We start from the raw sequence: 57,523 nt of genomic DNA on the forward strand, positions 1-57,523 counted from the left end.
CAAAAAAAAAAAAAATTCCCTTTCTGAAGACTCTATGCCATAAAATCCCATAATTCTATGACTCATTACCTAAAACTACATACCATGAAAAAAAACTCTGCAAAATGAATTCTTTTGAAGAAACAGTAATATGATCTCTATTTACTGAGTTATCTATTCTCTAGGTGAAAAAGAAAGCTTCTTTTAATATATAAGAAAAATTAATTCATTTTTTTTTTCTTCAAGCAAAATTTACTAAAAAGGAAAAGCTGCAGAGAAGTCAGGAAAATGATTCACGAAATGTTTCTGTGAGAAGACACAAACATCTTTACCAAAACATGTTAGGTACTTGAAGAAATTCTCTATACACGAAGAAAATTAATCCTGTAATAATCATTACCAAAACAATATATAGCACCAATATTCGAATCTGTAAACAGAATAAGTAAAAGTAAGAAACATGTTGTCTTTAAGCCCATCCCCACTATATATGTAGAGAATCAATCCCTGGAGGCCTTTACTGTTAAGTTTTACCACTGGCACAGGCCACCTGAAACTTCAAACACAGTCCTGGCGCGGTGGCTCACGCGTGTAATCCCAGTACTTTGGGAGGCCGAGGTGGGCAGATCACCTGACGTCAGGAGTTGGAGACCAGTCTGGCCAACATGGTGAAACCCTGTCTCTACCGAAATACAAAAATTAGCCAGGCGTGGTGGCATGCACCTGTAGTCCCAGCTACTCATGAGGCTGAGGCACAAGAATCACTTGAACCCAGGAGGCAGAGGCTGCAGTGAGCTAAGATCGCACCACTGTATTCCAGCCTAGGCAACAGAGCGAGACTCTGTCTCCCCTCCACAAAAAAGGCAACTTCAAACCCAGACTCAAACTCACAAGGTGAGTACATCTCAGTAAGAACCAGACCTGAGGATGCTCCCTCATCTTTTTCTATCTTATCCCTATCAATAACATCAAACTATTCAAACCATCAGATTGTTATTATAATGTCCAGATTCTTGAGGATCTAGTCATGTTCTTATCCACACAGATTAACCTCTTATCAGACCAACACAAAAGAAGCACAATCCAAACATAAAAACAGAGAAAGAGAAAGGTAGTTAACTTTTTTTGTGAAAAACATGCCTGCTCAAATTATCTACAACTCCCATCTGAACTAACATTTGGTAGAATAAATACACATGCTAAAGTAAAAACAGAATGAGGGACAGAAAAGGAAGGAAAGAGAATTATTTAAGAATTTGTTAAAATATAAGACACATTACTTCAACTAAAAAAAAGAAAAATCACTAAGCAAAGAGACGGCAGAAATAAATTTAGAACAAGACAGTCTCTACAGTACCTCCTGGCTTGGTTCTATAATCAGAGACTTGTGGTCGCTATTTATCATGATTTGGAGAACGTGAAAAATTGTTTCTTTGGTATTGGATACCAGCTATTCGGCTTTCTGCTCCAAAAATAGCCTGAAAATATATAGCTAAGATTTATCTGGGTGGCTGCTTTGTAACAAGCAGCTTTAACTTCAGTGCAAATAGAGTCCAAGGGTCAGAGTGGTATCCTGTGTGAATCTGTGACCTCAAGCTGTCTGCTAGGTTTCTCTTGATTTTTCCATCTACTCTGACCTCAAAGATTCTCCTACAGAATTTGGGGGCTATTTCTGCTCTAAGGTCAAGTAAAGAGATTCAAAAAAAGTTATACATTAAGAAGGACTTTCCAAAGGGAAAACCCTAAATATTTGCTCCTTTAGGTGGACATGTAGTGTGTGTGTGTGTGTGTGTGTCTACACACACTACGCATATGTGTAAACAAAATAAATATATGTGTAGCAAACATAATAAAGCAAATATATGTGTAGATTACTGGATGTTGAATAAACAGATTATCTTCCAAGGCTAGTGGGACAGTACACTTGAGTTATTTTTCTAGTAATAGAGACACGAGACAATTCATTCTCTTCCTCTCTTGTAGTACAAATCCTATAATCAGCTGTCTGGGTCCACATCTTAGCCCTTGCTAATTGTTAGCCACATGGCCAGAGTAAATCACTTAACCTCCTTGCCTCAGTTTTCTCATCTACAAAACATGACAATCATATGAGGATTAAATAAATTAGTAGATGCAAATTACAAAGTACAGTGTCTGGCACATAGAAAATACTATATAAGGTTAAATACTGATATTTAAACAATAGCCATCCTAGGTTACAGACAAAATACGTGATAACAGCAGTGAGAATAAATGACCTATATGGATTTCAGTCTTTACCATGATTCATACTCCTCAACCAAATAAACTTTACCATTTTATTTTCCCTGGTTGAGGAGCAAGTCCCCACACCCCAATGTAGACAAAACCACAAATGCATAATGCAGAAACACGACTCCAGATCAAAATCTGTTACCATAAAATTGTTTAAAACAACACATTCAAAACAAATAGGGGCACTTAATTTAGCAAAATACAACTTTTAAACATTCTTATCTATCACAATGACACTTCTTTTACAAGGCATAATCACAGAAAAGGTATAGCGCATAGTGAATAAATGGATTTTCAGACACCTCAGAATTTCCTCACATTTTAAAAAAAGAGTTTTTTAATAAAAAATTTCCATGTCACTTATTAACAAAATGAAAGTTTGCTCTTCTTAAAATGTAGCAATAGTGAAATAATTATTTAGGCAACAATCACCAATGAATGTTCAGTTCAAACCAATTAGCTGAGCATAGTGGCAGGCACCTGTAATCCCAGCTACTTGGGAGACTGAGGTAGGAGAATCACTTGAACCCAGGAGGCGGAGGTTGTAGTGAGCTGAGATCACGCCACCGCACTCCACTCCAGCCCGGGCAACAGAGTGATAGTGAGACTCTACCTCAAAACAAAAAAAAAAAAAGGAAAGAAATTTTCTATAATAAAAAAATTTCTTGCTGGGTACACTGATGCACACCTGTAATCCCAGCTACTTGGAGGCTGAGGTAGGAGGATCACTTGAGCCCAGGAGTTGGATACCAACCTAGACAACATAGCAAGGCCCCCATTAAAAAGAAAAAAAATATCTACTTTGGCAGGCCACGGTGGGTGGATCACCTGAGATCAGGAGCTTGAGATCAGCCTGGCTAACATGGTAAAACCCCGTCTCTACTAAAAATCTAAGAATTAGCTGGGCGTGATGGCATGTGCCTGTGATCCCAGCTACTTGGGAGGCTGAAGCAGGAGAATCGCCTGAACCCGGTGGTGGACGGTGCAGTGAGCCAAGATCACACCACTGCACTCCAGCCTGGGCAAGAGAGCAAGACTCCATTTCAAAAAGAAAAGAAAGGAAAAGGCCAGGTGCGGTGGCTCACGCCTGTAATCCCAGCACTTTGGGAGGCCCAGGCAGGCAGATCACCAGGTCAGGAGTTCGAGATCAGCCTGACCAACATGAGGGAAAACCCCATACCTACTAAAAATACAAAAATTAACCGGGCATGGTGGCTTACGCCTGTAATCCCAGCTACTGAGGAGGCTGAGGCAAGAGAGATGCTTGAACCCGGGAGGTGGAAGGTTGCAGTAAGCCGAGATCACACCACTGTACTACAGCCTGGGCGACAGAGTGAGACTCTGTCTCAAAAAAAAAAAAAAAAAAAAAAAAAAAAAAAAAAAAAAAAAAAAAAAAAAAAAAAAAAAAAAAAAAAAAAAAAAAAAAAAACTTAAAGGCTAAGAGAAACAAGAGACAGGAACTCATAACCAATCTTAAGTTTGCCCACCATCCATGAGGAATGAAAAACTGCAGAAGGCCTATATTTGTAAAACACAAAAACATGAGATACTAGTGGTCTCTAAAGACTATATGTGAGATGCTTTAAGCATACCTCCTTGTCAGCAGAAATTTTCTGCACATTCCTATGGAGGTGTGCTTTCCACTAAGCAATGGAAATCTATTACCGAAGTATAAACAAGATGTCTTGATACCAAACTGACCTCTTTCAACCTCCTCACCCTTAGGAAAATTATTTAAAGAAAGTGACTACTAAAACATGCTTGTAAATAGGATATACATATCTCTAAGAGTTCAGCAGCTTGCCTCTCACTACTTTTCAAGCTTTTCCAACACTCATATATTTTTATACAATCAAAGAAATCATCTTTAGTACAATAAAAGAAAAAAACGGGTTTTTGTTTTATTTTGCTTTCTGAAGTACATTTACAGCAATCTCTTCTCCATTTCCACTATTCCCAACTTAGGTCAGGCTATTATCACCATATACTTGGTATCAGTGCAGTTAAAACATTAACTGAATATATCACAGATTCATAGGTCAAGTGCATCACCAATTTCCTTTCAAAACTTAAGAAAACATTGGTCTACTGCATGTATAGACAAGGACACTGTTCTAATGTTACAAACTACTATTTTTATAATGGGGTTCAGCAGGCAATACAGGCACCAAAGCTATGCAAAGAGTGTTTACTTTTTGCTCTATAACTGTCCTTTGTACCCCTTCTTGTTATGTAAAGAAAATAGTGAATCCAAAATATTGTACCTTAACAATATTTTCCCAACAGCTGTCTGCCAAATGTATCTTACCAGGCTAAACTCACCTTTCTGTGACTCCCTTCTCTGCTTCACACATCTCTTGATAGGCTCAACCCTGTAATCCTAGCACTTACGGAGGCTGAGGATAGCTTGAGCCCAGAAGATCAAGAACACACTGGGCAACTTAACGACACTCCATCAATACAAAACATAAAAAATTAGCTGGATATGGTGGTGCATGCCTGTGGTCCCAGCTACTTGGAAGGCTGAGGCAGGAGGACTACTTAAGCCTGGGAGGTCAAGGTTGCAATGAGGCATGATTATGCCTGGGCAACACAGTGAGACCCAGTCTCAAAAAAAAAAAGTAAAAAAAAGAAGAAAAAGACAACAAAAAATACATCTATTGAACATGTTTTGGCCAATAATGGTGGTAAAAGGAGACACTATAAAAACAACAATAAATGATGCCTTACCTTTAGGTAAGAATGAATACAGTTTTAACATACAATTCAAAATTAGCCATAAGATGAAGTGTATTTGGTTGTAGTGAAAGCTAATCTGGGAAATTTATTTCTCTATTGATCTTATCCCCCCAGGAACAGGGCAGACTGTTCCTAAGGTAAGACAGAAGAGACAACATTATTGCTAGCAAAGTTGAAATTAATTAGCTCTGCCCCCTTTCTGCTGTTAATATGCCAAGCAAAGGTGGTTACTTCCTTGATTAATACAAAAGTAGTAGTTATATTTATCCACACTGATAGATGGCTTTCCAATATTAAAGTCCTTCTACTCAAAGAACTTATCTTCTAAGAACTTAAAATTGGATTTGTCTAATATTCACTGTTAATAATAATTAAGGTAGAATGCAGCAGCTAACATTTACTGCATTTTGTCTTAATCATCATAATCATCCCATGAGATAGGTACAGTACTATTATTGTTCCCATTGTATAGACGAGGACATTGAAGCACAAGAAGGTCAAGTAACTTGCCAAAGATAACAGATCTAATAAGTAGCTAAGCCAGGATTCAAATCCAGGCAGTCTGGTTGCAGTCTATATTCTTAGCTACACATGATATGCCTGCCATAATGAAATAATATCACCATTATCAGCTGACCATGGTGGCTCAGGCCTGTAATCCCAGCGCTTCGGGAGGCCAAGGCGGGCGGTTCACGAGGTCAAGAGATGGAGACCATTCTGGCCAACATGGTGAAACCCCGTCTCTACTAAAAATACAAAAATTAGCTGGGCATGGTGGCACGTGCCTGTAGTCCCAGCTACTCAGGAGGCTGAGGCAGGAGAATCACTTGAACCCAGGAGGCGGAGGTTGCAGTAAGCCGAGATCATGCCACTGCACTCCACCCTGGCGACAGAGTGAGACACTCTCTCAAAAAAAAAAAAAAACACCATTATCACCACCTGAAATCTTTAAGGGGCAAACTGAAAAAGTAAATCTATTAGTACCGTCTTCTAAAATCCATCAGTCTCATTAAATCCTGTGAAGAAATATTTAATGAGCATCTGCCGTGTAGCCAGCATTGTGCTAGTAGTAAAGGGAATACTGGAGAAGACGACGACAGCTATTCCCTCAAAACCTTACTGTCGAGGTAGGGACACAAACATACATGGATAACTAGGAGAGAAAATGTATGTCTTCTCTGTATAAAAGCAACTTCCTCATAAATTCATCCATGGCCAGCCCTCACTTCTTACTCCAGTGCATTTTTAAAGGTACATCACAGTTGACTGTGGAAACACAGAGACAATCTTCCCAAAACCTGTTGGTGGGCGGGGTAGTGTGGGTTTCTAGGGAATAAAAATCATTAAATAATCTCAATTCAATTCAATTATTTAAAAAAAAAAACCTTACACCTAAAATGTAGTTAAAGAATCTACATATCCAAATACTAATAAAACCCTGTACCTGCTTTCAAGAAATCAGTCTCATGAAAAAGACAAACTTGCTACCAAATGTGATTTGATGCAAGAGCTGATATAACTAAGGAAGAGTTCCAGACATGGTGAGTAGAATTTAAGGAGTAGGCAACTCCAAGGGGAAATCCTTGATAAGATGAATTTTTGGGGTATTGTAAAAGGAAACAATATGGAAATGTGAAACTTTATAATAATTGAAAATAGTAAATCCTGTAACAGGTGCTGAATATTCTGTATGCACAAATATGACTCCCTGCCAAACTCCAATAGCAATGTAACAGTAGTAGTCTCAACATCAATATTTAATATCCATCTCAGTCTCTATTGTTCTACAATAATGTCCACCAGTAGATCAAAAATTATAAGGCATATGAAAAAGCAAAAGGGGGGAAGAACCCATATCGAAAGACAAAGCAAACAAGAGAGCCAGACTAAGAAAGATGACCAAGATGCTGTAACTGTTGGAGAGGAAGTTTAAAATAACAACAATTGACATGCTAAAAAATTTAGTAGACAATACGTATGAACAGATGGAAAACTTCAACAGAAAGATGAAATATGTGAGAAAGAATCAAATGGAAATGGTATAATTTTTTTTAAGTCATCAGAGATTTAAAATTTCCTTTGATGGGCTCATAAGAACACTCTACACGGTCAAGGAAGCAATCGATGAAGATAGGTCACTAGAAATCATCCAAACTGCAACAAAAAAGGGGAAAAAGAAGCGGCGGAAAACACAGAAAGAAGGCTGGAGAGCTCTGGGATATGATCAATGGCATCATATACATGTAACTGGAGTCCTAGATGGCAGAAGGGGATAGAGAGGGGAATGAGGCAGAAACAGTATTTGGCAAGGGGTGAAAAAAGGCTAAGAATTCTCCAAAAATAAAGTCATCAAACCACAGCTCCAAGAAGCTCAGAGAATCCTACAGAATAAATATAAACAAGTAAGCACACAAATAAATATAATAAATACAATAAAGAACACACATCTAGACACTTTACAGTTAAACAGCTAAAAATCAAAGTTAAACAGAAAATCTTAAAAGCAGACAGAGGGGGGAAAAGATATTACCTCGGAAGAAAAAAATTAAAATAAAAAATTCACCAGACTACTCATCAAAATTCTTGCAATCCAGAGGACAATAGAGTAATATCTTTAAAGTAATGAACGAAAAAAAAAAAAACACACCTCACAACCCAGAAATATCTCCCCAAAATGAAAGCAAAACAATGAGTTTTCAGACAATTAAAAGCTAAGATAATTCAATGTCAGCATACCTGCACTAAAAGAAATGGTAAAGGAAGTTCTTTAAGTAGAAGGCATACGACACTGAACAAAAATGAGGACCTACATAAGAAGTGGATACCTCCAGAAATGGCAAAAACAGAAGTCAATGCAAGATCTTTTTTTCACATTTTTAATCATTCTATAAGATAACTGCCTAAAGCAAAAACAGTAGCAGTGTATTGTAGAGATTATAAAAAATATAAAAGTAAAATGTATAACAATATCATATAGGATGAAGGGGAAAAACTGGACATATACTGTATTGCTAGGATCTCATACTATATGAGAAGTAGTATAATATGGGAAGGTAGGTTGTGATGTATCTTCTAAATCCAAGAACAATCACTAAATTTTTATAAAAAGGTATAACTAATACATCAATGATAGAGGTTAAATTGAATTTTAAAAAAACCCTCAACCTAAAAGCAGGAATAAAGAGGAAAGGGGGAACAGGTCAGAGACAAATAGGTATCAATTGGCAAGATAACAGACTTAAATTAAACCATATTAATAATTATGTTAAATGTAAACAGTCTATACATACAGGTTAAAAGACTGGGATTATCACAATACCCAGTTATATGCTTCTACGAGAAATCCATCTTAAAGACATAGATAGATTACAAGTAAAATGATGGAAAAAGATACACTATGCACATACCAATCAAAAGAAAGCTAGAGAGGTTATATAAATATCACACAAAATAGATTTGAAATAAACAGTGAAAGCAATAGAGACATACCATAATGATAAGTGAGCTAATTTATCAAGAAGCTATAACAATCCTTAATACGGATGCACCTGACATTAGAGCTTAACAGCACACAATGCAAGAACTGAGAGAACTGTAAGGAGAAATATACGTATCCATAATTAACAGTGGACTCAACACTCTACTTCTGGTAATCCATAATGTGCAGAAAAAAATTTCTATCTGGAAGATAAGAATAACACTACAACCAACTTTACCTAATTAATATTTACAGAACACCCCACCCTACAAGACCAGAATATACATTCTTTTCAAGCGAATATGGAATGCTCACCAATATGGCCTATATTCTTAGCCATAAAACAAACCTCAACAAATTTGGAAGAATTAAAATTCTATTATCCAACTACAAAAGAATTAAATTTGAAATTAACAGAAAGATATCAGGAAAATCCATAAATAAAAATAAAACACACTTCTAAACAATACATGGATCAAAAAGGAAGTTAACAAGGGAAACTAGAAAATACTTTGAATCGAATCAAAATCAAAGCAACATATGAAAATTTATAGAATGCAACTTAAAACAGTGCTTAAAGTTTATAGCATTAAAGCTTATATTAGGGAAGAAGAAAGATCTCAAATCAATTAAACTTCCACCTAAGAAACTAAAAATGGAGACCAAATTAAACCCAAAGGAAGCAGAAGAAATCATAATAACAAAAATCAATGAAATTAAGAACAGAAATATAGTAGAGAAAAGGAAAGAAACCAAAGCAAGTTTTTAATAAACCTCTAAGCAGAATGGTCAAGTAAAAAAAGGGAAAAGACACAATTTACCAGTATTAGGACTCAAAGAGGAGACATCACAAGGTATACATTAAAGGATAATAACGGAATATTATTAGCAACTTCCTGTATATAAATTTGAACTTAGATAAGTTGAATAATTCCACAAAAGTACAAGCTACCAAAGCTCACTCAAGAAGATATAGAGTAGCTGGGCGCAGTGGCTCACACCTGTAATCCCAGCACTTTGGGAGGCAGAGGTGGGTGGATCACCTGAGGTTGGGAATTCAAGACCAGCCTCACCAACACAGAGAATCCCTGTCTTTACTAAAAATACAAAATTAGCCAGGCATGGGGGGCATTCCTGTAATCCCAGCTACTCAGGAGGCTGAGGCAGGAGAATCGCTTGAACCCGGGGGGCAGAGGTTGTGGTGAGCCAAGATCACACCATTGTACTCCAGCCTGGGAAACAAGAGTTAAACTCCGTCTCAAAAAAACAAAACAAAACAAAACAAAACAAAACAAAACGAAACAGAGAACTTGAACAGTCCTTTATCTATGAAAGATGGTAAATTTACAGTTAAACGCCTTCCAACAAAAACTCCAGACGCAGATGACTTCACTGGTGAATCTTACCATATTTAAGGAAGAAATAATACCAATTTTACATAAACTCTTCCAGAAAATAGAAAAGGAGGGGACACTTCCCACCTCATTTTATGAGGCCAGCATTACCTTGACATCAAACACAGCAAATACAAGAGACCATCAACCAAAGACAAAGATCAAAACAAGTGACATTAAACTCCTTAACACAATACTAGCAAATTGAATCCTGCAATATATAAAAAAGATAATGAGAGACAGGACTAGCTGGATTTCCTAGGCTGACTAAGAATTCCTAAGCCTAGCTGGGGAAGGTGACTGTACCCACCTTTAAACATGGGGCCTGTAACTCAGCTCACACTCGACCAATCAGGTAGTAAAGAGGGCTCACTAAAATACACATTAGGCTAAAAGCAGGAAGTAAAGAAATAGTCAAATCATATACCGCCTGAGAGCACAGGAAGAAGGACAATGATCAGGATACAAACCCAGGCATTTGAGCAGGTAGTGGCAACCCTCTTTGGGTCCCCTCCCATCGTATGGGAGCTGTGTTCACTCTTATTAAATCTTGCAACTGCACACTCTTCTGGTCCATGTTTGTTCTGGCTCGAGCTGAGCTTTTGCTCCCCATCAACCACTGCTGAATGCCGTTGCAAGACCCACCGTTGACTTCCACCCCTCCGGATGCAGCAGGGTATCTGCTGTGCTTCTGATCCAGCGAGGTGCCCACTGCCGCTCCCAATTGGGCTAGAGGCTCGCCATTGTTCCTGCACTGCTAAGTGCCTGGGTTCGTCCTAATCGAGCTGAACACTAGTTGCTGGGTTCCACGGTTCTCTTCTGTGACCCACAGCTTCTAGTAGAGCTATAGCACTCACCGCATGGCTCAAGGTTCCATTCCTTAGAATCTGTGAGGCCAAGAACCCCAGGTCAGTGAACAAAAGGCTTGCTGCCATCTTGGGAGTGGCCCACCACCATCTTGGGACCTCTAAGAACAAAGATCCGCTGGTAACAATAATACATCAAGGTCAAGTGAGATTTATCCTAAGAATGCAAGAGTGAGTCAATCCTCAAAACATCAATAAACATAATTCACTGTATGAAGAGACCAAAGAAAAAAACCCCATGGTCATTGCCATACACAAAAAGCATGTAACAAAATTCAAAATCCATTTATATACAAAATCTCAACAAATTAGGAACAAAAGGTAACTTCCTCAACTTGATAAAAGGCATTGACAAAAAACGTATACTTAATGTGACTGAATAATTTTCCCTTAAATTCAGGAACAAGACAAAGACATTTAATCTCATCACACTGATTCAATATCATGTGACGAGGAGGGATCCTAGCCAGTGCAATAAGGCAAGAAAAAGAAACAGAAGGCATAAAGAGTAAACAGGAAGAAATAAAATGGCTATTTGCACTTGACATAACTATCATAACACAGAAATCCCAAAGAATCTATAAAAAGAGCTTCTAGAACTATAATTTAATAAGGTCATAGGCTGTAAGATTGACATATAAAAATCAATTACATTTCAACATACTAGCAAGAAACAACTGCAAATTAACATTTTTTTAGTACCATTTAAAATAGTATCCAAAAAACATACTTAGAAATATACTTAGAGATAACTCTAATTAAGCATAGCCTTGTAATTGTTATAAACTAACTTTAAATTGGCCAATCTCTTCTGTTACAGAAATACTATGGGATAGTCTAAGTAGCCGAAACCTTCCAAATGAGCTGATTTATTTTCTTCTTATCTTCGGAGGTGAGAAGAAAATAAGTCAGCTTATTCAGGATTTTGGAATAATAAACAAGCCTTTCAGATGAGTAAAGGGTCTCTTCTCTCATGCTTTTCACTGACAAAGGTTCATCCCAAGAGTTTACACTGTAAGGTTAGTATCTTGGAACTAGGAAACAAAAAAAATGAATGCAGCCTCAGAAAATTAAAAGCTTGCAAAAGTAAAGTTCCCTCTGGCAAGTGGGGAACTGCTCAGCCTGAAAACTGATAAGCTTTAATATTCACTCCCTAAAGCATGTCATAATGACATTAATGCTGTACAAAGGACAGCCTCCTGTTAATAATGCGGTGCCACATCTAACTGACCAGAGGTGGACTCCCTAACCCAAGAGCAGTCAATGCCTGAATGGGCCAGCAACTGATGACATTTCTGTAGTGAAAAACAAACAAACAAAAAAATCCTGCTGGGCAAAACAGATTCTCTCATATTTGAAATGGAATGTACCAAAAGAATAAAGCATTAGGCAACAGGAGTAAACGCTGAGAAGGCATGAAATTCAGAGAGCCTGGAGGGGCCACGAGGGAGGGACCTTGGGCATGGAAAAAGTAAGAGGGAGCACAGTGTGTAAGCAAGCAGAAGCTATAAAGTAGAGGCAGGTAGCAGCAGGTAGGATGAGGAAGCCGGTAGGTGGGAAAAGAAGGGTGAGGTTGACCCACAGGGAGTGAGGTAAATGGCAAAATCCTATAGAGACTATCCAAGAAAACCTGCTTACGAAAGCCCCTGGAGTTGTCCTGGATCCAGCAGGATAAATGTGTTAGTCATCATCTACTGCTGCAATAACGCTGAACAACAGACCACAAAATCTCAGTGTCATACAACAATAAGAATTTTATTTTCACTCAGGCATCTGAGTTGCGCTGGCACTGCTTTAAGCACAGGTCGTCTCGGGTGGCTCTGCGGTATGGTCTCACAATGAGAAACAAGCTGAAGAAGCTGCAGCGATTCAGGGTTTTTCTTCTCACAGTCATGGCAGAGCCACTAGAGAGTTAAGCCCATCAGCCCAAGCATCCTACTAACCTCTGCTTTTATCTTGTCCACTAACATCCCACTGGGCCAAAGTAAGTCATATGCCCAAGCCCAAAATGAAGAGGCAGGGACAAAAACCCATCTCCCATGAGGTTATGGCAAGGTAAAGATGTAGAAAAGTACTACAGGAGAGTGAAGAATTGAGACCAATGATTCAGTCTCTCACACCACTTCTCTAAGCTAGTTAGGCCTAAATCTCTGTACACTGCAAACTGAAAGAGTCTAACTAAACACAGGGATCAAGAAAATTTTCTAGGACCAAACACATGCTACCCTAGCTCCCACTCTCTAATGCAATGTCATCTAAGGACCCTGATCTCCCCTTTCTCCCCTTTACAGGATATGGTCTAAAATTATTTTGTTGAAATATTTCTAATCAAAAGGTGATGGGGGGACTCTTAAGAAAGCCAGGAGATTGAGAGGCCAAGGTGGGCGGATCACTGGAGGTCGAGAGTTCAAGACCAGCCTGACCAACATGGAGAAACTCCGTCTCTACTAAAAACTAAAAAAATTAGCCAGGCATGGTAACGCATGCCTGTAATCCCAGCTACTCAGGAGGCTGAGGCAGAAGAATTGCTTGAACCCGGGAGGCAGAGGTTGTGGTAAGCCAAGATTGCGCCATTGCACTCCAGCCTGGGCAACAAGAATGAAACTTCATCTCAAAAAAAAAAAAAAAAAAAAAGTCAAGAGACATGTCTAGAAAATACGGCAGCAACCATTCAAGGATTTTCACAGATGGAAGGTGCTGATAAAACATACAGACTACCCTAAAAGGTATAAAGAATTTCAAATCAGACTCCTGTGAATCCAAGGGTCACAGGTTCCCAATATCCAAAGCTTTTGAATACTATCAGCACTTTTTATGGTTAAAAAAAAAAAAAATTCTAAGTGGTATTCTCTACCTAATTTCTTTTTTTTTTTTAAAAAGGAGATGAACCACACACACAAGAAAAGTGGGTAAAGTTAAATCTAAGTACAGAATAGAATGAAATGGTAGAAAACAAAATAGACTTGGAAAGTTAACACATTTAATTTGCTAGAGTAATAGGTAATATTTACTGTCTTAAACAGAGAGTCTCTTGAGAACAATAGTTTTCCTCAAAAATAAGTAAAATCTGGATACACTTTTGAACTATGATCCATTTCAAACAATGAATTTACTCCTTTTTAAAAGAATTAACAATGACACAATAGTAGTACTTCATTCAAAGACAACGAGTACACATATTCACACAAATAGAAACTGGAGCTACAATGCACACTACATTTGCTGCTGTTCAAAGATTTAAAAATGCCTGCTTCTGACCTAGGCTATCCTGGCAAAATCTAATTAGTGGTCAACAAATCCATGACTGAGGGAAGGAACAAAAAGGCAATGGACAGCACTGGCATTAGCAGGGATGCAACGTGAGAACACTGGGGATGCTGTGAATTCCCAAGATTCCCTGTTCTACAATAGGCTGGGTCTAATACCAGTGGGTGTGAGTTTACATACCTTAGTAAACTCTGTGACACACACCATTATGATAAATACTATTACACTGAATATCAAAGATTTCCAGTTCTCAGGTACCTAAAACATGCCTCATCTCCTACCACAGAATTCCTATTCATGTAAAAACAAAAGCAGTCCCTCCAAAATTCAATTTAGGAAACAATTTAAGAAGTGACTATGTAAAAGCACTTCCTTAAAAGACTTCCTTAAACAAGAAAGAAAAACACCTATCCCTCCACCCTCTTTGTGGCAATCACAACAGAAAAATCAAAATACAATCCTTCTACAGAAAACAATTTCTTGCCTCCAAGGAGAAGATTCAGGCATTTTAAAACAGTTATTTGGTATCCAAATGTTTTGATAAGGAGAATGCCAAGGCTGTTTAACTCAGCTCAATCAAAAGGGAGGAGGGGTGGTTTAAATAGTAAAAGAGGGATATGGTTTGTTCAGCACTAGAATAAACTTAGAGTTATAAAAGTTATGAAATTATCTCCCTTGTGATGCTCACTGGCCTTTACAGTTTGGTTTCTTTACTTCTTAGTTTGTATTTTCAGCATTAATTTATGAGAACACACAAGGAATTAAGCTGTACTACCCAAAGGGTTTGTGTATGCACAGACCCAAGCCACTAAGAACTCAGAGATGGCACTTTAAAAGGAAGCCCAGCATCCACAGGGGTCCCACATGACTTCGGCCTACAACACTGCTACCTGCTGATATTGCAGCTCTTCTAGCCTGTTTTTCTCTGGTGACAACCCCCGAAAAGCCCAACTCTTATTATAATAAGTTTTGAAACATGGGTGTTATGAGCTGCAGTGTCTGACTCCCAAATTCATATGCTGAAGCCTTAACCTCTCTTTTCTCAGCACGTGACCATATTTGGAGATAGGGTCTTTAAAGACGTAAGTTAAAAGGAGGCCATTAGGGTGAGTTCTAATCCAATATGACTGGTGTCCTTACAAAAAGATGAGATGTGGACACAGACAAGTACAGAGAAAAAGGCCATGTGAGGATATGGCAAGAGGCAGCTATCTATAAGCCAAGAGAAGAAAGAAGAGACCAAACCTGCTGACATCTCGATCTTGGACTTCCAGGCACCAGAATTGTGAGAAAGTAATTTCTATTGTTTAAGCCACCCAGTCCATGGTATTTTGCTATGGCCCTAGCGAACTAATGCAATGGAGAACAAATTTTGCTTAAAAAAAAAAAAAAAAAAAAATCCCATGATCAAGAAGAGATGCTACTTCTAAATCTACCCTTATGGGATTTTTGATGGCTTAATGTAACACCTCAGTTCATCTCAATTATTGAAAAAAACACCACATTCATAATAAGCATTCCTATAGTTTTTATCTAACCTCATAAAGGTCTTCCACAATATCAATAGTAAAGCACTGTTGGAACCTTTTTCCCTAGCTGAAGCAAACACCAAAATTCACTTCCACTCTTTGCCTTCTCCACTATGGTATTTTCAGGACCATATGCTAAAGTGGTCACATCCCATGGCTCCAGCCTAAGACAGAAGTCAAACTTATTTGCCAATGTTTTCCTCAAAATTTCTTCTCAAAGTGATGTTTTTGCCATTCTTACACCAATCTAAAATCAAAGTACTGATACTACAGGTCTCTGAAGACACTGCTCTGTTTCATACCTCCACATCTGTGCATGAGCCCTTTGACCATTTGGAAAACTCTCTTAATAATCCCTTAAGAATCAGAAGAAACTCACCACCTCTATAAAGTCTTTTGAAAACCATTTTCACCACCTAAAAGATGACCTACCACCCATTGTGATTATTTGTGCCAGAAACAGTAAGTTCCTCTTCAAAGTTTCCTTGGTCTGTCTTGCTCTGTACACAGCCCTTCCTGCTTAATCTGTAAGGAACACTTGTTTCTCTGCTTAATCTATAACTAGCAAACCTCTCACTCTATAAACAACCCTTCCCATCTAGTCGGTAACGGACAGCCTCTCCCTTCCCGCCTAATTGGCCTTATTCAATTTCAAACACTAGCCAACTGGGTCAGCTTAGACTGTGCGGTAGACTCCAGCCAATGGGGGAAAGGACACAGAAACGGGAACTGTTAGGGATAAAAACCCCCGCCCTACCCCGCTGGGTGTGCCCTTGCGATCTGACGGGTGCAGGCAGCACTCTTCCATACAAGTAAATGTGCCTTGCTGAAAAATTTTCTAAGTGCTGGTGTGTGTGTGTCTGTGCGTGGCACTGATGAGTACATGTCTCTAACAATTTGGGGGATCGTCCGGGATCCCATTCTCCTCCGGGGGAGGGGTCTCTGTCCCGCTGCCTTGTTGCAGCGGCCTCAGGGGTGAGGGATTGAGACCCACCTGGTGTGATGAATAAACCCAGACTCTCAGCAACGCAGGAGGAAAGGGCCTACAGATACTGCAGCGACCTGGTAACTCTGTAAACATACCAAGGTAAGAAAACCCATGGGGGCAGTGAAGTACTTCCTGGGTGGTCAGGACACCCTGGAAGTTGAAAGTGTGTGAATGAGACGCACAATTAAGTGTGAAGCAAGTGTAGAGTCCGGATTTGCAGTTCTGTGGTCACCTCATACAGCTTAAGGTGGCTTTCCTGTTGGGGGTTTATACCAACCCACCAATGCTAAGAGGTACCTAAATTGCCGCGAGGGAAGTGGCCAACGAGGGACGAAGAGAAAGCAATGGAGTGCAGGAAACCTCCAGTGTGGGAGGTAGAGGCTCCAAAGAAATGGTGCAAGAAATCGCTAGTAAGAGAGGTTTAGCCCCACACATGCAGGAAACTCAAGGAAACGCCTAAAACTTCCAGGATGGGAAATAACCCCAAGCAGGACAGGGAATATAAAGGACAAGACATAGACAGTAAAATTCCCTCTAATAGCCCTCTAGGTCTCATGTTAAAATACTTTAAGGATAATGAAAACACCAAACATAAGAAAAAGCAACAAATGATAAAATATTGTTGTTTTATTTGGACAAAAGAACCCATCCTCGAACTTTTTTTTTTTTTTTTGGCCAAAGTTTGGCTCAAATGAGGATTGGATTTGTCAACTTTTAATAGAATATGTTAATGACAAAAGTCCTGTCTCCCAGGAGGAAACAGACTATGCCCTGTGCTGGTGGCAAGGGCCTGTCCTCCTCTACCCCCTAAAAGCTACAGGAAATAAGCCAAAAGCTACCTCCCCTGAAAACAGAATCCCTACCCCCAAGCAGTCTAATACCACATGGGACCCTTAGACAACCTTCCCCCACCGACCACTCTGCCCCAAGCTGAACACTCAGTCCCTCCCCCATATAACCCTGCCCCGCGGGCCCCGTCACCCCACATTCCCACTGGGCAGTTGCCCAAACATACCCCTCCCTCGGGGAAGCTCCAACAAGAAATAGAACAATGCCAGAACAATGGCACAGGGACACTCACAACTTCCCTTTCCCCTCCTCCTCAAAGGAGTCTACCCCAACCCATTTTCCCTTAAGAGAAGTACCATGTGGAAGAAGGGGAATTGGCTTTGTAAATGCCCCCCTTAACTAGTTCAGAGGTCAAAAACCTGAAGAGGGAACTTAAACCACTATTAGATGATCCTTTTGGGGTCGCGGATCAAATTGACCAATTTTTAGGACCACAGGTATACACATGGGCTGACCTAATGTCCATCTTAAGTATTCTCTTTTCTGGGAAGGAAAGAACCATGATCCGCAGGGCTGCTATGATAGTCTGGGAGCACGAACATCCGGTCAAAATATGCCTGCAGCAGAACAAAAATTTCTGGCCCAAGACCCACAATGGGATAATAACAATGCAGCCCACTGAGAAAACATAAAAGACCTTAAGGAAACGATAGTTAAAGGGATACAGGAATGAGTGCCTCGAACCCAAAGTATTTCCCGTGCATTTAATATATACAGCAAGCAAAAGACGAAGGGCCCATGGAGTTTTTAAACAGACTCAAGGAACACATGAGAAAATATGCAGGCTTAGACACAGAGGATCCCCTTGGGCAGGGGATGTTAAAGCTCCATTTTGTTACTAATAGTTGGCCAGATATCATAAAGAAATTACAAAAAATAGAGAACTGGAAATGGAAAGATCGGCCTATAGAGGAACTTTTGAGGGATGCCCAAAAAGTATATGTAACAAGAGAGAAAGAAAAGCAAAAACAAAAGGCAAAAAATCATGCTGTCTGCTTTACAACAATGTACCAAAGGGTCCAAAACCTGTAAAGAACTTAAGCCCCCACTCACTAGGCCATATAAAGGGTATGAAAAAGCAAAGCGAGGAAACTTAAAATAGGGAGAGAAAAGGGCAAAACAAACGTTTCAAATGTGGAAGAATAGGTCACTTCAAAAGAGAATGTCCCGAATGGGAAAAGGAAAAAGAAAGAAGTCATCCCACTTATGGCCTTCGAGGAAAAATAGGGAGGTCAGGGGCTCTGTTTCTTTTATCTCAAGTTCCACCAAGAGCCCCTGATAAATTTAGAGGTGAGACCTAAACCTGAACTGCTCCCCGGAAAGACATCAGCTTATCCCTTATGAAATGCTTTATGGGTTGCCTTACTTAAATTCCACTAATGACTTCCCGACATTTGAGACAAAGGATCAGTTTCTTAAAAACTATGTATTTGGTCTGTCTTTCACCCTTTCCTTTCTCGGGACTCAAGGCCTCCTAGCACAAACTCCATCCCTCGAACTCGCAGTTCACCAACACCAACCTGGAGATCACATCCTTATCAGAAGTTGGAAAGAGGGAAAGCTCGAACCCACCTGGGAAGGACCTTATTTAGTGCTCCTAACGACTGAAACAGCAGTCTGAACTGCTGAGAAGGGGTGGACCCACGGAACCCGAGTCAAAAGGCGTCGCCCTCTCCAAAGTCATGGACCGTCATCCCAGGACCAACCCCCACAAGAGTAACGTTAAAGAAAAAAGCCTAATCTATCTATCCTTTTTTTCTCTCTTCCCTTTCCCTTAGCTGCCCTACATCTCATTATTCATGTAACCACATCAGAGTCACCGCAAATCACTACTTTTGATGCTTGTCTTGTTATACCTTGTGGAGACTTGCAAAGGCAGCTCTTTACTTTGCCCTTCTTGGAAATTCTCAGACTGGGCAGATTCTATTAACTGGGCAGTTCCTTTAGACTTGGAATATTATTTTAAAAATTCTGTTAACTGGGAATCTCGTCCTCCGAAAACAGAACTTCTCTGCCGTAGCTGGTCCAATGTTCTATGGACTACCAAAAATCAGGGTTGGACCTCCCCAACAAGTCTCTGTGTATCCCTAAAACTATACACTCATTTAACTAAAGGAAGCCCCCCTGCCAAATGCCAGCAAAACCAATGTAATCCAGTACAAATTTCCATTACTATCTCAATTTCCCAAAATTCCTCCCCTTCATTAAGTTGTTTCTACGGTATGGGAACAGAGGTCACAGGGGCAGACTCTATAGGATTTCTCAAAATGAGTTTCATCACCTCATCATCCCTTCCTCCCTCTCCTTCTAAACCTTCTAATCAAACTACTATTCTCTCCCTACAATGCAATGGCTCCCAAAGTAGCCACTGTAGAAGTTAAAGATTTAAAACCAACCCTAGCTATTGAAACAAGGTACCAAGATGCAAATGCCTGGCTGGAATGGATTAAATATTCTGTCTGCACACTAAACAAAAGTGACTGTTAACGCTTGTGCAACAGGCAGGCCAGACACCCAAATCGTCCCCTCTCCATTTGGATGGTCCCCTGACCAACAGGGTATGAGCTGTATGGTAGCGCTCTTCCAAAACCGCACAGCTTGGGGCAATAAAGCATGCCGAACTTTCTTGCTGTTATTCCCGGAAGTTAAAAGCCCTGCAGGTAAGCCCCCAAGAGCCATCTGTCCTCCATGTACCAATGTCAGTTTCACCTCGTGTCTCTCACAGCAAGGGGAAAACCTGGCATTCCTTGGAAATCTAGCGGGATGCAGTAAGCCTAAGCCTTTTTGGGAGCTAACCAATCAGTCTGCCCTTGTTCATCCCCAAGTAGATGTATGGTGGTATTGTGGTGGACCACTACTGGGGACTCTGCCAAGTAACTGGAGCGGAACTTGCGCCCTAATTCAGTTGGCCATTCAGTTGGTTGGCATTTCATCAACCAAGCAAAAAGGACAATCACAAAAAAAGGAATACCCCCAACAGGGTCCTTAAACCCTCACATTTATATAGATGCCACTGGAGTTCCACGAGGAGCGTTAAATGAATTTAAAGCCTGAAATCAAATAGTTGCAGAATTTCAATCTATATTGTTCTTGTGGGTAACTATAAACAAAAATGTAGACTGGATAAATTACATTTACTATAATCAACAGTGGTTTGTCAATTTTACTAGGGATGCCATTAAAGGAACAGCTGAACAATTAGGCCCTACCAGCCAAATGGTTTGGGAAAATAGGATAGCCCTGGATATGATATTACCTGAGAAAGGTGGGGGTCTGTGTCACGATTGGGGTCCAATGCTGTACTTTTATCCCTAACAACACAGCCCCCGATGGAATAATTACAAAAGCCTTACAGGGCCTTACCACCCTAGCAAACGAATTAGCCGAAAATTCTCAAATAGATGACCCCTTCTCTGGTCTCATGGAAAAATGGTTTGGAAAATGAAGGGACTCAACCTCAATCTTTACCCCCCTTGCAATTGTTATAGGTATAACTCATTCTTGTAGGTTGCTGCACCTTACCTTGTATTCGTGGATTAGGGCAAAGGCTTATAAAAACAGCCCTCACCAAAACCCTTCTTGATTCTCCCCCACCCTATTCAGATAAGTTCCTACTCCCAGACAACTAACAGGAGCAACAAAGCCAAGATATGTTACAAAAATTTGAAGAGGAAGAACTATAAACTCAAGAGGGGGAAATCTGCCAGACACAGTAAGTTCCTCTTCAAAGCTTCCTTGGTCTTTCTTGCTCTGTACACAGCCTTCCTGCTTAATCTGTAACGAACACCATTTCTCTGCTTCATCTATAACTAGCAAACCTCTTACTCTGTAAACAATGCTTCCTGCCTAGTTGGTAATGGATAGCCTCTCCCTTCCTGCCTAATTGGCCTTATTCAATTTCAAACACTAGCCAATTGGGTCAGCTTACACTGTGCGGTCCAACTCCAGCCAATGGGAAAGGACACAGAAACAGGAACTACATAGGGATTAAAAACCCTGCTCTACCCTGCTCGGTGTGCTTTTGTGATCGGACAGGCATAGGCAGCACCCTTCTGCAGAAGTAAATGTGCCTTGCTGAGAAATTTTCTAAGTGCTGGCTTTTCTTTGCGGCACCAAGTACTTGTCTGTAACATTTGTGTCTGTCTCCTTCAATACCCTGAAAAGTCCTTGAGGGCAAGAACTGTATTCATCTTTAATCTATAAACCCCTGTAGAGCTCCTGTAAATGTGTATTGAATAAATGAATGCCACCAACAAATTCAGACCCAACCCTCAATGGCACAAATCGTATGTTATAATCAATGCCTCCCAACAATTTGAATCTCAAAGATACACTTTGCACTAAAGAAGCCAGATACGAAGCAGGACATTTTGTATTATTCCATTTGAAGTTCAATAACAGGCAAAACTAATCTTTTACAGAAGCCAGAACTAAGCGGACTGGGGTAGAGTGAGGGGGATATTATCTGGGAAGGGTCACAAGAGAACCTTATGGAGTGCTGGAACAGTCTCTATGTTGATCTCAGGGTGGCTGTTACACAGGTATATACATACCTAAAACTCCACTGAGCAGTATACTTGAGATTAGTACCATTTACTGAAATGTATGTTGTATTTCAAAAACCCAAGTTCTATATATGGTCCTCATCTGCCCCAACCCCATCCAAACATCAATGCTCAATAAACATTTGTGACTAAATGCCTACTTTCTAAATAACAACAATCAACTACAGTATTTTCATATAAGGGAAGAAAAATCTAGTCAAGCAATTGCAGTTAGTTTGGGTTGGAGCTAGGCTAACCACCACCATAAGCTCACTCAAACAAGAAACTTGCTTCTGTCCAGAGTTGCAGTATGCCTACAGGTGTTGCATGAGTAGCATTTTCCCCTCCCTATGACTGGCTGGAAACATAATTCCTACTTATCCAGCCCCACTGCTGAGGCATAGGATCCCAATGGCATTTCAAGTCACTAGGGGAAAAAAGTGGAATTTTACAACTGAAGGCTCTTTCTATCACATCGAAAATCTAGACACACTGGCAATAAAATCAGAAGAAAACCTCTGCCCATCTTTCCAGGAATTTTCACTTAATCTTTCTGTGACTGTTATCTGCCTGACAAACTCCTATTCATCCTTCAAAACCCAACAAAGATGTTAACTCTTCTGGAAAGTTCTTCCTAACCTCCTCACCCTCCTATGTTTCTTTTACTGTTCTATTACTTTGGTTCACTTCAATTTAAATATTGGTCATGTTTATTTCCCCTGTGATCATATTTGCCATTCTAGCATGAAGTACATGGCAGGGCTCTTTCGAACATGCAAACGTCTGCTGAAGTGACTTGAAACATGACTACTACTGTACATGCCTTACCATTTATATGCCCAACTCTAGAGTCCCAAAATAAGTGGTATTTCCCAGATAAGGCACAGTCTGTACTTATGAAGAGGGAGTGAAAAAACTATAAATATTCTCTAGGACAGGGTTATTTTTAGTATTATGGTCACCAGCCTCTAAGAGTGAATTTCAGGGTAGTAACCTGGAGACTAAATGACTCAAAGATTATGGGATCTGCCAGGAAAGGTATGCTCCTGAAGCTATGGTATAGCACATATGGTCCCAGAGGCAGTGGGTTCACTCACTTCAAGGCAGGATCTTTAATGCCCTGCATTTATATAAATGTCAGAACAAGTAACTGTGCAACCCTGAACAAGTTACTTTACCTCTCTGTGCCTCAGTTTCCTCATTGGTAAAATGGGGTTAATAACGGAACCCAAAATTTCATGTGGTGTTAAAGGATTAAATGAGATGATACAGTGCCCGGCATATCATGAGCACTAAATAAATGTTTGCTCTAATTATTTCACTCTGGGATGGGACAGGGATCCCTCAGTTTTATTTGGTCCTATCTTATTCCTGCCCTACCTGGCACTGGCACCAAATCTCTTCTCTGAGCCTCTCCACCACCGGTTTCCTTGCTTGCACAGCTGATTACCCTCACCACACAGGGCCTCACTCTGGCCATGAACACAACCCAACAAAGTTACACTGCATTCTTTAGTCCCTCTCCTCTTCCACTCTCCTAATGAAAACTTAGTTGTTTCCTATTTCATTTCCTTGGTGCTCTATCTCCTTTTAGTCAGCAGATTAATGACAGCAAACTGATCAAATACCCATGTCCCTAAAGTCACTCTCTCAAAGATTCTCATGAATAAACTCAGTTAAACAGAATAACATGAATTACAAGAATTTCAGGCTCTACTGTTTAATGAGACAAAGCTTCCTTTCCTCTAACCCCTCATCTTCCTCTCTCTTTCTTCCTTGCAAAGAGGAGAGGGGATGCTGGCACCACAAAAAGAAGGTGCCCATTTCACCTTCCTATGAGGCAAGCCCTTTGGTTGACCGCCAGAGCAGTTTTACCTGTGGGCTTACCCCAGCCTTCATCTCACACCAAGGAGTAAAAATGCCAGTTTGCTCAAGTTTAAGGGTGTTTAATGAAACACAATCCAGTGACTGCAGTGAACACAGTGGTTCACGGCTGGGTGCTGGTCTGTCTTTCTTGCCTCCCTGGTGGACAGTCTCTAGACCAGCTGTGCCTCTGCACTGTTCCCCGCACTGTAATGCTTTTACAAGTCAGTGGAATTATCACCAGCATTTCTTTTTACATTAAAAAAATATATAAGTTTAAAAGGACAATTTTATAGCATGTAAATTACATTTCAATAAAACATTTTTTTGGAGGCAGGGTCTCATTGTGTTGCCCAAGCTGAAATGCAGTGACATGATCATGGGTGATCCTCTGACCTTTGTCTCCCAAGTAGCAGGATCTATCTACAGGTGCATGCCACCACACCTGGCTAATTTTTTAAATATTTTGTAGAGATAGGGTCTCAATATGTTGACCAGGCTGGTCTTGAACTCCTGGGCTCACACGATCTGCCTGTCTCAGCCCCTCAAAGTGCTAGGATTACAGGCATGCACCACTGTGCCTGGCCAAAACTATTTTTAAAAGATTAGAGAATAGAAAATCGAGTGCATCACAAGTGGTGAGAGTAAATACTGAATATTAAAATACCTGAATTACGCCAGGCGTGGTGGCTCATGCCTGTAATCTCAGCACTTTGAGAGGCCAAGGTGGGCGGATCACTTGAGGTCAGGAGTTCAAGACCAGCCTAGCCAACATGGTGAAATCCTGTCTCTACTAAAAATACAAAAATTAAGCGGGTGGGTGGCGGGTGCCGGAGGCTGAGGCTTTGAACCCGGGAGGCGGATGTTGCAGTGACCCAAGATCACGCCACTGCACTCCAGCCTGGGCAACAGCGTGATACTCCATCTCAGGAAAGAAAAAAAAAACCTTTGAATTAGCAATGCATACATATGCACATGTGTGTGTACTAGGCACAATATAGTGTTTTTATCACTGTGAGTTATGGTCACAAGATTACAAAACTCTAGTTTCAGCATTCAGGAGCTGGCCTAAGGTAAACTCCTTGTGCAACGAGAGCTAGCAAACCCTTTGGAATGCTTCCTTTCAAGGCATTAAGGTTGAGAAACACTGAATTAAAAAAATTCATTTTGGGCCAGGCGCTGTGGCTCACACCTGTAATCCCAGCACTTTGGGAGGCCAAGGCAGGTAGATTGCCTGAGTTCAGGAGTTCACTGCCTGAGTTCAGGAGTTCAAGACCAGCCTGGACAACACGGTGAAACCCTCTCAGTAAAATACAAAAAAGTTAGCTAGGCTTGGTAGCATGCGCCTGTAATCCCAGCTACTTGGGAGGCTGAGGCAGGAGAATCGTTTGAACCCAGGGGAAGTAGAGGCTGCAGTGAGCCAAAATCGTGCCACTGCACTCCAGCCTGGGCGAAAGAGTGAGACTCAGTCTCAAAACAAAACAAAACAAAACAAAATAATACAAAAGAATTCATTTCATGAAGCCTAACTCCCAAGATTCTATATCCAGCTGGAAATGACATGGTTAGCAAGGCCTTACCCTGGGTTCACCTCTTCCCGTGTGTGTGTGTGTGTGTGTGTGTGTGTGTGTGTTTACACGCGCGTTTGCATAGGTAGGGTGGGGGTGGGTAGGTAGGGGGTGTCAAGGAGAACAGGGGCTGCTAAAGAACGTGATCCTCATGCTCCCAGGCCCCTGGTTAAATATCATCTCATTCTCCATCCCATGCTTAACAATCCAACCAGTGCCCAGGTTTACACAAAAAGATGCTGAGTTCAGTTTTGCACTTGGACAGGCAGGTAGAGCTGCTGAGTGTGTGGCTGGAAATAAAGGTTTGGATCACAGGAGAGGGTGGGGATGGAAAAATAAGATTCTAGAGTCATCAAAAGTTGAAATAACAAGAAAGAATAGCCTGCCCAGGAAGGAGTATAAAACTAGAAGGGCACAAGACCAATAAGATATGACTGAGGAATATTTAAAGATTAGAGGAGTCCTTAATAGTTTTTTAAAAATTAAAACCCCAGGAACTACATAATGACTGGTCATGAAAATCTGTGGTCCTCAAGAAATAGCAGAAGACTCCTAACTCTTTGTGTTGCAGATGTCTTAGAGTTGGCTATGAAAATCATTTCCTAAAGTCTCATTAACACTATCACATTTTCTTAACTAAGCATGTGGGTGACTCAAATGGCCTTAATCCTAAAACGGAAAATAACCGTCCAGATAAAGCCTCTCTGAGTCTCAGGAAGATGTGAACAAACAGGTCTGCACTGGATGTGAGGTTCCACTTTAGAACTCTGCCACCCATCTTCTCTAAGGCCAATTCCCCACCTGTGGCAGGGAGCACAGAAAGAGGTAAGCAGGGAAGAAGACTCCGGAAACTGGGTCACACCATTTTCCAGGTGTTTTCATTTCCATTTCTGGAATCCTCGGACTACTAGGTCAAACTAATTGATACTGAAAGGTAGGGGCACATGACAACGTAATACAACGCAGGATCCTTGACTGGATCCTAATGAGGGACAAGGAGTTGGGGGTGGGGAGGCTACAAGTAACATTTTCAGGGGAAAATTTTAAAAACGACTGCATATTGGGTTTTACTTCAAGTTTCCTGAGGGATATAATTACACTCTGATTATTCTATGTAGGAGAATGCCTTTTTCCTTAGGATAAATATGTAAAGTATTTAGGGGTAAAGCATTACAGTGTCTGCAAGTAACTCTCAAATGGTATTGTCAAAAAAAAGTGCATATATAGAGAGACAAAGTTATAAAGCAAATTTGTCAAAATGTTAATAACAGGTAGTTCTAGTTGAAGGGGAGATGGGTGTTCATGGTACTGCTCTCACACCTGTCTGTAGGCTTGATACTTTTCTAAGATACAAAGGAGTATAAATCCTTTAAGTATAAAAAAATGTTTTTAATTTCTACAGGTTCCAACTCCCTTCCATTAGAATGGAGAACAAAGAGTCGACTCAAAAACGCCTTAACACATTCAATACTATCCCCATTCACAAATAAATGAAGTTATTTGCCAAAGAGAAACTGAATTTCAAGTGCACAAACCAAGTCAACCTCTATACCACACTGAGTTCCTGAGTTATATAAATTAACAGAAGTTAGGTGTTATTTTTAACGTAAACCTCCCATATGTCGTTGGATACTTCATCTGAACTCTTTATTTTAAAGGACGTGTTAGTACTAAGGAGTTTTACACAAATGCCAAGGATTAATGGCAAATTTACTTATTTGTGCTAATATAGAGAGACAGTATGGATAAACCATATGTAAGACTTATTGTTTTAACTAGTGAATTTTAATTTTAATCAGAACTATTAGTAAAATTGATAAAAAAAATTTCATCTCTATCCACTCTCATTCCTAAAGGAGATTCTATTTAATAACAAAAAGGAAAGAAGTGAAATGAAAATATCCAAAGTACTCAAGTATGAATACTTGACCAAAGGAAAACTGACTTTAATGCAGGCAAATACTTTTTGAGAACCTACTAGGTTCAAATCTCTATGAGGAATTCAAGGTACAAAGAATGGGCCTTGCGCCCATGAGGACCACAATTTTGTAGGAAAAGACAAACATTTAGAACACTGAAGGAAAAGAATAATGGTTGACTCTGTCTCACCTCATCCCAGCTCTTAATGCCTCAATTCAAAGACTTATCTTGGCCGGGCGCGATGGCTCACGCCTGTAATCCCAGCACTTTGGGAGGCCGAGGCAGGCAAATCACGAGGTCAGGAGTTCAAGACCAGCCTGGGCCAACATGGTGAAACTCGGTCTCTACTAAAATTACAAAAAATTGGCCGGGCGCGGTGGCTCACGTCTGTAATCCCATCACTTTGAGAGGCCGAGGCAGGCGGATCACAAGGTCAGGAGATGGAGGCCACCTGGCTAACACAGTGAAACCCCATCTCTACTAAAAATACAAAAACAAAATTAGCCGGGCGTGGTGGCGGGCGCCTGTCGTCCCAGCTATTCAGGAGGCTGAGGCGGGAGAATGGCATGAACCCAGGAGGTGGAGCTTGCAGTGAGCCGAGATTGTGCCACTGCACTCCAGCCTGGGCAACAGAGCGAGACTCTGTCTCAAAACAAACAAACAAACAAGCAAGCAAACAAAAAACAGAAAAAAATTAGCTGGATGTGGTGGCGGGCGCCTATAACCTCAGCTACTCAGGAGGCTGAGGAAGGAGAATCACTTGAATCCACGAGGTGGAGGTTGCTGTGAACAGAGATCATGCCACTGCACTCTAGCCTGGGCAAAAGTGCGAGACTGTCTCAAAAAAAAAAAAAAAAAAAAGACTTACCTCCTAGTCAGTCCACTGCAATAGTATCTGAATTCCTTACTCCATCAGGCCCCTCTAAAAGAGTAGTTCTCAAACTCAGATACACATTGGACTCACCTGGGAAATTATCAAAAATCCAATATCTGGGTCTCTCCTTCAGAAAATCTGATTTTACTGTTTGTAGCCTGGGTACTGGTATTTTTATAAGCTCTTCAGGTGATTCTAATACACTACAAAGTTTGAGCACCACTCAACCAACCTCTGCTGCTTGAGTGTAGAGTACGAGACACCCTCCTGCATTAAAACCTCTGATGACTCCTCACTGCCAACACAAACCCAAACAACTGACCATGATCTTCAATGCCTTTCTCAACATCTCCAACCTATCCCTCCTCCAGCCCCTCACCTACCAGTACTCCATGGCTCTCCACCATACTCCAGCCAGAATGAACTTACCATTTGCCTCTGAACCCCCAGCAAGATGTTTCTTATGCATAAAAGGCTCTCCAAGCTCACAAACACTAATCTGTCTCTGATTATCAAACTCCGAATCAATTTTCAAGTACCCGTTTAAAAGGTCTTCCTTTCAAAAGCCTTAACCTACTCCCCTGGCTTAATGGTTGATCCTTCTTCTTGAGTCTTAACAAAATTTGGACATAGCTCTAACCTGACATTGATCATGATGCTTGTAGTGGCAGTTTACCTTTCTGTGTCTTCTAATACAAAGTGCATTCCACAAAGGGAGAGACCATGTGCATTTATCAGGTTCCCAAGGCACATGAATGGCTGAAACACAATGAATTTTCAATAACTGTTTACTAAATACATGGGCATCACACACCTGTGGAATAAATGAATAACAATATAAGAAAAGACAAAGGCAATTCAATATGAAATCCCAAATTAGTTACAAAGGGAAAATCTAACTCAAGAAGTGTTGTGGGGAGAGAGAATGCTTCAGGCTGAGATAGGGAGAGAAGGCTCCATGAAGACACCGGTCTTGCTCTCAAGTCTCATGGAAGGAAAATACCTGGATGGGCCAAGAGGGAGGGGCAGAAAACAATGAGCATGGGAAACAGTACAAACGTAGACCATCTCACAGGGGCAAAAAAAAAACACAACTCATTAAAAAAGCTCAGTGCTTTAAAGCAAAGGTTTACTTGCTTACACTATGTAACCATCACATATTTCTTTAAAGTGAAAAGGTACCTGCCTACGAGGGACACACATCACTTCCACTGAAATGTCAATATCCAAAGCAAGTTACACAGTCATGCCCGATTTCAAGGTGTAAGAGAGAATGTAACCCTACCACGTGTCCTTAAGGAAGAGAACCAGAATACTGAAGAGTCCTAATGACCACACCATGAAAGAGTCTAGCACCACACCTGGCACACAGTAAGCACTCAATGATTGACAGCTATTGTGATCATGATTATTGAGAGATCTGGGGAAAAAATCTATCCTAATAACCCTAAGTCATATAAAGCACATGTGAAAAAAATCTTATGCACATCATTTACAAATAAAGCAAAGGTTAATTTACAAGCATTTTACTGTGATAAAAGGGAGGGATATGCTGAAAAGTTTCCATTAAGCAAAAAAATAGTAAACAAGATTTACCAAAATAGTAACAAGCATTTCACCATGATATGAGAGAGGGACATGCCAAAACGTTTCTAGTAAAGAAAAGCTATTAAAATACCCATTCTTACTAATTTAAGACATGTAATATTTCATTGATAGTATCTTTATTATTTTAGAGAACATTAAAAAAATTACGGAGCCTTTCACACGTTCACTCCTAATCTCAGAGCACGCCTGTCCCATATTTCCCCCATGAAATTCTAAGGGAAATTCTCCTGTGTGGGTTTTCAGGACCCTAATCCTTGGAGATTAAGGGAAAAGTCCTATACAGCAAAATGAGAACTGAATTCAAATCAAGGCTTGACCACAGATTAGCTGTGACCTCACAAACATTTACATGACTAGGACCCTATTCCATTATGCGTAATGAAAATGGATAGATGTTTTCAGAGGTACCTTCTAACTCTACTCTTCTGCAATCCTGACAAGCTAGAAAGAAGCTTTGCTTTCTTTTCAGAGAATCTAGTAATGATGGTGACCTGTGTAAGACCTGGTAACAGTTAAATCTGCCACAACCACACTCATAAGGGCAAAAACAAAGCTTAGTTCAAGAGTAAATATGCAACACAGTCAAGAACATGCAGGGAGAGCTCTGCTACATGAAAAGGTGCAGATACAAAGTGCAAATAAAAATGGACAGAGTATGGTTATTTTGTGTGTAGCTTATGAAATCACAATATTTTAGTAACATCTCACACAGCATTCCAAGGACAAGTGGCAGGGATGGGAACAAACCTGAAGCAAGGAACCTCCAAACCTTTTAAGCTTAGGATCTGTCCAACTATCAGATCTAAATTCCAACACACTGGGCTTTCCAATTCTTTAAAACCCTATGGCAAGAATTCAAATACATGCCCAGAGAGCTGGGCACAGTGGCAAGTCTGTAGAACCAGCCACTCAGGAGGCTGAGGCAGGAGGATCACTTGAGCCCATGAGTCTAGCCTGGGCAACATAAGAGACCCAGTTTCTATAAAACAAAAACAAAAACAAAATACATGTCCAGAGATCTAGAACTTGACATCCTTACAAGAAAGTCAGACAAAAAAGCTCAAAGCAGCAAGTTACAAAATGTTAAGCTCCCTAATCAGCGACACTTGTGTCAAACAGAAGCACCTGCCCAGACAACCTACCACCAGTCCCTGCTCTGTGAGTATACAACCACCCTTACAACGGAAATTAATGAGAAAACAGTGCTGATCTGTAATGAACACCAACGAGAGACTACACAGCATTAACTCACGCCATAAACAAAACAGACACTGCTGCATTATACATTTTGCTATGCTGGCAGCCCTATCCATGATTTTTAAGGAACCTTCCAATTCTAATGTTCTATGAGTCTATAAACCACATGGGACATCCATTACTGTCTCTCTTGCTTCAAGAGTCACTGCCTAAATGACTAACAATTTCCTGCCTGAAAATCTAAAACCTAGTAAATATATCTAATAAAACTGCTGTATGATTAGACTCACTTTGTTATGACTGGATAGCATTTTTTAAGCTACAAGTCTACATGTGGATCTGTGTTTACTTTTTTTTTTTTTTTGAGATGGAGTCTCACTCTGTTGCCAAAGCTGGAGGGCAGTGGCACGACCTTGGCTCACTGCAACCTCTGCCTCCCGGGTTCAAGTGATTCTCCTGCCTCAGCCTCCCAAGTAGCTGGGATTACAGGCATCTGCCACCATGCTTGGCTAATTTTTGTATTTTTAGTAGAGTCAGGATTTCACCATGTTGGCCAGGCTGGTCTCGAACTCCTGACATCAAGTGATCTGCCCACCTCACCTACCAAAGTGTTGGGATTACAGGCATGAGCCACTGGTGTCCAGCCTGTGCTTACTTCTACGGTAATTTCCTTCTTGTCAATCACAACATAATTTTCAATTTTGCAATAGATTTCGATCAATATACTAGAATCAATCTTATCACTGATTTTTAGGAGTTTAAAACTTGTATTCCCCCTTTACAAGTAGATGGGGAGAGGAAATGGAGAAGAATGTGCAACCCCGAATGAACCAAAGAAACTGCTTCTATTAACAAATCAATTTTAAAAATACATTGGAAAGGGAACAGAGAATAAGACTCAGTCTTTCAAGGCAGGCTTGGTAAATGTTATTTTGAAAAAACAAGATTCTCTTTATAAAGTTAATTGATAAACCTGATATACTTTGTATGGTAAAAACATCCATTACTGGTCTAAAGTAATGGGAACCCCTATAGCCAGTAGTTTTTATTGAGAACAGGAGAACTACAGTGTTACACGTAAAAGCCGCCTATCTTCAATCTTAGTATGAAAGGAAAAAGCTTCAAAAGTCATGCTGAAAGACATCATGCATGTTAGTCATAGACAGGAAGGGTCATAAGGCCCTGCTGAAACAGCTACCTTGATTTTTGTAAAGCCTTACAAGACACATCTAAATTTATTCTCTCATCTTACTATTTTCTGAACATTCAAATCAACTTTCAGATAAAAATAAACAGACAAATATAAATAGGTAAATAACTGTCGAATTTTATTATACGGTTTGCTTAGACTCGTTTTAGGTTAAAGGACAATCTTGTTTCCTATTATATTTTCCTTCACAGACACAGAAAAAAATCCACCTTTGCTCCAAAGAGGGTAGAGATGCTAAAGGGTCTAGAGCTGGGCTGTTCAATACTGGTACCACTGGCCATGTGTGGCTATTTAAATTTAAGCTAATATTAAATAAAATTTAAAATTCTCACCCTCAGTCATACTAGCCACATCTTAAGGGCTTGAAAACTACCAGTGGCTAGTAGTTCCCATGCAGATACTGGACACCTCCATCATAACAGGAAGTTCTACTGAACACTGCTGATCTAGAACAATGTTTCTCAAATTTCAATGTGCACAAAATCATCAGCATGTTAAAACACAGATTCCTGGGAACCCCAGGTGGTCTATTTCAGTAAGTCTGGACTGGGGCCCCAAAACTTGCATTTCTTTTTTTTTTTTTTTTTTTTGAGACAGAGTCTCACTCTGTCACCCGGGTTGGAGTGCAATGGCATGATCTCAGTTCACTGCATCTCAGTTCACTGCAACCTCTGCCTCCAGAGTTCAAGCGATTCTCCCGCCTCAGCCTCCAGTGTAGCTGGGATTACAAGTGCGCGCCACCATGCCTGGCTAATTTTTGTATTTTTGGTAGAGACAGGGTTTCACAATGTTGGCCAAGCTGGTGTTGAATTCCTGACCTCAGGTGATCCACCTGCCTCGACCTCCCGAAGTGCTGGGATTACAGGCGTGAGCCACCACACCCAGCAAAACTTGCATTTCTAACATGCTCCAAGGTAATGCTGAAGTTTCCCAACACTATGATTAGTGAAGAACTAGTTTTTGTTTTTGCTCTTTCCCAATCTACAGCCAAGACTTTCATAAAACACCAGAAAAAATGAATTTTCAGGAAAAAATAAATTAAAAAGGACTACAATTATAAACTAATTGCTTTTATTATTAGATTCAACAAACCATTTTTCTAACCATCTGCTATAAAAGCATCTACATGCTTCAAGTTCTGTACTCACCTTGTCAGACAGGTAAGCAGTCCACAGACCTGCAGGAATCTGTAGACTACTTTTAGTAGCCTGATCCACAAGAGCTTATTTTTTTTACATTTTTACATTTATCTTTCTGGAGCTGGTCATTAATGACTTCTTTCATATCCTCTATCATTTCCTCAGTGCATTTTTACAACTCAAGGCAAAACTGTTAATTCCATTAAGCAAAATACCCCTAAATCCCTTAAGTGATATTATACCAGGTTTACTTAAAGAAGCAATCTAATGGTGTCATCACTTATAATGTGATCTGATTCTATCACGGGATCAACAATAATGATGGCTTAACTTTTTCATCCAAGCCCATAGTTTAATTTAGACTGCCAACAGTGCAAGAATTGCTAAGCCAAAATACACAATGAGCAATAATAAAGTCTCTGTGTTAAATTATGCAAAATTCTCTCCGTAAATAAAATCTATGATCTAGACTTAGCTTACCAGACATAATCCTTCAAAGTATTTCTTAGAATACTGATGGTTTTTCTTGGACCCAGAGTAGAGTCCAGATATATTTCTTTACTCATATACACTTAACGAAGGAACAAACCAAATAATCAAGTCAATGCCCTTTGCCATCTGCCTAAAGCTTAGGTATTTTCCCTAATCTAATTATTATTATCTATTATTAAACAAAATAAACTGATTTTTCTTCTATTCAACTTCTGGTCTGGCCCAACAAAAAAATCTCCAGAATAACTTCAAGTTTGACCACCTCCTAGAGTTATTCTTAGAATTTTTTTGTTACTCTAATATTGTTTTAGCAATTTGCTTGACTTATTAAGTAAATAATAAGGCTCTGAGAACTTTAATATAAAATCCTTTTTATATAGTAACACCTGGTTTTGTAAGTATGTTCTCTGTAAAACTTTTAGCAGTCTAAAAACAAGCTTGGCCGGGTGCGGTGGCTCAAGCCTGTAATCCCAGCACTTTGGGAGGCCGAGACGGGCGGATCACGAGGTCAGGAGATCGAGACCATCCTGGCTAATACGGTGAAACCCCCTCTCTACTAAAAAATACTAAAAAATACAAAAAACTAGCCGGGCGAGGTGGCAGGCGCCTGTAGTCCCGGCTACTCGGCTACTCGGGTGGCTGAGGCAGGAGAATGGCGTAAACCCGGGAGGCAGAGCTTGCAGTGAGCTGAGATCCGGCCACTGCACTCCAGCCTGGGCAACAGAGTGAGACTCTGTCTCAATTAAAAAAAAAAAAAAAGAAAACAGTTCGGTGGTTTCTCAAAATGCTAAATATAGAGTGACCACATGACCCAACAATTCCACCACTGAGTATATACCCGAGAGAATTGAAAGTATATACTCGAGAGAATTGAAAACATGTTCACACAAAATCATGTACACAAATATTCATAACCAAAAAGTACGAAAAACCCAAACATCTACCAACTGATAAACAGATGAACAAAATGCGGTATATCCATACAATGGAATATTATTAGGCCATAAAGAGGAATGAAGTACTCATGCATGCTACAACATGGACAAACCTTGAAAACATTATGACAAATGAATTATGACATTGAAGAGCACATATTTATGATTTCATTTACTTTACCACCAGAATAGGCAAATCTACAGAAATAGAAACAAAAAGTACATTTGTGGTATTCATGGATTCTGCGCCTTTGCATTCCTTCCCTCCCCCCAAAAAAATATTAAATGTCTTTCAGAATCACACTGGAAGGCCAACATCAGTCTTAGTTTGGAGCAGAGGGTCTGAGCAGGAGAGTCTAACTGGATCTCCCCAGACCCATCCCTGCCTCTGGAGCTTCAGCTCCAAGCAAAGTTGGGTCAGTATCCTCTACTGAGACACAAGGAAAGCAGATAGATAAGGAGGACTGAGCCAAGTGAGGAGCTCAGGCGGCAGGAGAGAGGGAAGGTGGATGTGTGCTGACCACGGGTAAGTGGCGCTGGCTGTAGGGGAGCCGCAGGAGCCCATTCCTACCTCTCCCCAATGACACATTTGGATCCCTGTGACTGACTGCATCAAGGAGTCACCAGCTCCACAGAGCTGTGGCTGTGGGGTAAAGGCTGGTCCTAGGATTCATGTGGGTAGGTAATCAATGGGGATCTTAGTTTTATTTATTTATAATATTCCAAATTCTTACCAGGAGAAAATGCTCCATGGGGCACAGGTTGGGACCCACACAAGAGGACTGGCCAAGCAGGGACAGGGGCTGAGGTCCTTTCTGCTAGCCAGGCTTGAACCCTGGCTCAGGGCCGTATCAGCCCAGAGGACTCCTTTTTGTAATTCACATAAGGTGCCTCATGGGGTGACCCTGCTTACAACTTGTAATTAAAATTTAATTATTTAACTAAAAAGACAGGGAAAAAAATGCTTTTCTGTACAGAGCAGAAGTCTGCATCTTGGCAGCTTCCGCCTTTGGTTCAGTTCCTCTCCCCCATACCCTGCAGACTTCCAGATCCCTGCAGACTGCCGCCTGCCACCACAGACCTTATCTCGCTCCTCCAAGCTGAAAACATTCACGCTCAACTCCCATTCTCAACACTAGACTGGGAATGCACGCTGTTTCTGCTGCCTACCCTGAACACAGTCCGTCAACCACAGCCCCAGCACCCCGACCACCCAGGGTAGGGGATACAGACAAACCTGCTTGGAGCCCAGTGTCTTACCCCCTTGCCCTGGCTCCACCCCCGTGTCTAGTGTCAGTAACCAGCAGCTCCAGGGTTGATTGGCTCTCCAGGCTCTTGGCTGGGGCTGTGATGTCATCTCTGCTCCCCGACCCACTATTCCTGGCCAAGTTGCTTTCTGGTGGAGACAAGGATACTGGGGGATGGGGGAGTGCGGATCCACTCACCTTGCCTTTAGGGAGGTGGCAGGCACTGAGAGCAGCTTCCACCCGCTTGCGGTCAGCAGGAAACATCTGGAAAAAGCTGAAGGGACAGAGAAAGGCACCAGGTAGAGAGAGGAGTCAGGACTAGAAAAGAAAAGCTTTGGGGAGCCCCTGGAAGCCTGGGGAGGGGTTGGGGGTCTCACTTCTTCACCGGAATCTTCCCTTCAGAGTTGAGCTGCATCTTGAGCTTCACAAGGCTGGGGGGCAGAAAGCAGCCTGTCAAGGCCCAGGGCTGGCACACTTAGCACCAGGGCTCAGGCCAGGTAGGGGGCGCTTACATCTTGTCCAGGAAGGTGCTGCGGGAGGCGTTGGCCGTCAGCGGATGCTTGACTAGGGCCAGTATGTCCTCAGCCCAGACCTGCAGGACCACAGAGAGTAGCAGTCAGGCTCCTGAGCCCCCCAGCCCAGGCCTGTGTCTCTCAGGAAGTCCAGGCTATCCCAGGGGCCCAGACCCAGGCCCAGTGTTCCCTGGCACACCTTGCCCACGTTCTCCTTGTAGGAGACGAAGTTGTGGAAGGTGAGGTCCACCATGTCCGGGCCAGACACCACTGTGAGTGTCTTCAGCAGGAAGCTGTTGTCAGGAAAGTCCATGTTGAAGACGTCCCGGAGCTTCTGGCTCTGCAGCACGTGGTGGCATGGTTAGGATGGAGGTATGCTCCCTCCCTGCCCAGCGTGGCTCTCTCTGGCCCTCCCCTCAGCCACCTGGGCTGTGGCCCACTGGGCAGAATCCCATCCCCATCCCAGGAACCACACGCCTTAGCATCTTCCTGTCCCTGACTCTAGTGGCTGGGATGGAAAAGAGAAGCCCTGAGGAAAAGGTTAGCCAAGGTGGCAGGCGGGCGGGGGAGCAGCCCTGGGAGTCCTGTGTGTGTTGGTTGCCACTTTTGTTTGAAGATGGATTCTTAGCTCCCAGTCTCAGAAAACCCGCTTCCCACCAATCCCTTCCTCCAATTTTCCTACCAGCATTAGACAAATATAGGCAAACTAGTCCAGGGGTGGGGGTGTAAGCCACCCCTCCCAGACAAGCTGGGGTGCTTTAGGGGCAGGAGCTGACCACTCCTCCCAGATCCCTGCCATCTCAGCTCACTGTGCCCAGTTCTGAAGCTCAGAGCCCAGGCGAGCCCAGGAGCAGCCGCTCCCCTTCCTTGGCTTCCGGCCACGGTCCTTGCTGCCCAGCCCAGGAACCATTCCCTGTGCTCCAGAAGTCAGGCTTCCCACCCCCACAGGGACCCCCTGCCCTTGCCCCATGGACCTAGTAGCTGTGATTGAACCTGGGCTGCTACTGGACACACCTACCTTGGGCATCTTGGCAAACTTCCCAAAGCGAGTGTCCCGGATGCTGGTGATATCCAGAAACTCCATCTCCTGGGGGTAGGGGGCGGGGGATCCCGGTGGGAGCAAAGAAGGGATGTGGGACAAAAAGTCCAGGTTAAGAATGAGCACCAGGGAGAAGGGAGTTTCCACGCCCTTCAAATCTTGGCCAACACCTCTCTCTAGATGCCAGGGCTGCCCAGTTCCACCTGGACCCCACCTTCCCTTCCTATGGCCCAGGTTCTCTCTATTCATGCGGATTTTCCTCCCTTCCCCTCTGTCCATTCCTCCCTGGCAGGGAGCTGAAGCCTGCAGTGTCTCCTCCACCATCCTGGACCCTCTTCGGCTTCCCCTTCCCGTCCTCCTGCCCAGCGGCTGAGGCCTATCTCTCATCTCCCAGAGCCCCAAGTCAACCCACAGCCACAGGCAGAGCATCAGCCTTCAGCAGCAGTGCTTTTGCCTGTCTCTCTCTCTCCCCAAGGGATGCTAAGGATGGAACATTTGGGTAGCCACAGGTTGGAGTGACTGCATCCTCCTTTCCAGAGCAAACAGCCCCTACCCACAGGGGAGCCCCTGGAGCCATCCTTCCAGGCCATTCTGTACTCCCCATCATCCATGCCTCAGTGGATAAGCGGGAGTCCAGGGCCATGGCACACAAGGGTTTTCTCACCTTACTTTGATATGTCCAATATAAATAGTAGCCCTTAGGATCCACACGGAGGATAACTGGAGAGGCAATTGTAGTTTCCTGCAGAGAGAAGGAGCCAGCACTCTGTTCCGAGACCTCAGGCCAAGCCTCCCTGGTCTAGGCCAGGGGTTTCAGAGCTCATTATCTTCCCAGGAGGTGCCCATCCCAGAAATCTGAAGGCATTTCCTTTTGTTGTCTAGAGCTAAGCACCGGGAGGGACAGAGGATTTGGGGATGCCATTTCTGGAAGAGAAGAATTTTCCCTTCTAAAGCCCAAATAGACTTTCTCCCTCTAGAACCTAAACAGGATCTTGGCACCTACCTCACCTCATAGAGGGAGACTCCCTACTGCCACCCAGGAGAGATTGACACAGCGAGAGCCAAGAGTCCAAACTCCTGCACCGGCATCTAAGGTCCTGCACAATCCAAATGCCACCTAACTTTCCATATGCCCCTTCTTCCCTCCATGAACACCTCCTACTCCATCCATTCAACTGTCCCATAAAGACACCAAGCCTTCCCACCTCCAAACCTAAGTGCCCAAATCTCCTCTGCTTGAAATAACTTCAAGGACAACCCGAGCCCCCCAGCTTCCAAAAACGCTTCCTGAAATGTGCTATAGTAACCAGGGAGATGTGGGTCACAGACCTAGAAGCCCAGCTAGAAAATCAGCAGGGACTCATGGACTCCAGGACAACAAGCCTGTGCTAGACCTTGAGCTTGGTGCTTGGTGCTTGGCACTTGAATGTGGTGTTTGCTGAATGAGTAAATGAATGAATGAATGAATGAATGAACTCACCTTCTAAAGTCCTGTTCCACTCACTCACAGAGCACATAGGCTACCTTTTAGTTTAATGGTCTTTGTATGTATATAACAAGACATTAAAATTAAGGTTTCCAGCAAGGCACAATAGTTGCCACACACTAAAACAGACCAAATGCAGCATTTACAAAGTAAATGATCCAAAAAATGTTCTCAGATCAGGGGTGGTTAGAGTACAGGGGAAAGAGAAAATTTTTGTGGGGAAGCCAATTTTGAGAAAGCTGTATTGGGAGCTCCATTCCCTTACCTCCCCAAGGGAGAGCTGGAGTGCCTGATCCCCCACCTTAAGCCTAGTGAGGAGTTTCAACTCTACTTGGAGAGCTTTTGTGATCTCTTTTTATTATTATTGTTATTATACTTTAAGTTCTGGGATACATGTGCAGAATGTGCAGGTTTGTTACATAGGTATACATGTGCCATGGTGGTTCGCTGCACCTATCAACCTGTCGTCATCTAGGTTTTAAGCCCCACATGCATTAGGTATTTATCCTCATACTCTCCCTTCCCTTGCCCCCAACCCCACAACAGGCCCCTGTGATCCTTGAAGTTGTAGGCATAACAGACAGAGGTCGGACTTCTGCCCAGGAGACCTAGCGGGCTACAGTGGGCTAACTGTGCGAGGCAGAGCGGGGGTGCTGGCCTGTCAGACGAACCTGCACCCTTGGGACAGCAGATGCGTGGGTATTTGCTGGGGTCCAGGGTGGGCCCATGGGAGAGTGGGGGCAAAGGGCCTAAAGCCACAGGAAGCTGAAGGTAGTAACAAGGGGCTGAAGACATAGTTGTGAGTGACCTCTAAAATGGAAATGCTGGGGTGACTTCAAGCAAGAGATCCCCATTCGAAGGGGAGGGTCCCCCAAGAATCCTCAAAAATGTCCTTCAGAGAAAGAATAAGCTTTAAACTTCTGCCAGGCTCAGAAAGCATGAGCCAATTTATGACAGCCCCTATTTAAATAGAATTTGGTTGCCCCTTTCCCACCCCCCTCCCTACAGCTCATGCCTAGAGGGGCCTTGAGCAGGACCAGCAGGGAATCCCACCAAGGCCCTTTTCATGGGGCCTCCAGCCTACCTGAAACCATTCCTAGAAGGAGGAGGGTAGAAGACATTAATGTAAATAAAGGTTGGAGTTTTGATTATAGCCAGTTTCTGACATCCGACTGGGTTTTGTGATGAGAAGTGACCACTGGACTGTGTTACCTGAGAGTAAATGTAATATCTTGTGGCCTTGCAGAGTTTCTTTCCATGGCCAGGAGGAGAGCTTCTCCTACCAAATATACTGTAAAGAGGCCATGGGGATGAAATAAAGTTGGGATTTGGTTACATCCTATGTATTCTGCCTATTCAACATGGCACAGCGTACCCATGTCATCCACTAACTGTGCCGAAAGCAGCCTGAAAGCAGAGCCCTGTCGCACAGCAGCATGGGCCCTGTGGCTAGGCTTGGGACATTCTTGCTTGTGCAAGTCAGGATCCAGGGAACATCCAATGCCCTACCTTGGAGAGGGGAAGGGAACAGCCAGGTACACAGGTGCCAGCTTAGGAAGAAGGACAGTCTCCACTAGCCGCCAACCCGCCCCTCCACTGCCACCCTGTGACCCTCTGCCCAGTCAAGTTACACACACTGCCCAGAGGAACGGAGACAGGCCACTTCGCTTTTCATTCTGAGCCACTTCCCTCATTCCACAGGCTCCTGGGGCATGTCACCTCCATGCCACCATCACCATGCTACACCAACCCCACATCACTCCTAGGGAAGCAGGAAGCTTCTCACCACAGGGCCCCTACCTGTAGTCTTGAGCAGTGAGATCCCCTAGCCCAGCCCCAAAGGGCCTAGACCCAGACCCCCTCATCCCACCTCCCTCCACGCTAGCACTAAGGGCCGTCTTCCCTCCCCCACCCAGTCTTCATTTCCCTTCCTGGGACCAGCCCAGCACTCTAACTCTCAGACTGGGCCAGCCCAGCAGCCTCCCCTCCCTGAAGGAGGATCTCCATATTGTTCTCCCCAGCCTAAGACAATCCCTGGCCTAAGGGAACATTTTCAGGGGCCAGGAGAACCAGAGGCTAGGAGCAGCCCCATGTAGGAAGGAACAGACACAGCAGAGAGAGGGCTGCAGGGTGCAGCAGCGCCTTTCCTTTCCCTGCAGACACGCATCGGGGAGCAATGCTGAGTCCAGCAAGGGGTAGCAGAAGTCAAATCAGTTCCTTCCCTGGAAGCAGAAGCCTCTAGTTCTCACTTAGGTCCAGGGGCCTTTCGTGGCTGCCCCCACAGCAGCGCAGGGGAGAGCAAGGCTTCCCTGGATGGGACAATGCCCGATGGAGGGGTGAAGGAGCTGGGTCTAAGCGCCCTGCCAGAGCAAGGGCAAAGCATCTGTGCTGGGAGCAGGGACGAGCTCACCTCTCCTCCTGGCCTCCCTCAGCTCTGGGCTGTACTTTCCTCCTGTTCTCTTGGGGGTTTGAAGGAGAAGAGATGCAGACCCAAATAAACTACCTCCAGTGACCAACCAGGCAGCTTACCAACTTCTCACACCTAGACACTGAGACTTAGCCCTGCAGCTGGGGACATACACCCTTAACCACAGGTTTGTTTATCCAGGCAGTGGTGTCAGCTGCCTGGCCAAACCACACAGGTGCCTGGATCCTAGGAGACATAAACCAATCCTCCTGCCCCGGCAAAGCCCCCGAGCAGCCTGGCCCCCACGACCAGGTGCCCCAGAAGTCAAGGCCCCTGCCCCACTTACATCATCCCATTTGATGAAGCGCTCCCCTTGGCTCAGATAGGCCTTCACCCTGGGGGGCAGCAGCACAGGGTTGAGCAGAGACATGGTGCCAAGTGTTCCTCTTTGGAGAGTCTGGGCAGACACAGGCGGGCAGAAGAAGGGCAGGAAGGAGGCCAGCCAGGAGGGGGAGCCAAGCTGGGCTCACATGGCACCCGTCCCTGAGCTGCTCCAGAAATCTAGGTGCTCTTATAGCCCCTGGGGTGGCCCTGGCTGAGTGCAGGGCTGAGCTCTAGCCAGAGACCCATCTGCCTTGTAAATCACCCTCCTCCCACTCGCCCTGCCTGCCATGGGGGCCTGTGGTCACTGCTTCTGCCCAAGGAGGCAGAAGCAGGAAGCCCCGCCTCTTCTGGAAGCCCCGCCCCACCCCACCCTGTGCCTCTCAGCACTTCCTGCTCTGGGCTTCCTCCTCTGCGCTGCTCAAGGTGGAGAGGTTGTCATGAGGCCCAGCCGCCTTGGAGCCAGGGCCTCTCAGTCCCTGCGGTGGGCCCGGTCAGATTTGGCCCAGGAGGGCTGGAGAAGGACGACATGGAAATCAACTGGGGAGACTGCTGTCCAGGCCTGGACGGAGGAAAGGCGCAGGGAGCTTACTAGGAGAAAGGACTTCCTTGGGCAGGGGCCAGAGCATGGGGGTCTGACCCCAAAAGCTGGGACCACCGCAGAGGCAGGGGTCAGGTGGGGACAGGACCCAGCTGGAATGGAGTGTTTTGAATAAGCAAAGTTTGCTGAACACACGGCTCCTCTTTCTCAATGCTTCCTCTCCATGAAAATGAGGTGCACATGAGGCAAGGCAATCACCCCCTCACCCTCCTCACCAGACTCCCACCTCTGGGCCTCTGGGACGGCCTGGGGCCTGGACCCCCACCGAGCAGCCCCTGCCCCTGCCTCCACCGCGCTCTCCTCCGGGTGCCCGCCTCTGCTTTGCACCCTGGCCTGCAGCGGGACTGGGGTGGAGGGATGGCTGCTCTGGTTGGCAAGGCTCAGCCCCAGCTGCTCAGGTGCCTGACCCACACTCTGCCCCAAGCCCAGGGAGTTCAGCACCAGCCCAGCTCAACCCAGCCCACTTCCTCTTGCCTAATCTGCTCCTCTTATCGCCCTTCTTAGCCCAACTGGGGAGGTAGGGAGCTCTACCCATGACTTCCTTCCCCTCTGGGGCCTGGCTTTCTGCCCTGAGTTCCCCGCCATGGGGCTTTGCATATCCCCAACAACGGTGGAGACCCTCACCCAGGCCCTAGAATTGTCTCGGCTGGAGGTCTGGTCCAGGGCAGGATGGAGGGTGAGGGAGGACACTCTTCTTGAGGAATTAAGACAATAAACTGCCAAGTGGAAGCTGGAGCTAAGGGAATTCCCAGCACAGAAATCATCTGCAGAAGAGCAATTCTAGGGCCAGAGGGATGGAGCTGGAACAGGGCCTGACCAAGCCTCCTGGAAATGGTAACAACTTGGAGGACTCTTCCTCCTCCCTTTCCCCAACCCCTCAGAGTCATCTCTTCTCTCTCCCTCCCTCCAGTCTGGGGCCCCTCTGGGGGCCATCTGGTAGCCCATGCTATTCTGGGTCCCTCCCTGGGGTCAGGTTCCCTGGATGTCTGTTTGAATGGATTTTGCAAGGCAAATCCCTGTCCCTTCCCAAAGCCCCTGCACCTGTCACCTGCCGCTACCCTGGTCCCGGTTCCGAAGTCCCTCCCTTTCATCTGTCCTGTAGCCATCAGCCCCCTCTCCACTTTGGGCCTGGAGAGACCCATCCATTCCTCCCCCTCAGCCTGAGGAGGAAAGGGACAGGCTTCTCTCCTCATTGCAGGATTTCAGGGCTCCTCACTCTTTTCCTTTCCATCTCCAGCTCCAAAAGCCTTGACCATCTTTACTCAGTGATGACACTGCCTTCACTGTTCTTGGGACCCCAGTTGTAGCTTCAGTGGGGGCCTGTACTCTCCCACACACATTCTGACCTCCTGCAAAGCTAGCTCCAAAAATGCAGAAAATCCAGGCAGTCAGGAGAGCCGAAAATCTTCATCAAAGAGGGCTTTTTTCTTTTAAAAATACATTTAGGTTGTAAAATGCGTGTTGACAAAGAAAATGTTATGTAAATATTAGTAGAGAAAATCAGGGAAGTTACATGAATGCCCCATTTGGGAAATGTGGCCTTGGGCTCCTGGGCTGAGCTGGGTAGAGGGCACCCCCTGCAGTGGGCCAGTCTTACCCCCAGGGCAGGCAGTGGAAGGGCAAGGACGCCCCCTGCTGTGTGCACTCAAAGTATGCATGTCCTGGAAGTTGCTGGTGGGTCTGTCATTTGTGACCCACGGGAACACCTATGCCGGAGAGATTGGCAGGTGGGAGCCTTGGGCCATAGAACGTGGTAAGAACTTATATTCAATCAGGTGCTCCCTCCCACAAGGGGCATGCTTGTGACCTGGACCCCAGCACATATGTCCCAAGTTCATTTGTTTACTTGCCAGTGCTATGTGGGAACTCCATGCATTGGTTTCCCAGTTTGCTCATCAGAGAAGTTTAGTGGCAGAAGTTGAACTCAGACCTTCAGGTACCACAGCTACCAGCCAAATGAGAGAATCAGACTAGGTCGGTTTCTTATCTGATGCCATGGCTGTTGAAGCAGTCCTGCAAAGCTAGCAGCTGTCCTGACTGCCTGGATTTTCTGCATTTTTGGAGCTAGCTTTGCAGGAGGTCAGGATGTGTGCAGGGGTTTCAGGAGCATGGAACCCTGTTGTCCATCTTGGCCAAGGGCTGGCTGTCTTTTGGAGGGAAGATGGCTCTTCTGGTATCTGTTTCCCAGTCTGGCAAAGGGAGCCACACTCACCACTCTAGGAACCCAGCCACTTACTAGCTGGTTTATCTTGTGATACTTAACTTTCCTGGGCCTCAACCTTCTCACCTGTAAAATGGGGATAATAATGCCTCATGGGGATGTTGCAAGGATTAAATAATATAATGAATGGTACTTTAATACAGTGCCTATGCAAGAGCTCAATAATACTATCACTATCATTATGAGTTATCATTGTTATTTTATTATTACTTATTAGCAGACACTGGCAGGAAAATGGTAGGTTCTTATTCCTTCTTCCACAGTTCTTTCCACAAATGTCTTCACTGACTTTCCCTTTGGATTTGTCTTCCGGCAGTTCATGTGGATCAGGGGCTGGGCCCGCCTTTGCAGAGCAGACTGAGTTAGGGTTGCGCCTGACTGTGGACTTGAAGCAAGCTGTCCCCACACAGCCTGAACTCATGAAGTGATGAGCACAAGGGCTCCGAGAATCCTGGGCAAGTGCCAGCCTCCCACCAGCTTCATGCCACCACAGCCCCCCAGCTGATGAGGCACAGGTGAGAGTGCTGAGCTGCCCAGCTGTACGTCCATCTGTGGCCCCAGCTCCAGCCACCCTCTGCGTACTGAGAGCTAAGCAGAAGTGGAGGCATGGGCAAGGTTGTGTGGCCAACACTGATCCCTCGGGGAGGAGAGAGGCAATCAAGGCTCCTGTAGATGCTCGGGAGGAAGATGTTGCTTGTCCTCCCATTCCAAGCCCCTCTAGAACCCCAGGAGGAACCATCTGGGACTTAGAAGTGGAAAACAGACTGGGTGTAGTGGCTCACGCCTGTAATCCCAGCACTTTGGGAGGCCGAGGCGGGCAGATCACGAGGTCAGGAGTTTGAGATCAGCCTGACCATCATGGTGAAACCCTGTCTCTACTAAAAACACAAATATTAGCCAGGCACGGCGGCACATGCCTGTAATCCCAACTACTCAGGTGGCCAAGGCATGAGAATTGCTTGAACCAGGAGGTGGAGGTTACAGTAAGCTGAGTTCACGCTATTGCCTCCAGCCTGGGAAACAGAACGAGACTCCATCTCAAAAAAAATAAATAAATAAAGGTGGAAAACCATCAGTCCATGTATGTTTCTCTTTGAAGTGCCATTTTGGATCAAATTTACCTGTGTCCATCTTCAAGACACCCAAAGCTTAGTCCCCACTGGAGCAAAGATTTGTTCTGTGATCTTAGCAAGTTACCTGAGCTCTTGAATCTGTCAAACTTTTGATCATTTCTAAGATTCCTTCCAGCTCTAAAAATCTCTTTCCACTCAGAAGGTCCAATCTTGTCAGTTTTCTCTCCTGCCTTTCCTCTGAGAGATGACAAACCTAGAGATGAGAGCTGTAGGTGGCAGGAGAGGCTTAGCTCTCACCCCAGTGTAAGATTCTTGGGCACAATCACTTCTCTGCCTCTGTCAATCCGTCTGTGAAATGGGCCAGTTTTAATAAGTGTGATATCCTTCTCTGGGTGGGCACAGTGCATTGCATATAGGGAATGTCATCAGTATTGACCAATTGACTCTGTTCTTACTCCTGTCTTAAACTTTTTTTAAGAAGTTAAGCCTTTATTTCCTTGTTTTGCGAATAAAGCTGGCTGAGTTGGTTGCTTTTTGATGATCAGTCAAAGAGACCAAATCCCACATCCTCATCCAGCTCCTCCAACTCTTCCTTGGCTTCAACCTCAGTGGGGCACAGCAGCAGGAGCAGCTGTGGTGGCGGCAGCCACAGAGGCAATAGCCACAAAAGCAGATGGATCAGCCAAGAAGGCCTTGACCTTTCCAGCAAGTAGGAAGGTGTAATCAGTCTCCACAGACAGAGCCAGGACTCGTTTGTACCCACTGATGATAGAATGGGGCACTGATGCAACAGGTGGGTAGCCAATCTGCAGACAGACACTGGCAACATCACAGACGCCCTCCAGGAAGCAAGAATGCAGTTTCCTCTGTGATGTCAAGCACTTCAGGGTTGTAGATGCTGCCATTGTCAGACACCTGCTGGTTGACCAGCCCAAAGGAGAAGGGAGGGATGCTCGGCGTGTTCAGCAGCGTGGTTCCCACTTTCTCTCCAGTCTTGCTCGGCTGCACATCACTCAGGATTTCAGTGGTGCCCCTTGGAGATTTCAGTGGTGATTCCTAAAGCCTGGAAAAAGGAGGTCTTCTCGGGCCCCAGACCAGTGTTCTGGGCTGGCACAGTGACTTCACATGGGGCAATGGAACAAGCACAGGTGGCAGCTGGCACCTTACTAGCCAGCAACATATCCCTGATTTCAGTGAGGTCCTCCTTGGTAAACGCAAAGCCCACATTCCCCCAGATATGAGGCAACAGTTTCTCCAGAGCTGGGTTGTTTTCCAGGTGCCCTCAGATGGCCGTGCACATCGGGGTGTTCCTGTCCATCAGCACCACGGCCTTCTCTCGGAGGGACATGCGGATCTGCTGCATCTGCTTGGAGCCCACATTGCTGTTCCCTCGATGAAACATTTCGGATAATCATCCAAAAGCTGGATGATCTTAAAGAAGTAGTTGGACTTCCAGGTTGCCCTGTCTTCCCTGGGCATCACGGCGGTGCATCAAGGATTGCCACGCAGGGTTTAAAGACAAGATCATTTTCACAAGGACGCAAAGAGAGAGCTTTAAAAAAAAAAAAAAAAACATGTAAGATAGGATCTCACCCTGTCGCCCAGGCTCGTCTTGAACTCCTGGGCTCAAGCAATCCTCCCACCTCACCCTCTCCAGTAGCTGGGATTACGGGCATATACCACTAAACTTGGCATCTGATCCACCTTTTTATCAAGACCTGGGCAAAGCCACAGAGAACAAGCCCCTCAACTTTGTGAATAGCAAGGAGTCAGTGAGGACAGGAATATGTTGGGAGACACACTCAGGATCCAAAAACATCCTAACCTTCTGGAGCGATGGCCTAAACCTCACAAGGTGAAATGAACAGGGCTTAACTGAGAGATCTGGGCTTGGTGCCAAGACACTGACTGTACAAGGACAGGGTGGGGAAGTGGCAGCTTAGCAGAAGCATGTGTGAATAAAACTGAGGGTTTTTGCTGACAGCCAGCTCCATCTCAGTCAAATGACAGAGCTGCCAATAAAAACGGACAGACTCAGGCTGCTGAACTGAAGTCGGGTACTGAGCCCTGTGGTTCTCTATCTTGATATCACACCAGAACCACCTGCAAAGCTCTGGTAACACTGCATATTCCTTGCTGTACCAAGACCCTCTGAATCATGATCTGGGATGAGTTGAGAGAGGGAAAGGAAGGTGAGGAGTTTGCATTTTTTCTTTTTTTTTTTAGAGATGGGTTTCACTCTTTTGCCCAGGCTGGTCTCAAGCCCATGGGCTCAAGCAATCCTCATGCCTTGGCCTCCCAAAGTGTTGGGATTATAGGCATGAGTCACTGCTGTTTGTCTCTAAAGAGTATCCCCCCTCGTTCCAAGATGCACCCAGGGCTTTTGAACCAAGGAACACTCAGGCCCATTCTCATTCTCAGCACAACAGACCACACCCAAAATACTTGAGGAATTCAGTTTAGGTTGCTTTGTTGCAGGGAAGGTCATAAGTTGAAGGCTATTTGGTGGAAAGCAGCCAGGCTGCAGGATGCAGGCAACACTCTGAAGGGAACCACTTTATAGAAGACACAGGTGGCCAGGAGGCCCAACTTCACATGGATGAGACTTGTCCTCTGGGGTCCCAAAAGTTAGACTCTAGGTCAGGTGCGGTGGCTCACGCCTGTAATCTCAGCACTTTGGGAGGCTGAGGTGGGCAGATCATTTGCCAGGAGCTCAAGACTCACCTGGCCAACATGGCGAAACCCCATCTCTACTAAAAATACAAAAATTAGCCAGGCGCAGTGGCACATGCCTGTAATCCCAGCTACTCAGGAGGCTGAGGCAGAAGAATTGCTTGAACCCGGGAGGCAGAGGTTGCAGTGAGCCGAGATCATGCCACTGCACTCCAGCCTGAGTGACAAAGTGAGACTCTGTCTGAAAAAAAAAAATTTTAAGTATATATATATATTTTTTTAAAGTTAGAATCTTGGGAGACTGTCTTAGGTCAGGTTTCTCAGGAAACATGCCGAGATAGAGATTTGCTTATAGGAAGTTTATTGGGGGTGCTTGCAGAGATAACATCTCTGGAGTAGTGAAAGAATCAGAATCAAGCCAGAGGAAGAAATTGGTGAACAATGCAGTCACAACACAGAATGCTTCCACAGGAAGCCCTGGGGTTGAGCTGGCCCTTTAGAGTTAGCCCCAACTCGGATAAGAGGGCTGTACCTTTGAATTCCACATTGACTTGGCAGACAACCCCTAGGGAAGGGTTGTGAAGTCCAGCAAGACAGCTCCCTTTGGCAGCTGAAGGAAAGGCCAAGGGAGAGACTCATGTGTGAGCCACTGGCAGCCAACACTTCTGGCAACTTCGGGGATAAGCTCCTTGGTCCTAAAGGCAGTATCTGGGAGGTGCACCACAGCAACCTAGACAGTACCCCCATGCATAGCCCAGACCTAACTGATTTATGTGGTAAGTTCACTCTACCTGGGAATAGCTCCTCCAGGATTCTGGGAAACTTACAAGCATTAAATGGAGAAAGTATAGCCCCCAGTACTGCAACTAGTCTTGGTGACACAACTGATACTCATCATTCCCTTCCTCTGTCACTCATTCTAGATTCTTTTTACCTTCAACTTGCACCTCTGCTGGTCTAGGTGGCTTGCCTGTTGGGGTAACCAATAACCAATCACCATGGCCTTCAGACCATGCTGCTGATGTGCCCACCTTCCACCAAAATTGGGCATACCAACAGACACCCCAGTGGATCACGGGCACCAAACATATTCTTTCCTGACCCCCTTATGTAATAGCAGCCCTATCTCTTCCAAAGGATCGGGGTCAATTGCCCCTTCCAGGAAGTGACTCCTCTTCTTTCCTGCTGGTTTCTTGGCACAAAGAGCCTGATGAACAGAAAGCAGCCATATTTAAGTTTATGGGGTTCTTGTTCTGTCCTTGGTGGAAGTGTTCCCATTCTGGGAACCAGATTCTCTGAACCCGGAGAGCTTGGAACTGCAGGAACGGGAACCACAAATTCCTCCAGAAAGGTCACTTGGGAGTGATGGTAAGTGGAGTCATTCCTACTTCTACCCCTAGTTTCCTAAACCTCTATTCTACACGTTAAGACATAGCACCATATATGATAGTTATTGATTAGGATACATACCTCATCCTGGAGCACGGTGTCCCATTATCTAACATGGTATTTCAGCTGCGCTTGTAAAGGCTGTTCTATCACTCTGTCAGCTCTATTCAGCTTCTGGATGGTGAAGTATGTAATAGGCCTAAAACATCCCATGATGATGTGCCCATTCTGTCCTTAAAGTAGGACTCTTGGTCTTCTGCAATGGTATATGAGATCCATGTCAGTGAATCAAACACTCTTTTAGCCCCCAGAGAGTGGCCTTTGAGCAGAAAAGACAAATCTATATCCAGAATATATGGCAATTCAGGTCAAGATCAGTCCCTCACCCTTCTGGAGTGGAACAGGTCCAAGGTAGCCAGCTTGGTACTACGTGGCTGGTATCAGTTGCTGGCCGGTTGGACTTTTAGCAGTGACAATAGCTAGATTGGCCTTGGTGAGTGGGAGCCCATTCTGTTGAGCCACCCCTGCTATCACACACAGGTGACACATGTGTCACCTCCATCTATGCCACCATGGCCACTTTATTCATGGGCCCATTGTGCCAGCATGGGGTGGTCAATGACAGAGGCAAGCTAACATCAATTCCACATCATTCTATCTACTTGGTTATGCAGTCTCCCCTGTGGCAGGTGGTCTCTGATGAGTATTAACATGCAATATAAAGATCTTCAATAGTGAGACCTATCTCTACACACACAAAAAAATTAGCCTGATGTGGTGATGTGTGCCTGTGGTCCCAGCTACTCCAGGGGCTGAGGTAGGAGATCGCTTGAGCCCCAGAGGTCGAGGCTGCAGTGAGCCATGATCGCACCACTGCACTCCAGCCTGGGCAACAGAACAAGACCCTGTGTCAAAAATAAAAAATAAAGATTCACACTTGGTGCTCCCTCAAATAGATATAGCCACATGTCTCTTCCCAAGACCTTCTTCTTCCCAATCTTCCAGTATTTCTCTTTCTAGCCCTCTAACCAACTAGTCAAGCCATTTGCCTACAGCTCATGAGCCTACAGACATTTTCACCTCAGGCTGCTCTACCAGGGCCATGCTGATGATTCAGTTCCAAGTCAGGTATCAATGTCAATGCAGACACTGCATCCAGCAGACCTTAAAGTGTTTGACTATTCTACTCTCCCCGGTGTACAGTTACCCAGGTAAACGGCATAGTTCCCTTTGGGGAAGTAGTGGGGAAATCATTACTGTATTGCTATAGTATTGCAGAAACCTTTCTCCTGGGAACCTGAACTGAAAAGTGAATCAGGACTGGAAACCAAACAAGATATTGTGACTTTTTATTGGAGCAGCTGCCATCAACCTCCTGGTCTTTCATCCTTGATTTATTTTAATTGTATAGTTCAGCGATTCTCAGTGTGTGCTCTCCAGACCCCTTGGGGTCCCTGAGATCACTTCAGGAGTTTCACAAGGTCAAAATTCCTTTCATAATAATACTAACATGTTATTTACCTTTTTAACTGTGTTGACATTTGCACTGAAGGTGCTAAAGCAATGGTGGGTAAAACCTCTGGCATCTTTTTTTTTTTTTGAGATGGAGTCTCGCTCTGTCGCCCAGGCTGGGGTGCAGTGGCCGGATCTCAGCTCACTGCAAGCTCTGCCTCCCAGGTTGACACCATTCTCCTGCCTCAGCCTCCCGAGTAGCTGGGACTACAGGCGCCCGCCACCTCGCCTGGCTAGTTTTTTGTATTTTTTAGTAGAGACGGGGTTTCACCGTGTTAGCAGGATGGTCTCGATCTCCTGACCTCGTGATCCGCCCGTCTTGGCCTCCCAAAGTGCTGGGATTACAGGCTTGAGCCACCGCGCCCGGCCTACCTCTGGCATCTTAAACAACCAAGGCAGTGACACCAAACTGAACTAGTAGTTCATTGCAGAAAGAAAGAGGAAAGAAAAGGAACAAAAAAGGAAGAGAGAAAGTCATTTTACTTTAGAATATCTTTAACAAAACAATAACAATTGTTAAATTGTATGAAGTTATGACCCTTAAATAGATGTCTTTTTAATATTCCATGTGATTAAATGAAAAGCACTCTACTGCATATGGAAGTATAATGGTTTTCTTGGGGAAAAGCACTTTTGCGATTGAGTTGTGAGCTCAACTAGCCACTTTTTTCATGGAACATCAGTTTTACTTGAAAGAAGAACTGAAAAACCATGGCTATGCAGACTTGGCTATTTGGCAGGTGTTTTCTCACATTTGAACCAAGTGAGCCTGTCACTTTGAGAAAAATAACTGATAGTGTTTGTTACCAATTATAAAATTTGAGTTTTCAAGTAAAAACTAGAATTTTAGAAAGCATGTATGTACTATCATGAGCTTCCTAGATTCCTAATACTTAAACTTTTTGTAATATTATCAAATGTGATTTTTTTCTATTATATAATGAAATGTATCAATATTGCAAAGATATGTTTAATTCAGTGAACCAATATTTTCCAAATGACCAAAGTGGGATATTATAAAATCATGCATGGGTAAAAGTGCCATTCAAAGGGCAAGTTAGATCAATGGACTTTAAGGTAATTGAATACAAAAAAAGTTCACTGATATAGTTTTATAGTCTACATTTCAACTACCATTTAAGAAAATACTGCTTGTTGGGTTTTGGTGTAGTATCAAAGAAAAACAGCCACAATTATCTGAAAAGGCTGTTAAAATGCTCCTCTCTTTTCCAACTACACGTCTACATGAGGCTGGATTTTCTTCATATATTTTAACCATAACAACAAATTGCCAGCAGATTAAATGTAGATGCAGGTATGAGATGCCAGGCATGTTGGCTCATGCCTGTAATCCCAGCATTTTGGGAGGCCAAGGCAGGTGGATCACTTGAGCTCAGGAGTTTGAGACCAGTCTGGGCAAAATGGCAAAACCCTGTCTCTACAAAAAAACACAAAAATTAGCCAGGCATGGTGGTGCGCACCTTAAGTCCCAAGCTACTTGGGAGGCAGAGGTGGGAGAACTGCTTGAACCTGGGAAGTGGAGGTTGCAGTGAACTGAGATCATGCCACTTATACTCCAGCCTGGTGACAAAGTGAGAGTCTGTCTCAAAAAAAAAAAAAAGTGGATATGAGGATCCAGTTGTCTTCTACAGTATAAAGCCACATTCCAGAAATCTGCAAATTTACAAAGCAAAGCCACTCTTTTCACTATTTTTTGTCATAAAAATATATTATCTGGCCAGGTGCAGTGGCTCACGCCTGTAATGTCAGTATTTTTGGGAGGCCGAGGCAGGTAGATCACAAGGTCAGGAGTTCGAGACCAGCCTGCCCAACATGGTGAAACCCTGTCTCTACTAAAAATACAAAAATTAACCTGGTGTGGTGGCATGCGCCTGTAATCCCAGCTACTCAGGAGGCTGAGGCAGGAGAACTGCTTGAACCTGGGAGGCGGAGGTAGCACTGAGCCAAGATCGTGCCACTGCACTCCAGCCTGGGCAACAGAGTGAGACTCCATCTTGGAAAATAAATTAAATAATAAATAAATATTTATACTATATATATATATATATATATATATAATATATATATATATATATTATCTATGTACATTAGTGGGGCTTATTATTCTTTAGATAAGATAAATTAATAAATATTTTGCAAAACCCTTGGTCTTATTTCTAATATGTCAAATTAAAATAGCTAAAACCCACATAAATAAAATCCCTTTAGATACCTCTCTCTCTCATATATACATACATATATAATATATATTTAGAGACTAGGTTTCACTCTGTCACCCAGACTGGAGTGCAGTAGCATGATCATAGCTTAGTGCAGTCTCAAACTCCTGAGGTCAAGCGAGCCTCCTGCCTCAGCCTCTCGAGTATTTGGACTACAGGTATATGCCAACCTGCCTAGCTAATTTTCAACTTTTTTTTTTTTTTTTTTTTTTTTTTGTAGAGATGAGGTCTCACTATTTTGCCCAGGCTGATCTTGAACTCTTGGGGTCAAGTGATCCTTCTGCCTCAGCCTTCCAAGTAGCTGGGATTACAGGTGTGAGCCACCACATCAGGCTTAGAGACCTCAATATTTAAGAGTGTAAAGGGATCCTGAAACTAAAACATTTGAGAATCACTGGTATAGATTGAGCAGTACTGTTACTGGCTGTCTAGCTAGCTTGCTCCAGGGATGCTATGCTATCAACCATCTTCAACCACGGTCCTCTACTGGCCAGGACTGCCCCCACTGCCACTCCAACTTGCTGCTTATTACAACAGTTGTGCTGTCTAGCTTCTATGATTTCACCATCCTATCATCCCCACTGCTATCTGGAGCCAGTTCCAGAATGGCCTCTTGCTGTCAGGCATGGCTTACAGAGGACGGTCCAAACTCACCTTCTCAGGGATACTGGTACCCCTCTCAACAGTGCGTTCCTTGTTGCTTTGATGACCAGAGTATCCTCTGGGCCTTTCCGCAGAACTTAAGTGGTTTCTGGCCTTACACAGAATATACCCACTTCTCTGAGCTTTTGAACCCTTCTTCCACATTCTGCTGTGGTAGTTCTGGCATTTCCATTACACTCTGGTAGCCATTGCCTTTCTCCTGTCTCCCAGGATCCTTGTTGGGATATCACATCCTGATTCACATCCTGATTCACAGGAGAATACTCCTATAACAACAACGTCTCCCTTGTTCAACTTAATGTTTGGCACCACACCCCACCTTGATCTAGCCTATACATTTGCTCCTGGATCCTGCCAGTATATATTGGCTACTTCCACCATGACTTCATGGTCTAGCCTTCTTCCCTAGTGGGCCCCTGCACATTTCTGACTGGGCTTTATTGTGATCTGGCTCTATGTATTGGGCTCGTAGGCCAGGAGAGAAAGGCAGCTTCCTTTGGTGTCAGAAGGCAAGTCCCAGAGAAGAGACAAAGTCTAGCTTTGCCTATGAGGCAGAGCAGAGCCGGGATCAAGAGCCTAATGCCCTAGAGTCAGGGGTCTGAATTCCATTAGGGCTTTTGAATTCCAAGGCATTAGGGCTATGTGACCTTGAGCAGGTTCTTGGCCCTTTCGGAGGCAGGGACTTCATCTATGAAATGAAGATAAACAGTACTACTTGATAGGTCATTGGGAGACAGATAAGACAAGGAATGTAAGGGCTTGGTCTAATGCCTATAGCACATTCTAAGGGCACTGTTATCGTCATAATTGGTCAGAACTTTGCAAAGCCAAAAAGGGCTGCCTCAGGGAGCAAACAATAAGTATGCCACCATCCCAGATGGTCTTTGGACTGATGCTGCTGAGTGCTCCCCAGGGATTTTGTGGAGGAGGCTCTAGGGTCCACAGGGGTATTCACAAAAGATGACCTTCTGGGCCCATTCTGTCCCCAAGCTGCCTGGATTCTCTGATTTCTCTGATCCCTGCCTGTTCTTAGTGGGGGGAGGCATATTCACTTTCAGGCCACTAGGGGGCCATTTAGTTTTCTGCAACAGGAGAACACTAATGGTTTCTTAATGGCTCAGGCACCAGGGAGATCAGGCTCAATTATATCTGAAAGCATTCTTAGTTCCTGGGGTAAAAGACACTATGTAAATCCAGATAATAAATAGACATTATTGATGACAGGTTAAAGAATCTGGCACTGTTTCGTTTAGTGAAGATAGAGTGAGAGGAATTGAATAAAGGCTTCAAGTATATTATTCTTTGGTACAGAAGAGTGACATGCTGTTTTCCCACTCCACTGGGAACCAAGCAAGAAGAAAGGCATTTAATTTGCAACAGAAATATGGCGAAGCAATATGGAGTGCATTCAGGAAAGGGGAGTGAAGGAAGCTTTGTATTGGCCTCACCTGGAATAGTTAAGAATAATTCACCATGGAATAGTTGTATGATGTGTCCTGCCAGGAAAACCCTAGAGCAGGGGAGAGAAGAGAGACAACTTCCAGAGACAATTCAAGAATTTTAAGTCAACAGGCTGCCTTGGCTGACCTAGGAGCAGGGTGGAGGAGTGAGTTGTCTCTTCCTCACCAGCCCACAAAAGGCCATAAACACTCCACACTTCCAATATCCTTGACATTTCTCAGAAAAGTAATAAAAGCAGCTTTTTCCTTTAAATAGCATCTGACTAGCCATTAGTAGTGGCAGCCCCACACCTGCGCCTGGATCAGGACTGAGACTGCGACTGGGTTAAAGGCCTGTGATTCCAGCAGTCCACTAGCACACTCAGTTCTGGTAGCCACTTCCGTGCTACTGAGGTGGCAAGGCAGAAGTGTTGGGAGGGCTTCCTCGTGTGTTTGTGTGTGTGTGTGTGTGTGTGTGTGTGTGTGTGTGTGTGTGTAGGGGGGTCCTCGGGAAGCCAAAGATTCCTGGAGGAGGGGGGGAAGTGAGAAGGGTAGAGGGGATCCTGCCCTACAGGGTAGAAGCCAGGTCAGGCTCACATTTGCAGGGGCTTGAGAGAGGGTTCACCTACAGAACCCCATCAGAACCACAGTCCTCTTCCCCAATACACGCCCAGGCAAGTCTCCCTCACTCATTCAGACACCCAGGCAGTCCACATGCCCAGTTCTGGGAACACAGGAAGTAGCATCCAAGGAGGAGGGAACCAGAATTCTGGAAAGGCTTATAGAGAGGGAACGGGGAGGAAAGAAGGCAGGGAGAGCAGGAGAGCGGTAGGAGGGGGAGGGCACAAGTAAAGCCGCAAGGGAGAGTCTGAGCATGAAGGGTTGTTAGCACCTAGGGGGTCCCAAGACCAGGCACAGAGCCCATTGCCTGGCCCCTGGCCTGGAGCCAAAGAAGACAAACCTCACATGGGAAAGTGGGGATGGGACAACCACCCAAGCCTTGGGGTCTGGAGGGGATCTGAGAGTGAAAACGCAGTAGGATCCCTGAGAGTTAAACTCCTCAAGGTTCAGTGCAGCCCCTTGGGTCCAAATCCAGGCCAAATCCAGGAACTGGAAGACCCAAAAAGCGGGATCTGCGACCTGCTGCGAACTTCGGGACTAAGGTGTTAGGCAAGTCTGGAGAACTCAGTCCCGTGGCTCTGTCCCGCAGGCTCAGGGTTGGGGGGTGAGGCGGGCTGGGGTACGAAATTGGGAAGACTTCAGTAGAGTTCCGAAGCCCAACATGGACCAGGTAGAAGGAACACAACCAGCTGCGGCCCCAGTGGGTGCTCCAGGTGCCAGGACCGCCTGCCGACCCTGGCGTCAACCAGGTTCTTTAGCTGTGAATGGGCCTGGGGGACCCGCCCAGGGGGTACGTGGAGCAGGGCGCGAGCTGGGAGCTGGAGCGTGGTATCCTCCCTCTCCCTCTTACCGTCCCCTCCCAGAGGATAAACTGAGGCCTGGGGTCCGAAGCCCGGGCTGCTATCCCACCTGTCACTTCGGAGCCTCGGGGCGGAACCGGGAGGCGCCAGAGTTGACAGCTCGCGCTCCGACCGCCCCCTTCTAGCTCCGCACTCCGCCTAACACAACGCCGTTCCCCCTTTTAAAGAAGTGCCCGGAGCTCCAGTCTACGCCGCGCCAGCCCGCAAGGGGCCGCGGCGACGTCGCCCGTTTAAGAGCCACCCTCCCTTAACTCTCTCTTAACGGGGCTTCCCGGCGGGACTCTTGGCTCCCGGCAGCAACCACCTCCCCTCGCGGCACTTCCGGACCCCGGCGTCGCCCTTTTAAGAGGCAGCCCCCAGCAGCGCTCTCCCCGCCCCCTGTTGCCGGCGCGCGAGGCGGGGAGCCGGGCTGGAGCCGAGCGCGCGGTCCGCGCGGCCACTGGAGA

General features: G+C 44.3%; 1 protein-coding gene and 1 pseudogene across 1 annotated transcript; both read right to left on the reverse strand.

Moving 5' to 3' along the window:
• Nucleotides 1-34,531: 34,531 nt before the first annotated feature.
• On the reverse strand, nucleotides 34,532-42,137 carry LOC108522831 (1-phosphatidylinositol 4,5-bisphosphate phosphodiesterase beta-2-like). Its single transcript, XM_017863268.1, has 7 exons — nucleotides 41,751-42,137; nucleotides 38,176-38,253; nucleotides 37,491-37,559; nucleotides 36,672-36,812; nucleotides 36,473-36,552; nucleotides 36,338-36,391; nucleotides 34,532-36,234 (listed from the first exon to the last, which is right to left on the reverse strand). Exons 1-7 carry the CDS (start codon nucleotides 41,832-41,834, stop codon nucleotides 35,970-35,972), a joined length of 771 nt encoding a protein of 256 aa, XP_017718757.1. The 5' UTR covers nucleotides 41,835-42,137; the 3' UTR covers nucleotides 34,532-35,969.
• Nucleotides 42,138-45,600: 3,463 nt separating this feature from the next.
• On the reverse strand, nucleotides 45,601-56,041 carry LOC108522832 (60S acidic ribosomal protein P0 pseudogene; annotated as a pseudogene).
• Between the last annotated feature and the right edge of the window lie 1,482 nt (nucleotides 56,042-57,523).

Source organism: Rhinopithecus bieti, unplaced genomic scaffold (genome assembly GCF_001698545.2).
Source record: "Rhinopithecus bieti isolate Rb0 unplaced genomic scaffold, ASM169854v2 scaffold_70536, whole genome shotgun sequence".
Lineage (NCBI taxonomy): Eukaryota > Metazoa > Chordata > Mammalia > Primates > Cercopithecidae > Rhinopithecus > Rhinopithecus bieti.

Bases quoted from the DNA above. Each gene is read 5' to 3' on its own strand.
- LOC108522831 (XM_017863268.1), bottom strand. From the start codon at position 41,834: ATGTCTCTGCTCAACCCTGTGCTGCTGCCCCCCAGGGTGAAGGCCTAT. The intron at 36,553-36,671 runs GTGTGCCAGGGA...GTGGTCCTGCAG, and splicing joins ACAAGGAGAACGTGGGCAAG to GTCTGGGCTGAGGACATACT. The intron at 36,392-36,472 runs GTAAGCGCCCCC...TCTGCCCCCCAG, and splicing joins AGCACCTTCCTGGACAAGAT to CCTTGTGAAGCTCAAGATGC.